Source organism: Polypterus senegalus, chromosome 15, assembly GCF_016835505.1.
Source record: "Polypterus senegalus isolate Bchr_013 chromosome 15, ASM1683550v1, whole genome shotgun sequence".
Taxonomy (NCBI): domain Eukaryota; kingdom Metazoa; phylum Chordata; class Cladistia; order Polypteriformes; family Polypteridae; genus Polypterus; species Polypterus senegalus.
The window spans coordinates 21,816,008-21,867,634 of record NC_053168.1 but is presented as its reverse complement, the minus strand read 5'-3'; the positions used below and the strand labels follow the sequence as shown (position 1 = coordinate 21,867,634).

Below are 51,627 nucleotides of genomic sequence, written 5' to 3'. Positions count from 1 at the left end.
AGGATCTCAATGTGGGGTGCAGTTAAAAGTCCCAGGTGGACACCATGGGTAGCCTATGGATTTATGCACAGCATGTGCTCAACAAAGCACGCCAACTGATATTCTGTTTCTTTTTATTATTACAGTATGAATGTATACGTTTTTTCCCTTTAAATACTGATTGAGGCACAAGTCTGGTCAAGTTACTGAACTGTGCTAAGCTGGGGGGATATTTCTTGAACATGTGTTAAAAAAGTATGTTGTTTTAACATATTCAGTATTGTGTTGAGTATTAATAATCAGTATATACACACACACACACAGGGTGGGCAAAAGTAGGCTTACAGTTGTCTGGATGCAGACATGCAGGTTATGATTGTACAACAGCTTTATTAACTCAAAAGAATGGCACTTAAAGGTCAAGTGTAACAAAATAAATAATAATGGAAAATAATAAAACAAGAATAAACAGTGATCATATACAACTGTAAACCTTCTCTGTGTGTGTATATATATATACCATATATAAATAAGTAAATAATTGTATAGTTATGTGCATGAAAGAAAATGTGTTTGTGTAGTTTAAGTGAAGGCGAATGTTCATTATTTTAAATGATTCTAAGAACAGATACAACCAAAATTGATTTATTGAACTTGTTGGTTGTGTTTAATTTCATTTGAGGCTGGTGGATGTGAATCCCACCAGTAAATTGACCTTAAATTCTAAATAATGGGCCCAATTAACCAAAGTGATGAACTCAAACAGAAACAGCAGTGTTGGGGAATACCAGGCAAATGTCAACCAGCAGGTGAGGCCACAGTACACGTGGCGGTGTAACCTGCAAATCTTACACTGTGGCAAAAGACAGCACGGCAACAAGACACACAATGGTCATCCTGAATCATTGGGGTACTTCTGTGTAGCAAGCAGGTCTTTCTAAATGTGCTGTCTAGAAGCTTTAACAAACAAACAAGGTTGAGGACCAGAATCACAGTGGTCAGCCATGGAGTGCAGCAAACGTGAAATACTTATGTAGCAGTGCTTGAAACTTCAACTCCCAGCAGTCTCTGCAGTGGCTTCAATTGGTCATCTGCTGGGGGTACAGGGACTGTTTGGTACAAAGAGGCCAGCACGACATTTAAAAGGGGGGCTAGTGTTACCAAAAAAAGAAGAGAAGGATTGTGTGTTTTGTGTCTAAAGTTCCTGTCTGTCTGCCTTCCATTGTGATACCTGTGCCTTCTCATGTTGTCCTGGATTGGGGTCTGGGTTGTCTACTGTCAGCCTGTTACGTGAGGACTGTACAGTACGTGGATCATGGCCATCCTGTGAAGAAAGGGGCGCTCCTGACCCCATCCACCCATCTTCACCATTTTAGGAATTACCAATAGTACTAGGGTGTTGTACCATGTTAGCCACTATGAATGTAGAGAAAAGCCAAGCAAAATGACACCTTTTATTGGCTAACTAAAAAGATTACAATATGCAAGCTTTCGAGGCAACTCAGGCCGACATCTTGCCTGAAGAAGGAATTACCAGTAGGACTATCTTTACATTCCCCTTCAACGTGCAGATCTCTGGACTATTTACCTTCATCTTTACATCATTTGCCATTTTTTCATGGACTTTACTGTGTGTGGTTTTTGTGATTTGTTGTACTTAATGTATAACCGCCATAAGGGGAACTGGGGTGGAATCGTTGTTTTCATTTATTATTAATACATTCTGTATTTGCCGTTTTATTTCTGTTGGCTTTTTGTCTCCGTTTATGAGTGTGTGAGGGTTGGGCCAAGGCTGGGTGTGTCCCTGGAATATCCACTAAAAAAAAATAAATCACCGTCTCTTCAACGTTGTGGATCTTAACGGCACTGGACCAGTACACTTGAGAGCTTGTTTTTTTTCACTTCGAAATTAGAACTTGTCCACCACCACAATCTAGAAAACGGTCAGAACCCACCAAGATCCTGACGTACCAATCTGCAGTCCAGAGACATAGCATGAGAAGTGGTCTTTGTGAAAGACTTGCAACCAAAAAGCCATTCCTCGGACTTCCAAATAAACCCAAATGACTCACCTCCGCACAAGCACTGGGCTCTGACAAAATGAGAGCAGGTGCTGTGGACAGAGGAATGATAGTTTGAAATCTACCAAAGAGCTGGTGAATGCTACAAGGATGTGTCTGCTGGCAACAGTGAAGCGCAGTGGACGTTTCCTACAGGTTTGGGACTTTAATTCTACAAATGCAATTGGTGGTTTGATCAAAACTGATTGCCCCCTCACTGCTTAGAAGTACAGGCAGATTCTTATCCATCATGCAACATCGTCAAGGAGGCATCTGTTTGGTCCCAACTTCATCCTGCAGCTTGACAAAAACCTCAAACACAAAGTCAGAAATCATAAAAAAAAACTACCTGCAGCAAAAATTACAACAGGGAATCCTGCAACAGTCAGTGTGACCCTCACAGAGCCCTGACCCATCACCTCATCGAACCACTCTGGGATTACAAGGTGGAACTGAGGCAAGTGAAAAAACGACCACGTGAGGACCTTCAGAAACAGGAGCCAATGGACCCAAAAGAATTTCTGGGGTCGCCACACCAACTACTGATTTCATTTGTTTTTTTCAGTTTATTGCACCATTTAAGAATTGTATTGATTGATAAAAACTATTCCTGGCATTGAAAGCATTCCAGCATTATTTTTCACAACTGCTTAAGACTTTTGCACATTGCTGTACATATTAGGTTTATCTTTTTTTAGTAATTCACTGTTTATATGTGTGTGCACGTTGATTTTTGTATAGTCGGTTTTTTGTAATATATTCATTTCCCCCCACATATTTCCTTTTTCTCTTTCATCTTTTTTGGGGTTATATAGTCTTCTGCACTGATGATTAGGAAACTGGTGTGGGAAAATGTATTATGTAGCCCAGTACAGTGTTGGCCTGGCCTAGTCTGAACTTTTTCCAGACCTCTGGCCCGTCAGCCAAGTTACTTCAAGTTCACTGTGGCAATTTCAATTCTCTCCACATCAGCAGTTCCAGCTTTACGTTGTGCAATAGAAGAGAAGGTTCTGGACTGTCCTGCACATAGCGCATGGTTCAGTCTCTACCCCAGCTGACTGGATGCACCTGGCACATCGCTTAACCTCCTTGGGTTCCACCTGTAAGTAAATGAGTGTACCAAGCGTCTGCCCCTGCCCCAGGCTGGTATCTACTGTAGAAAGAGGCTGTTTGTCATGGTTGTGTAATGGGGTGGAATGCAAACATGGAAGTCGTCTATTCTTAGCTGCCGATTCCATGATGTGTAAAACAATGATGGCACTTTCCAAAAGACACAACAGAAATGAAGTTTGCTTGCAGGCTGTTCCTGTCAGACAGGTTAAGCCTGAGATGAACGGCTGCTTCTGTAGCGGACATTACAGCAAGTACTGGTAGATCCTGTCATCTTGAGGCATGAACCCAAAGCGAATCAGAAGTCTCACCAGCCATCGCGTCAGGTTCATCTTTACACTTTCTGACCTGAAAAGGGTAGGGGGAACAACATTAAAAAAAGAGGACATTCACTCCCTGACTACTGTACATTTATTTTAAACTTTAAACACGTGAAATGTAAATTACCTTAAAGAAAATTCAAATTTGATGTTTTCCCATAACATCTTAAACCAGCTGATTGGCTGAATCTGCAGCAGTCCATGGGTTTTCTCTGCTTTTAGCCGACTCAATCCTCTAACAGCGCTGTCAACAACAATGGGGAGGGAAATAAAAAAAAATTATATACGAGTCAAAATTATGTTAACACTACTGCTATGTATAAACTTATATACAATTTTTGTGGACCATTTTTGTGCCACATATGGTACATGAGACATTCCTGTAATTCATCTTGCACATATGAAGTACGTTTTGTGAATAAATTGTTTGTTAACAATTTTGTCTCACCCTTTATACATACATAGACATATAAGGAGGTATGAACCTATTATTTTAACACATAAGGATTTATTACTATGCAATATATATTTTTGTGAAATATTTTATATATCTACAAGATTGGTAGCATTATTACTTTGTCTTGTGCTTTTTTTGTTTACTCTAACTTCTGCAGTCACATAGCAAGTATGTAAGCCTTACTTATGACACAAGAACTACATGCCCGGATATCAGGCATTTTAAAGCGAAACAGTCACATGATATGCCTCCTGTTCACTTTCTGTGATACATATTAGTTACTTTTCCTAGGGTCCAGTAATGTGTTGAAGAACAGACACAAAGTAATACATAATGTTGTTCACTGCACATATAAACAACAGTGAATTTTTAATTTCTTTGTCTTTTAATTTGCCTCATACAGACATACAAATCACAGCACTGTGAGGGATAAATTATCATTTGGCTAGACAGATGCTTCTCTCAGCTCACTAGTTTGCAAGAGTAATAAACCTTTCTCTAAATGTGTAACAATTATTCCTGCCTATAAATGACTTGAGTTTTTTTAATAATTCTTTACATTTATATATTGCTTTTCTCACTACTCAGAGCTCTTTTTATAGTGAGTAGGGAGCCACTTTAACCACCACTAATGTGTAGCACAAACCTGGATGATGTGATGGCCGCCATTTTTTATGGATCTTTTATGACCACAGAAAGTCAGGACCTCAGTTTTATTTCTCATCTAAAGGACGGTGCCATTTTTACAGCACAGTATCCCCTTCACTGCACTGGGGCATTCTGATCCACATTCAGCCCACAGGGTAAGTGCCCTCTGCTGGCCCCACCAAAACCTCTTCCAGCAGCAACCCAAGCTTTTCCTTAACAGTCTCCCATCCGAGTACTGGCCAGGCCCAGCAAAAATGTAATAATGTGACTGTCAAATAATATCTAATAAGCAATAATTAGATCAGTACAAATCAGAGGCAATTTTAATTTTCAGTCACCAAGTAATTAAAACATGCCAGTGGGAAACTTTTTCCCTTGTCTCTAAATGGTTCAATTTGAATTATCTAAACTTGCCTTGTGCTCTTTGTTCCTGGGATCTGCACTGGGTGCACACAGTTATTAAGTGGAAGAAGAGGAGACGGAGGAATGGTGAACTTTCAAATGACTCGGTGTAAAGTACTTAATTATATTATGGTAAAATCAGTTGCCTCTGTTCTGTAGACTTTGCTATGGAAAACAAAAAGTAGTGAAAAGGCCCATCTGTATGCAAGTATTACGTTTTTATGTATATACAGAGGATTTATAAAGTATTCAGACCCCTACAGTTTTCACATTTTGTTATGTTGTAGCCTTGTGCTAAAATCATTTAAATTATTTTTCCCCACATTAAGCAACACTCATAACCCAAAATGAAAACAGGATTTTAGAAATTTTTACAAAGTTAAGAAAAATAAAAATATCACACATTGACACAAGTATTCAGGCCCTTTGCTATGACACTAGAAATTTGGCTCAGGTGTATCACATTCTATTGATCATTACTGATATGCTTTTACACCCATTTTTAAAGTCCACCTGTGATCAGTTCATTATATTGTACATGATTAGGAGAGACACCCATCTATAGAGTGTCCCACAGGTGGGCTAAAACCAAGTCATGAGGTAAAAGGAATTGCCTGCAGTCCCTAGATTCAGGATTGTGTTCAGGCACAGATCTGAGGAAGGCTACAAAGCAACTCCCACAGCAGTGAAGCTTTCCAATAGCACAGTGGTTTCCATTATTCTTAAATGTTAAGACGCTTGGAGCAACAATGATTCTTGCTAGATATGGCCACATGGCCAAACTGAACTATCACTGGACAAGGGCCATGGTAAGATTGGTGACAAAAATCACATGGTCACATTGTTTGAGCTCCAGAGAACTTGAGAACTAATCTGGGCTTTACGGCAGAGCGGCCAAACGACACATAAAAGTCTGCTTGGAGTTTTAAAAAAAAAACTCTTAGGCTGTAACAAGATTTTCTGCTCCGATGATACCAAGATTGAACTGTCTGGCCCCAGTTCTCAAGTGTCATGTCTGGAAGAAACCAGGCACCACTTGTCATCCAACAGTGAAGTATCATGTTGTTGGGGTTGATTTTCATTGGCAGAGACTGGGAGACAACGTTGAGAGAAAGCTGAATGGAGTAAAGTATCGAGATAATCTTAATGAAAACCTGCTGCAGAGTACACTGGACCTCAGACTGGGCCCAAGTTTCACTTTCCAACAGGACAACATCCCTAAGCACCAAGCAAAGACAAAACATGAGTGGCTTAAAGACCACTTTGGGAATGTCCTTGAATTGCTTAGCCAAAGCCTAGACTCGAAGCTAATGCAAAATCTCTGGAGACACCTGAAAATAGCTGTCCACTGAAGGTCTTCATAAAACCTAACAAAGCTTAAGGGGATCTGCAGCGAAGAATTACAGAAAATCTCCACATCCAGGTGTGAGAAGTTTGTCACATCATACCCAAGAAGATACAGGCTGGAATCACTGCCAAGGGGCTTCAATGAGCTACTGAGGAAAGTGACTGACTATTTTTATCAATGGGATATTTCAGTATTTTATTTTTAATAAAATGCAAAAGTTTCTATAAAGTCTATTTTTGAGTATTGAGTGTTGATTGACATGGGAAAAAAATGAATTTAAATGATTTTAACACAAGGCTGCAACATAATGAAACATGTAAAATATGAAGGGATCTGAAGACCTTATGAATCCATTATACACTCCTGATACAACTAACTTAATCCTAATTTGAGAAATGGGCTACATGTATCCCAGCTGTATCAGTGCAAGGCAGAACCCAATGTCAGATGGCATTCGAGTCCATCACATGGAAAAACAATAACATTTATTAAATACTGCCTTTTGTATGGCTGATTACTTCAACTAATATAAATGAGATGAACTTTGGTCAATAAGCAAACCTCACCTCTTAGCCATGACCAAGTATCGGTCTACCGGAGCCCCCAGTGTGATGTTGATACAACGCACAGTATTGACATTGCGAAACACAAGTAGCATGGGTCGCGGCATGGACTTCAAAACCTCCATGATCTTCTCAAAGCGATTTACTGCCATCTCCTGCATATAGGCGGTCTCCTCTCTGCTCAAAATGTTTCCCAGCTGCAGCTCATTCATGTTAATAGGTCGCTGAAGCAGTATCTCACAGAACAGAAAGTAATCTAGAAGGAGTTGTAGATACATGGATGAAGGAATGATCGGTTGCCAAGGAGTATTAGAGAGCAAAGAGATTAAAAATGAATAGCACTAAATTACAATGCAAAAAACAATACCTATATACAAAACACTATTCCATGCAATTAAAATGAACAATTATTTTTATAATAATTAGCAGTCTGATGTGAAATCACACAATTATTGTATATTTATTTAAAAATCAAAAACATTTACCTTTGACACCTAAGTCAGCAGAGAATGCTTCCATGGCAGCTTTATCCCTTAGGATGATGGAACGCCAGAGTTTACACAATGCCAACCTATCACTTGATAAAGAAGTATCAGAAATTGATTATAATCTCGTTTATTAAATAATATTTTATTTATTTCCAAATGTATGCATTCTAATAGACAAATTGTAATAACACAATTAGACACAGAAACAAAAGACAGGCTTTCATTGTAAGCTAATTTTTTTTTTTCTTATAATAAACAAGGGTGGCCCAGTGGTTAGTAGCAGTAAATAATATTGTGTGCAGAGCACAGTGAAGTTTTTAATTCTAAGTGCAACCAACATGCAACACACTGCCTTAAGGACCCGCACTGAAGGTTCAAACCGCACCTCTTGTCACGGTCTCTGTGTTTTTGTAAGCTGTTCCAATTTTCTTCTCACATCCTGAAAAACATGCAGGTTAGGCTAACTGGGGACACTAAAATGGCGTGCCAGTGTTTGGGAGTGGGCTCTTAGTTAGCTGTTGCCCCATACAGAACTTGACTCCTTTTGGGTCACTTTTTCCCCAACTGAATGTGACACCCTCTTTCAGTTGCCCTGTACATCGACTCTGAGGAAGCTTTTATGAGTTGTGAGCAACAAAAAGGGCCTTAAATGAAGATTAAGATCCACGAAAGTATATGGTGGATCAGAACTGACTCAAAAGACGTAGCGGTGCTCAAAATGTGTAGCAGGCATTTGGAAACTTTTTGCTTTCTGTAAAGTTGGGGCACTTTACTAAAGCCTTCACATTTCTAAGCTGAAAAGCTGACATTTACTGCAGGGTGTTTTTACTGGTGGTGATGTACCCTGCTGTTGCTACTGACAGCTCTCTGATGAACATATGGGGGCATTGGCCTAAGTGGGTTGGGGGTTTCAAGCAGGATGAGAAGGCCTCAACCAGCTAGCTGGTAAGGATGAAACGGAGATGGCATATCCAAAATTGTCTGCTACAGCTCTGTGATGTCTTGGTGGCCTTGCAAAGTATCATAGGGTGCTATAATAACAAAGTTTGTGTAAGCCAGCCACATTGCACATTTTCAGGGAAAATTAGATGAACAAGGTCACTGGCAAGTTCTATGTGAAAAATCCTTACTGAATTTCAGTGATTAGCACTACTAGTCATACTGGAGTTTTAATTTTTTCCACATTTTAATATGTGTATGTTAAGTTAATTGGCAATTCTATAATGTTAGTAAGAGTGTGTCAGGGTCCTGGGATGAGCTGGTTCCTAAGCTGCACTCAATGCAGTAGGTATTGTCAGATTCAGAAGATGGATGTTTTTTTCTTCACTTGTTTTCTTTCAGCATACAATACATGAATACTTACTGTTCACTCAGAATTTCATATAATCCATGATCTAAGAGGACAAGTTCAGCTTTCTTGTCTGGACCTTGCCGTACAAGCACTAAAAAAGAAATGCACTAAATAAGGTCTTCACACTATAAAAAATAGTAGGAAAGTGAACTCAAAATTAATATGATACTTTTTACTTGTGAAGTGTGTTTGGGATTGTAAAGTGAATGTGAATACATTACTGTACTGTAAATCATTTTATTTTTGAGAATACTAATGAAATATATTACTATATTCAAGACAGATGTTTGCAAATGAACATAAATAATGGGACATTTCATAAGTTAACTCACTGAGCCTATCAGTTTATATTATTTTCACAATTTTTCCGGAGCAATGCTCAGTTGTTTGATTCCCAGATTTTCATTTTTTTTCTAATTGGGACACAAAACAGAACTGCAGCTAACTTTGAAACTGTCCTGGAGCTGCCACCATACAGAAAGAAGACAGGAACTCTACAGTTGGGTTTACCGTTCCTTTTGTAGTCGCTATTCTCATAAATTATGCTTGTATTGCACATTTCATTTCCAAAAACTGATAAAAGCCTATGAACTGGCATTATTGTTGATATAGAAACCTTGCCTACTGTAAGCCACAAACAAACAAAAGTTTTATCTTACCATTACCAGGGTGGGGGTCAGCATGTATAAACCCTGTGGAGAATATTTGCTCAGCAAATGTCTGAATCAGTTTTTCAGATGTCTAAGAAAAAGAAAGAAACTTAATTTTGTTATTGATGTTATTAATGTAAAGCAGGGATGTCAAACGCAAGGTACATTGCCTGTATGAATTTCGTAAGATTCCCTGATGTCTGGGTGGGTTTTCTCCATGAACTCTGCTAGATATGCGTGTTATTTCCCCTTGGGATTAATAAAGTATCTATCTATCTATCTATTTATCTAACTGACCGCACTAAATTTCTTATTTTCTGTGAGACTGTGGCTGTTCATATATGAAAATGCGCTGGTGTCCCATCTAGTGCTGTACCCCAGAATATACAACAGCTTCTCACACAATCATCAACTGAATAAGAAGATTTGAAAATGGAGGAGACGAGAAACTGAAAAAACAAACTGGAAGATTTCTCCATGTATGCTGGTTTCTGTAATGACCCAATATGAGCAAGCGTGTGTGCTCATGTGTGTGACAGTGTCCTGTGATGGACTGGTATTCTCCTAGAGCTATTCCTTCTGATCGTAGGAGTGGCTCCATCGAACTGTGACTCTGTACTTGGGGGTTTTTGGCTAGAGAGAAAAAAAACCTTTCATGGTGGGATACTACATTTGTCACATTCCAAGATGAGGAAACTATTATTTTCAAACTTCATGTTTAAATTATTACAGTAGCTTTTACAAATACCCACAAGGCAATGACAAATGCAAGCAAATGAAAAACAAACAAAATCTTGGCACCCACATCCTTTAAGCTCAGTCCTTGCTTCTTGATCTCTTCCACATTGTTAATCTTACAGCCTTCGTAATATTCTGCCGTTAGAACTCGCTGTAAAAGAATAAAACATTTGAGCAAACATTCCTTGGTAGTTATTTGTAAATACAGAATTTAAAAATAAAATGTTTTTACTTAAACATATTGATGGCATTTAAGAAGTTTCTATCTGTAACTACTGCAGAAGTGCTCATTCACAGAATCTAAAGGAAGATATATTCCATTTCCCAAATTTTATTTTTGTTTTTAATTATGTTTAATTTAAAAAAATCCTGTTTAACATATTTCATATAAATGGTTGGAATACCTCTGATACTCTAATTTATTGCAATAACAAAATCAACATGATGGACTAATTTGGCAAAACCTATACAAATAAACTTCAAGACAAACATTCAGAAAGGACCTTATATAAACAGGAGGATTCTGGTGGCAGCAAGTGGCACTAAGTATGAGCAAGTGTCCATGTGTATTTGTGTCTTGGCACCCTTGGCACCACTTTTGTAATCCTTTTAAATGTTTGCCCATTCATCTCCAGTGTTGTGGGTAACATGTTAAAGGTAACGTCCGTTACTTAGTCAGCTTACCCTTAAAAGGGGAACACAATGAAATACTTATTTTGTTAAAATAAAAATATTGAAAAACGAAAAAAAAAAAAAGTAGACAAATGTTATCTATTTCACAGCCCATGAAAGGCTACATGTATTCATAAAACACCAGAAAACGCTCAGCTTTGGCTGAGATTCTAGTCAGTTTCATGGAGGTCCATATATGGGCTTAGGGTTTAATAACAAATATTGGCTAGTAAAAGAAGCAGTTTTTCACACAAAAGAAGAATATATAAGACACTGTAACAAATTACATTTTATAATAAATGACTATGTAATATAGTTACATTACTCATTACTTCCAAAAAAGTAAGTTAGTTACTTTTAAAAGTAACATTTCCCAACACTCTTATAATTTCAGTAAATGTGGTGCAACATTGTTAAAATGTTACACCAATAACAACTTGCTCTCAGAAGTGAGGAATTACTATAAACCTAAAAGATGTCTAAAAAGACATCTAACTGACATAGAAGTAAGATGGCCTCACCTTACTGGTCTTATCCCAGTATACTTTGGGAATGACAATAAACTTAAAATGTTTCAGGTCCTGAGCACACCGCTCAGAGTTCTTGCCTTCATTCTCAAAGTCCAGCTCTTGAGCCAAAGTTCCTTTCAAGTCCTATTAAAAACAAAAACCTAATATTAACATGACTTTTTTTAAGATGTATACTGTAACAACAGAGAAGATCCAGGAAAGTTCTGTAGGATTTAATTTCAGAAATGTGGGATATATGCGGTTTAGGAAAGACTGAAGGAATTGAATCTTTTGATCTGACACAAAAGGAAACTAAAAGGTGACACAGCATAAGTGGTTAAATGTATGAATGGGAGAAAGCTGGGTAGGTGCCGGACTTGCCTGAATCCAGTTTAACGATTCAAACGTAAGCACAACAAATGGAACCTGGTTAAAGCTAAACGTAGCACAATTACTGGTAACATATTTAACAGTAGTATTTTGGGGATGTTCAAAATCTTCATCTGATGATATGTAACAAAAGTTAGTTTAATACAAATTGACCATCTGCTACTTGCCATGATCTAATTAGAATTTCTGTTATGTTACACATAGTGTCAAAGTAGTCTCTTTTCTTCTGTAGTTTCCAGATTATGCACCAGCCTGAGCTTCAAGTAATTAAATCTTCATAAAGGACTGTAAATATCAACATCTAAACAAAATTGGTATAGCTGAAGGGCAACATACTCTGTAAACAAATATATTCAAGATTAATAGGAGGTATATTTGGGCCATGAACTAAACCTCCCAGGTATGTAGAAACAGTGCATTATGTTACCACCCTAACTGCTAAGCAAGGACAGAGAGTTTACATTCACTAAGGTAAAAAGTGCCAAAAAAAAAAAGAGAAAACAACTGTAGGAAAATGTACAATCACCTAAAAATTATTTCATTTTTACAGTACCATTAACAGACACTTCTAGGAGTCAACAAAATTATGATAATTCTAAGAAGCTAATGCTCAATTGAAAATATGAAATTAAAGGCTAAAGTGACTTGTCTATAGTTTAAAAAGAAGAAAGTGTACTTCCTTGAAAATGACAATATAAAACATGAATTTAAAAGCAGCACTTAAACACTAAAAGAAAAGTCAGATTTCAGACAATTTTGGAGAGATGGCAGAGCAAAAAAAAAACACCGTCCCAAAAAGGCTTCTATAAAATGTTGACTTCGATGTAGAACACTTAATACCATCATTTCAGCTTAAATAATACATTGATTTTCTACATTACCTAATCATTCACTACATTTTGTAAATACCAATTTAGAGAGAGAGAGAGAAAGATCTGCATGCATCCATCCATTTTCTTAATTTTCCAACTCTAATGTAGGGTTTCAAGGAGCCTGTCTTAGATGGGGATGATAGCTGCACGGCACATATTAACCCTGAACTTGAAAAAAACATTTAACTTTATTTCAAAACAGAGGTTGGTAGGAATTTCTATTAGTTTTATATCATTGTAATGTTTAAAATTAAATTGCAACAAAACCAAAATCATGCTAACTGGCACTTAGGCTCAGCTCAACAATACCAGCTACTTTTCAATCACACTTGGTGATGATATCATCAGACCTTCTTTTTCTGCTAGGAATCTTGGTTTCAATTTTGATTCCTCCCTTTCTCATTCTACCCACATATACCACATTATGAAACTTTCTTACTTCCTCCTCAGTAACATATCCAATGTTTGCTCAGTCCTCTTCTTTTCTAATGCTAAGAAACACATCCAGGCTTTTATTACATTCTTCATGGACAACTAAAACTCCTTACTGGTAGGTGTTCCTTCTAAACGTTTATCACAGCTCCACTTGATTCGGAATTCTGCTGCAAGAGACTTTACACACACTCGCAACAGACAGCACATCACGCCCATCCTGCTCCACCCTCATTGGCTCCCCGTGTCTTACAGGATTTGAGAATAAAACTCCATTAATAATCTACAAAGTGTTAAATGGCCTTGTAGTGAACTACATTAGTAACCTCCTCCATTACTATGTTCCTTTTTGCCCACTAATGTCCACGGATTCTGGCAATCTCACTGTGTCCCAAACTAACCTGTACTCTATTGGTGACGGAGCCTTCAGCTCTACAGTGCCCAGACTTTGGGATGACCTCCTTACATTAATGAGATCAGCTGACTTAAATTATTCTCTTACAACACATTTGTTCAGGTAGGCATTTAATTTACCCTGACATTCTGACCTTTTTTTTTCACTTTACCCTCTTTGTCTAGGCGCTCAAGGTAATTTGTGTTTGAATCACAAATTATATTAGTCCTTCAGGTTTTCTTGTAGTCTTTGGTATTTTTGTATTTTATTCTCTTTAAATAGTTTGCATAACCTGTATTTATCTTTGGTTATTGTTTTATGTGGATATTATTTGTATCCATTTATGCCATGTCTCTCTTTGTGATGAGCAATGAATATGGGAAAAAGCCAGCAAGGTGATTTGTTAATTTAAAAATGGAAACCAATAGCGATGGAGATGTAATGATAAAGTCTGAGGTTTTTATTTCTTAAATTCTAGACAGAGATGATAAATAAATCAGATGGAAAGTTAAAACAAAATATAGCAATTGCAAATATGCGCTTACCTTTAAAACCCACCGGAATCCAAAACTAGGATGCATAAACTTTATAATATCTAAAAGGATCTCCAGTGTCCAAATGTCCCCATCAAACCTGTCTCTTAAATCTATATACTGTACCTTAAAACAAAAAGTAAACACATGGTTACAGTGTTTCATTTTAGAAATACATTACTAAGTACTCATATGCTTTATTTATACACATCATTCAAAGTGAAAGTTCTGTTTGTAACGGGTGTTACATTCCATTGCACTTGTAATTCTGTCTAATCAATATAAAAATCGTAATCTCTTCCTTTGTTGATCATTAAGGCAAAAATGGCTGAACCGATTTTCAAAAAATTTTGCATGTGCATTGCTATTGGTCCAATTTAAAATACAGGCTATATGATGTATTGGGGAGAGAAGCACACTAAAATCCAGTGCCGACACAGGGACTACAATTCACATCAGGTAGCTGGAGTAGGCTGGGGCTGATGGGAGGGCACAGTTATCAGCGTGCACAAAGTTTTACGCCAGCCAAAGTGTGATCTTGTCTAAGACTACAGGTACAGGGTTTTCTTCTCAACTAATGTGCATAACAGTTTCATCATATAGGTGAACTGCAGCTTTTGTGTAAGGGTATGTCTTTTTTGTGTCACCATTTGTTTTTCACACGGACCCTTTTCTAAGAAACATACAGATTCAGAAGGGATGTAAATTGTTCTCTTATGGAGCAATGTTCCTTTCTTTCAAAGAAAAAAAATTTAATTCCAAAACACCCTTTTTAGTGATCTTTGCAGTTGCAATAAATCACATGCAAAATAACATTTATAGTGTCAATTCCATGAAACTGTATGCAAAATAAAACTTGGCTGTTCTGTTCACCATTACCTATTATTTTGTGATGCTGTATTATATGCAGGTTTAGAAAATGGAAGGATAAACGAATGGATATTACAGATAACCAGCGCAGCAAGATTCAGGCCTCCAGATAAGCTTGTTCTAAACTGCTCAGAAAAAATAAGGGAACACTTACTCATGACAGTCTAACACCAAGTCAATGAAGACTCAGGGATATCAATTTGTCCAGTTAGGATGCATAAGCGAATGTGAATCAATTTCGCCTGCTTTGGGGCAAATGAACGTGACAACAGGGGCACTGGAGTGGCACAGGCAAGACAACCCCCAAAAAAGGGAATGGTTTAGCAGACGGTGGCCACACAATTGCTCTCTCCTTATCCTTCCTGAATGATTCTTCTCTAATTTTGCATTCTGCTAATATCCTTGACACCGGTAGCATGAGGTGGTACTTGCAGCCAATTCAGATTGCAAAGGTAGACCAGCTCCTCTAGGATGGCACATCCATATGTGCCGTTGCATGGGGGGATGCTATGTCTCCCAGTACAGTCTGAAGAGCATGGAGGAGATATCAGGAGATGGGCCGTTACACAAGGAGAGCTGGAAAGGACCATAGAAAGGCATCAACTCAGCAGCAGTACTGGTAATGCTCCTTTGTGCGAGAAGGAACAGAAGAAGCTCTGCAAGAGCCCTATAAAATTACCTCCAGATGGTTACTGGGGTGCGTGTTTCCAACCAAACTGTCAGAAACAGACTCTATAAGGGTGGCAAGAGAGCCAGACATCCTCTAGCAGAACCTATGCTCACAGCCCACCACTATACAACTTGATTTCCATTGGCCAGAGAATACACAATTGGCAGCTCTGCCACTGGTACCCGGTTCTCCTCACAGAGGAGAGCAGATTCACATTGAGCATGTGTGACAGATGTCAAAGAAACTGGAGACGGCATGGTGAATATTATATTTCCATCATGACTGGTTTGGTGGGTCAGTGATAGTCTGGAGAGGCATATCCTTAGAGGGGCACAAAGACTGCCACATGCTAGGCAATGGTACCCTGACTGCTGTTTGGTATTGGAATGAAATCCTCCGAACTACTGTCAGAACTTATTCTAGTACAGTAGGCTCTGTGTTCCTCCCAGTTCAGAACAATGCCCGACCTCATGTGGTCAGGGTGTGTAAGCAGTTCCTGGACAACGAAGGCATTGATGCCATTGACTGGCCCGCACTCCCCAGACCTGTATTCAATTGAGAACCTCCATGTCATTATGTATCGGTGATGTTGGTGATTTTGGTTTCCATTGACTGCTGTTACATCATTTTGTTCTCAACGAATTGCACAGTATTCCTCAGTGAGGATTTTCCACTTGAACATTTTGTTCATCGAGATCTGATATGTGATTTAAGCTTCCCTTCATTTTTTTGAGCAGTGTACGTTAATCAAATGTGCAAGTACGGATTTCCTTGCACTGTGTGCACATAACACTTGGAAATGAACTGATGACACACTTTTTATAAAAGTAAAATTTTACATTTTCAAAAAAGCCTAAACTACCATACCTGCATATTATTACAATGTGTAAAAGAAGTAAGTAGTGACAAAACAAAATGAAAACTTTTTTTTTTTTAAAAAACCACATGTCAAATCACTATTCAGAATATGGTAGAACAGCATTAGTAAATTTTACTCTTTCTTGATGGTAGAAATTTTTGTTGAACCATTTATAATTTCAGGCTTGGTGCCCAAACAGAAATGAGATTTGTAGCAATATTAAACCAATGTTGTGTGAATCAACTTTCAATCATCTTTATAACATTTTTTATATCACACTAGTGCTGCCTCCTGTAATAATATGAAGACCTGCAGCGATGTTTGCAAACTCCAGTTTCCCTTCACACCCACCACTGTTGATGCGTTCCATGAATTCAATTATTCAACAAGTAATTTAGTTTATTAATATAGGATTAAACATCTACTCATGAAACCCCACTAAACCACAAAATACAAAGAAGAAGTGTTCATGGATCCAACCCAGCAAGGAGAAAGATCAACTATCGAATCCAGTCATGTACAAAAAGAACACATTTGACTCATGACAGCAGAATAACTGATGAAGATGTAGTTTAGATGAAGGAAAGGACAATGGCATTTCAGCCACAAATGATAAAAGGGATAACATTTAAAAATAATACATAAATATTTGCTGTCTTACCATAACCAATGATACAAATATACCAGGGCAATGCCAGGTATAGTACTTCCACTAGTTACAGATAAAATGGAATACAGAAGTTTTCTCTTGATAAATCACCTCATTAGATTCTAGTGATGACATGAATGGGTGGGATGTGTATTGCAAACAATTTCATACAGGTCCATTCATTGAATTATGATTAAAAATAAAATGACATACCTTTACAGCAACTGGAGTACCATCATGCAGTTTAGCCTTATGGACCTGAGCTAAACTAGCTGCCGCCACTGGATTATAATCAAATTCTTTAAACATTTTTTCAGGAGTGCTGCTAAAATCCTCTATAAAAAGTGCATCCACCTGCCATTAGTAAAATAAAAAGATTGCTTATAAACAAATAAAAAGAAAAATGTTTAGTTTAGAAAGAACAAAACAGATCATTTAAAAAACAATGACTTAAATATGTGTGTTTAGAAAAAAAAAATACCTTTGTAAAAATTACTTTTGATTCCTTTAATTCATGGTGAAGGTTTGAAAAATTGAACTCTGTGATACTATATCATAAGCTTGTAAATACGCTCAATTATGTCAGACATGAAAACGGTTGTAATGTTCACAGCTTCCTTTCACACCAATAATGTAATACAGGCCTCACATGAACTGACTATATTTTGTATTAGGCCACAATGACTTAAATTCAATAAAAAAATCCATTTAAAAAGTTGTATTGGTACAACTAAAATGCCAGACAGTGCTACAGTCAACAATGAACACTCCCAGTTCCAACAGTAAACATGTTTTTTAAATCCTCTGTGTACCATACAATATCTCTCTATTATAAAAGAAAATCTTGAGACGAAACGAGACTATTGCCAAGAGATTTATTCAAGTTGGTAGAGGGGGTCCCGCCCTCCTATCAACCATTTCCGGTTAACAGCCCACAGCCACAGTCCTCTTCACGTCTAATTTGTGCGAATGCTTTTGTCAGACACAGTTCTTCCGCTCTCAGCTCTTATAAATTTTTCCATTTTCCTCACTGTAAGTTCCCAATAAAAGAAGACTTGTTATGTCCACATCTTAAGAATTTTATCCCAAAGAGTTATCAACAGAAGAAATGAGTATACGGGCAATCCTAACACAAAGAAACGATGAAGTCAAATGAATTAACGCGAAAATTGTTGATCGGTTACACAGCAAATTGGTTAAATGCGTATCCATAGACTATGCTGAAACAGTTGGTGGTGATGGTGCAGAAGATGAAAACATCAACTTACAATATCCCATAGAATATCTACAACCATTAACACTGTCAGGTGTTCTGCCGGCCGAATTACTGTTGAAAGAAGGATGTATCGTAATGTTATTGCATAATTTATGTATGATTGATGGGCTATGTAATTGGATAAGGTTAGCTGTATTGAAAATCGGTCTAACAATTGTAACATTTAAAATTGTAACAGGCGAAAAGAAAGGTAATGTAGTACATACAGTCATATGAAAAAGTCTGGGAACCCCACATCTCAGCCTGCATAATAATTCACTCTACTTTCAACAAAAAAGATAACAGTGGTATGTCTTTCATTTCCTAGGAACATCTGAGTACTGGGGTGTTTTCCAAACAAAGATTTTTAGTGAAGCAGTATTTAGTTGTATGAAATGAAATCAGATGTGAAAAACTGGCTGTGCAAAAATTCGGGTACCCTTGTAATTTTGCTGAATTGAATTCATGTAACTGCTCAATACTGATTACTTGCAACACCAAATTGGTTGGATTAGCTTGTTAAGCCTTGAACTTTATAGACAGTTGTGTCCAATCATGAGAAAAGGTATTTAAGGTGGTCAATTGCAAGATGTGCTTCCCTTTGACTCTCCTCTGAAGAGTGACAGCATGGGATCCTCAAAGCAACTCTCAAAAGATCTGAAAAAAATTGTTCAGTCTAATGGTTTAGGGGAAGGCTACAAAAAGCCATCTCAGAGGTTTAAACTGTCAGTTTCAACTGTAAGGAATTTAATCAGGAAATGGAAGGCCACAGGCACAGTAGCTGTTAAACCCAGCAGGTCTGGCAGGCCAAGAAAAATACAGGAGCGGCATATGCGCAGGATTATGAGAATGGTTACAGACAACCCACAGATCACCTCCAAAGACCTGCAACAACATCTTGCTGCAGCTGGTGTATCTGTACATCGTTCTACAATTCAGAGCAATTTGCACAAAGAACATCTGTAAGGCAGGGTGATGAGAAAGACGCCCCATTCTGCACTCACACCACAAACAGATTCATTTTGGAACAAAGTGCTTTGGACTGATGAGACAAAAATTGAGTTATTTGGTCATAACAAAAAGTGCTTTGCATGGCAGAAGAAGAACAACGCATTCCAAAAAAACCACCTGCTACCTACTGTCAAATTTAGTGGAGGTTCCATCATGCTGAGGGGCTGTGTGGCTAGTTCAGGGACTGGGGCCCTTGTTAAAGTTGAGGGTTGGATGAATTCAATCCAATATCAACAAATTCTTCAGGATAATGTTCAAGCATCAGTCACAAAGTTGAAGTAACGAAGGGGTTGGATATTCCAACAAGACAATGACCCAAAACACAGTTGTAAATCTACAAAGGCATTAATGCTGAGGGAGAAGTACAATGTTCTGGAATGGCTGTCACAGTCCCCTGACTTTAATATCATCGCAAATCTATGGGATGATTTGAAGCAGGCTGTCCATGCTTGGCAGCTATCATATATAACTGAACTAGAGAGATTTTGTACAGAAGAATGGTCAAAAATACCTCCACCCAGAATCCAGACACTCATCAAAGGCTCTATGAGGAGTCTAGATGCAGTTATATTTGCAAAAGGAGGCTCAACTAAGTAGATGTAATATCTCTGTTGGAGTGCCCAAATTTATGCACCTGTCTAATTTTGTTACGATGCATATTTTCTGTGAATCCAATAAGCTTAATGTCACTGCTGAAATACTACTGTTTCCATAAGGCATGTCATATATTAAAAGGAAGTTGCCACTTTGAAAGCTCAGCCAATGATAAATAAAAATCCAAAGAATTAAGATGGGTTCCCAAACTTTTTCATAGGACTGTATTCTGCAGATAACATTAGACACCAAAGCAGATCTTGATATGCCATTCGTATTAAAATATTTACAGTTTCCCAATAGAATAACTTTTGCTATGAAAATTAACAAATCACAGGGACAAACATTCAAAAAAGTCGGTTTATTTATTAGAAAGAAAGAAATGATATTCAGTCACGGGCAGTTATATGTTGCGTTGTCATGATTTAAGTCCAAACACAGAATCAAAATTCAATGCGATATTCAAGAAATGTTAACTCTAAATATTGTTTTTACTGAAGTTTTACAGTAAAAGTTTTTGTGTGTGAATTTCAAAGGCAAACAGAAAGAAAACATATAATGCAATACCTCTAACGCAACATGAAACATAATTTTCTTTCAATTTATTACGTTTTACTACGGTTAATTACACGCTGTAATATAAAAGTTTTATTATGCATATGTAATAATTCCCATGAAAATAACAATGTTTAAATTGTACATCCGCTTCCCCATATGCAATCGGCAGAGCCGCGAAATAACTACAGCATAGCACCCGCCCGGGGGTTGGTGAGCGAAGCAAGCAGGGGTCAGAGGCCCCTAGTAATATAAAAAGAACACTGACCTCTTTGTAGTGTGGGTTGAGAGCCTTGTCTTCTAGGACACGCAAAGTGTTTATATATTCAGGAGGTAAAAGATGATTAAAGGCACAAAGTCCTTGTCCTAGTTTAATGTATACTCCTCCATTCTGAATTGCCCCCTGCACCATGCTGTCAGCAGCTCGTTGATGACAAGATGACATTTCTTTCACAAAGTCTGGGCTGCTCTAGCAAAAAATGGAAAGATTATTAGGAGAAAAAAAAAAAAACTCCGGATGCAAGTGTCAGTAGGCTTTGCGCCCTAGGAAACAAGTTACTCAAACTATTGTAGAACATTTCAGTAGTTAGTTACTGCTCTGATGCTGATCTTTCTGATCAAAAAATAGGTAATTACGATAGAAATTGATGAGAAGAATTCAAAATTAATTGCAGAGTTACAGTATTTGAGGGTTCCCCTAGATTGCCTCTTTCTCTTGCACGATTTGGTTAAAAAAATTAATCAGTACATCATCATCTCAAAACAGTCTTAAGTTTCAAGTTTGGTATTTTTCCGTCCAGCCGTTCTAGCCCTAGACCATCTTTAAGAAACTGACACACACACAGGCACACACACATCAGCGAGATATCAATGTTTTCGGTATCAGGGACCCTAAAACTTCAAGATCCATCGAACACCAGAGACTGAAATTTTTGACAAATCTAAAGCTTTCACTACTCCCCAATAGACAATAGGTTATGGTGGGGGAGGGTGCAAAGCAAGAATATTCAAAATATATTTTTATAGTTTAGATCAACTAAGTAATGCTAAATAATGAAGTAGCATTGCTACTTGAGAGTGACTGCAATTGCCAGCATTTTGTGGGCTCATTGCACCACTCATCTGCCTCAGATGAGAGGAAGCCTAGATGACAGCATTTAAAAAGGAAACTGATTTGGTCAAATGTCTCATGCTTTTTTCAGTTATGTTTTATGATGTGCTGTCACTCAAGACTGGTAAAAGCAAACTAAGAGATATACTCTAAACTCCCAATAAACTTCTGATTTGTTTTTTTTTGTTTTTTTGTATTATTTTAAAGCAACGTTTCACAAGCACTTCAACAGGCCATTCATCCCAACAAAGCTTGCCACTCCTATCAACCTAATTCCTTGAAAACAGCATTAACTTGAGTTTTGAATACCTCTAGAGTCCTACTGTCTACCACACAGCTTAGTGATTTATCTGTCCACAGTTCCCTCCGGTATGAAAAACTTCCAAATGCTTGTGCCAAATTTACCATTACAAAGTTTCCAACTGTGTCCCCATGTTCTTACTGAATTCTTTCTAATGTAATAGTCCCAATCCACTGGACTAATTCCCTTTATAATTTTAAACACTTCAATGATTCCATCCCTTAATCTCAGTTTCCTTAAACTGAAAAGGCTAAAATCCTTCAATCTTTCCTCATATCTCATCCCCTACAGTGCTGCAATCAGCCTAGATGCTTTTCTCTTGGACTTTTTCTAGCGTCACTATGTCTTTTTTTTTTTTATAGCCCGGAGATCAAAACTGCACACAGTGTTCCAGAAGTGGCCTCACTAACATATTATAAAAATTCAGCATAACCTTCTTTGACTCGTACTCTACACCTCATAACATTATATTAGCTTTCTTAATGGCTTCTGAACACAAGTTCACTGTAACTCCCAACTTGTTCTCAATAGGGGTACGTTCAGACCACCTCCTTCTGCTACAATTCTTGGTGTCCCGTTTTTATTTTACCAACATAAATCACATTAAGAAACTTTCTTACTTTATCCTCTGTAACATATCCTGTGTGTTCACTCATTTCTCACCTTCTTAAATGACAAGAAACTTGTCCCTGCTTTTACAACAACTCCCCCTCTAATATTCTGTCACAGCTTCATATAATTTAAAACACAGCTGCAAAAGTGCTTATACAGACCCCCAAACAGCAAACATATAACACCCATTCTTCACGGACTCTGTGTCTTTCAGGATTGAATATAAAATTCTGTTACTAACCTATAAAGCTTTAAATAAACTTGCACCAGACTACCTCAGTGACCTTCTCTATTACTGTGCTCCTGTTTGCCTACTAAGCCCACTGACCTTACAGGCAATCTCACTGTGCCCCAACCTAACCTGCGCTCTGTGGGCGCAATTTCAGTTCCATTGCACTTGGACTTTGGAATGACCTCCCTGAATTAATGAGATCAACCAAGTCAATACATTCTTTTAAAAAAAAAAAAAATTAACACATTTGGTCAGGAAGATATTTAACTTACCCTGACTTTCTGACCCTACTTTTAATTTAAAATCTTTATCCAGATGCTGAGGAAAATTTGTGTTTGAATCACAAATTGTTATTTGTTCATGGTTTCCTATAAGTATTTGTATTTTATTCTGTTTTATTGTCTCTTATTCTATTGTAGTGCTTTGTATGTCCTGCATTTATCTTTATTTAGTGTTTCATGAAGATGTAATTTGCATCTAATGTTGTATATGCCCTGTTCTTCTCACTGAATTTCTGTGAAGTGCTTTGAGCATGGGAAAGGTGCTGTACAAATAAAATGTAGTATTATTAACCCAACAAACAAATGTTTGATATACAGAAGGAAACTACAGTACCAAAAGAACATTTAAGAAAACATGCCTTTAAAGGCAACCCAGTGAGGGTCTGAACTAGAATCCAGGTTTTTAGACCAGCGAGGCAGCAGTAGTGACTACCACTTCACTTCCCTGTCCCAAAATAACAAATGCTTCTCCAAACTCTAATAGCCAGAATGAGATTTTCTGATGTCCTTTTAGTCACAAGACATGATGAACTATATTTGAGATTGCAACATCTTCAGATATTAGTTATTTATTAAACATTATGCAAAAAGTTGTTAACATTTTGTTAGACAGTCAGACAGACACAAATGACACTTTAAGACACACGGGAAATACATTAAATAATAGATAGATAAATTAAATTATTCAAGACTTACCTCAGGAAATCCTCTTAGTTTTATATTGGTGGTCCACCAATAATCAAGTGAAATCAACAGACCTATGTATAGAGACCTATGGAATCAGTAAAATAAACTTGTCAGTGCAGTAGGTTGGAAAATGTACAGAAGGCATTTAGACTTTACTCGCTACAGAACCTTCATATAGCCCATCGCAGAACTGTACTGTACAATTAATCCACTGTTTATTTGTTTCAAGACCTTTGGTTCAGCCTCTCTTACTTAATCTTAATAGCTAAGAAGATTTATTCAGTTTACTCGATAATGAGAATGACCTACAACATTTAAAAATATGAATACATTAGAAGAACAACATGAAGTGTATCTCTTTTAAACCTTTACAATTGTATCAAAATATTATAGTTTAAAAATCACAGAATTGTATTCAACAAATTTAGTTTACCTAAAGCTGGCGTCTCATTACATGACTTCTAGTTGGAGGGGCTTCCAGTTTGACAACTGCAATCACTGATCTCGCAGCACAAGGATATCTATATTACACAACTAGGCATTGCAAGGGAAGGCAAATTACAAGACTCCTGTTTGACTTTCCAGCAGAGTTTCACATTTCTCAAGTATCACAAGCTCACCCCTTTTTCTGACAGTCAATCACATGCTGCCTGAACCCTACTGTCAGTGGCAGCTCAAAGGATTTACAGGGAGAGCATCTCAGCACTTTTTTTCTTTTTTACATTCTATGATGGTAAGTAAAATGCGAGACATCAGATAGTTGAGTCTCTGGTCTGTTTGCAAGGTCCAAAACACCCACGTTCCTTATTCCTAATAGCCGTAAAATATGCATTGTATTTCTGGGTAGGCCGTCACTGGTTTACAACTATTACATGGACACACACAGCCCACCCCTATGATTTAAGATAAAATTCAAGCCTGGTTGATTTTGTTAGGGTGAAATACAATTACTGGGATGTCAGTCTACACAACTGATTCTGCCTCTCCAAGCTCATGTAAATGAAATTATGTAATGTGACATCTTTAACAGCAATTATTTTAGTTTACAGGATAATGAGTATAACTTGTAACAAAAATATTGCTACTACAATAGATAAACATGAAAAAGGGCATGAAGTATATGTCTTCTACAACTTCATACTTGTTCAAAAATGTTATGGTTAAAAAAAAAAAAATCATACAATTGTATTAAACAAAACAAGCTGTCCTTTAAATGTTTTACATGACATGCAGGCGACCGAAGGTAACAGCCTATCTCTGCGTTAGTTGCATGTATGAAGGAGATTACACAAAGCACCAAGCAAACACACATTACACTACTTACACACCAGCTGTGTATTAGTAATGCAAAACTTTCACAATGAAAATAAAAAGAAAACTAAAACTCACTGTCCTGGCTAATGTAGCTTCAGTAGGTGAAATACATTGGCTTTGACATTTGTGTTATTTTTCATCATGAAATTTTCCTTTTGTAGATGTATGTTGATACAGCCTTACTCTGCACTTTTCCACATGACACATTGTAAAGAACTATTTCACACACATGACTGAAGCTTCACAATGAGCACAGTAATGTAAACATGCAAATATACTCTCTTTCCAATATACTGTGTATACTACTTTAACATGGCCTTTTTATAACTTCACTTTAACTTAATCCTGATACTCTATATGTTCAATTTCCTCAAAATAACTATTCATGGTGGCTCTAAAATCGCTACTGACCCCTACTCTCTTTTCTGTTTCTTTTTCCGGTTTCTTTGTGGTGGTGGCCTGCGCCACCACCACCTACTCAAAGCTTCATGATGCTCCAACAATGATGGACGGATTAAAAGGCAGAAGTCTACGTGACCATCATCATCATCAAGCCCTTCCGTGAGAATCCTAAATCCAAAGAGGACTGTTTCATTTATGTTAGGTAGAATGCCCAGAGGGGACTGGGCGGTCTCATGGTCTGGAATCCCTACAGATTTTATTTTTCTCCAGCCGCCTGGAGTTTTTGTTTTTCTGTCCCCCCTGGCCATTGAACCTTACTCTTATTCGATGTTAATGTTGATTTATTTTGTTTTATAATTGTGTCTTTCATTTGTCTATTCTTTAATATGTAAAGCACTTTGAGCTACTGTTTGTATGAAAATGTGCTATAGAAATAAATGTTGTTGTTGTTGTTGTTGTTTACATATAGGAACATAACTAATTTAGTCAACAGCAAGTCCTAAAATTAGATACTGTAAATCTAAAATCCTGTGATGGGCTGGCACCCTGCCCGGGGTTTGTTTCCTGCCTTGCACTCTGTGTTGGCTGGGATTGGCTCCAGCAGACCCCCTTGACCCTGTAGTTAGAAATCTAACATCCAATAACAAACTCCACATAACAGCTAGGGGGATGTTTCCACCGAACAGATACACATTTGCTGACCAATGCCTTTTCTATATAATGATTTTTTTTACCATCACCCGTTTGATATCTAGTATACATAGGATAACCACCTCTGCTAAAATGTCCACCCCAATTACTATATCTGAAATTAAACCTGCTAATGAACTTTTGTTGTTTGTCTGCTTATAAAACTTGTATTTTCTAAAGTAGAATGTTCTGGAATAAAAACAAAAATGTGCACAGCTAAAACAATGCATACAAACCTACATACCGACAGAAGCGCCCTATTCCATCCATCAAAATTCGCATCTTCCGTCTCTCTCGGTTGTCCACAAAGGCATACCTGATTCCAAATGCAATAGGTAAACCACCTGCTGTTCCCAGTAGCACCTTCTTTATTATTCCATGCCGCCTACTAGAACTATAAAGAAAATGTAACACAAGTTAAGTTGAAAACTCAAAGAAACCTAAGCAGACTGCATATATATTTAAGGTTCTAAGATATCATTGTAATTTTACTGTATATTTTAGAGCTTTCAGAAAATATTCAGATGACAGTTTGAGTAAGTATTCTGTCACATAGTGCGTAAGAGATCAGAAATCAAACGGCACACTTATTGTCTATATTTCACTCGTACCGGAGGGCTACTGATGGCTTCTCTCACTGTATCTATCTTGTGTAAATTCCAAATTCTACACATACTCTCAGCTTCCCAATTTCTTTATAATGGACTTTATTGTGCATTGAGGGTTTTGCAGTACTATGAAAATGTGCAGTATTCCATCTTCCAGATGGGTATTTGTTCAAAAAACTAATTGTGGAGTTGGGTTGAACACCGCTTTGCCTTAAGGATATAGTTTTTATTAAACACTGGAAGAATGCCAAAAAATGGTATATTATCCCTAAATTAATTAGAAACACTGAAAGGAACACATTTGGCCAGCATTCAATAGAATATACAGTGGATTCGGAAAGTACTCGGACACCTTCACTTTCTGTACACTTTGTGTTGCGGATTTAATTTTATATAGATAAATTTTCCATTTTTACACATCAGTCTACACAAACTAACCCATAATGACAAAGTAAAAGCATGTTTTCCAAAAGGTTTGCAAATTTATTGAAATTCAAAAACTCAAATATTTTATTTATAAAAGTATTCAGGGCATTTTCTGTGGCACTTAAAATGGTGGTAAAATGCACCATGTCTGAGAAGTGTCTAAATCCTGATTGGAGTCCACCTGTGGAAAACTGAATTAACTGGTAATCATTTAGAAAGGCACCTACCTATATGTAAGGTCCCACAGTTCACACTGCATACCAGGACAAAAATGAAACCATGATGTCCAAAACATTCTCTGTAGACCTCTGTGATCACCATTGTGGTGACACATGGGTCAAGGCAAGCATATCAAACCATTTCTAAAGCTTTGAGTTTTCACTGAAGCAAAATGGCCTCAACAATTGTGACAGAAGGCACACTTCAGTAAAAGGCATAAGATATCCTGCTTGGACTTCTGGTCTGACGAAACAAAAAGTAGAACTCTTTGGATAGAACTCTAAGCAACAGATCTGGTAAAGACCCCCCTGCTTAATACCATCCTTATGGTGAAGTATGGTGGTGGCAACATCGTGCAATTGGAGTGTTTCTCAGAACCAGGGACAGGGAGACCGGCCAGAACCAAGGAAGGATGAATGCAGTCAAATACAGAGACGTCCTTGAAGAAAACCTGCACCAGAATGCATTTGAACTCAGACTGGGGCAATGGTTTACTGTTCAACTCAACAAAGACCCGAAACATACAGCCAAGAAATGCTGTAGTTTTTTCGGGATAAGTCTCTAACTATATTTAAGTGGTCCAGACTTAAACCACATAGAACATCCATGGAGAGGCCTGAAGAAGGCATTTTACAGATGTTTTCCATCCAAATAAACAGATCTGCCTGGATCTGCCAAGAAGAATGGGATCAATTGCCCAAACTCAGGTGAGCAAAGCTTGTAGAGACTTGCCCAACAGGACTTAAAGTTGGAACTGCTGCCAAAGGCGCTTCTACAAAGCATTGAATTAAGAGTCTGAATATTTCTATCAATGAGTCTATTGAGGTATAACATAGCCAAGGATAAACTGGAATTATTCTTAAATTAATTGATGCCAATTACATGTATTTTCTTAGCAGACACTTTTATCCAAAGCAATTTACAAAAGGGTTCAACAATATCAAATTATATTAGTCTGGGAAACTATTTTGGAACAAATGTTACAGGTGAAAGTTAGAAAATTGATGGCATCCACTTTGAATTGTAAAATCAGCTTATCGTTCTGCTAGATTTTAGACATTTAGTGCGTTTTGAAATGTATTGGCTGCTACTCGCTGCTACATGGGGAGCAAAAGCTAACATGTTTGATCAGATATCACCAACATGTTGAGTCATTACTCACCATGCCCATATCTACCATAAAATGTTGGTTGGAATACACCTTACTCATTCAGCCAAATACACATTTTACAGAAGAAACTGAAATATATGTCATTCACTGTAAAGTATGTTGAAGACATAAAAGAAAATTGTGAACCAATTTCTATTTATAGCAAATTGTTTGAATGCTTAATTATTATTTTTTTTTTAATCTATAATAAGCTTAGAAGGCTTTCACATTGATACTGTAGAATTTTAAGTTTGATCAATGGCAAGAAAAACAGTATATGCTACATTGTGCTGCATATCCTTTTTCTACTTACAGTGTATAGAGATTGTTTTATGAAAAATAAAATCCACTTAAGTGTGATAAAATACTCAAGGATATGTTTAAAAGTAACAGACACATTTGACAGGGCCTAAGATAAACATGCATAAAGAGCATGGGGCTGTTTTAGAAAGCCTTTTTTGTCAAAGTCACCCTGACTCAGTCTTATCATGCCCCCACAGCACTCAGTTATAGTTGGCAAGTAATAAGGGATTTGTAAAATCAGACAACTTCTTTTATTCTGCCTCTCCATTGTGTTTAATAAATAATATTTGATCCCCCTAAAAGTGCTGGACTATATTTATATAAATTAAAAAAAAACAGAAAAACAGACCCAAAACAACTAATCCAGAGGAAAAAAAAACAAGATGACCTTCACAGAGGGCTCTTCAGTAAATAAAAATTCCAAACAACACTGCACATGTCGATATGCACCATAGACATAAAATATTTTGCCTCTTTCAAGTCAACATTAATATTATGCACATTCTCATATATACTGTATTTTATCACCAATTATTCAGTAAATTTATTTGGTCAATTTTACTAATATGATCTATGGAAATATTTGTAAAGTTTCATTGTGCTAGTAACAGACAGAAGTTGCAGGTCAGCATCATTAGTGTACATAAATTGTGTATGCCATAACTTAACACGTTTAACAAATAGGAGTAGCACATTCAGCATATCAAGGTTATTCATTTAGATTATACCTAAGCTGTTAATCATATTTCAGCAAGACACTTTTTTAAAATCTTTCAGGGTTTCTGCTTCAGCTAAAGCCACACCTCATGGGATATACAGATTTGTCTTCCATGTGAGAAATTCATACTCACACATTTACTGTACTTCCTAGACTTCGGTGATGCAATCCTTTTTTTCACCAACACATTGCCTATTTTGCCTCATCAGACAACTTAATGCATCTTTCGGAAATTTCATTAGGCTTAACAGCTAAATTTATATTTATATAACTAGCAATATAGTGTGCTCATAAGTAATATGTACACAAAAACAGAACACAAAATATTTTTTAATAGGCGGCACAGTGTTTAGTGCTGTTTACTCTCAGCTCTAGATTCCTGTGTTCATATCCCATCCTGGTCACTGTTTTTGTATCTATGTGTTTTATTTCTCTGGGTAACCCAGATTTCTACTGAAATCATAAAAACATGCAAATTACCCTAAATCATGTTTCTTGGCCGAGGTTGAGTAACTATATGTCTGTGCAACAGTTGTGCCCTGAAACTGACTGGTGCTCCAGACAGGGTTGGTTTCCTACCTGAGTAATTGCAAATCCATGACAAATGTATCAAGGCAGTAAGAGAATGAGTAGAATGGAGATGGTCCATGAGGATGTAAAAATTATAGTTTCAACTCTCTACTGCTGGGCATACTTTTTTCAACACATCCTAGCCATGTACCATCATCTTCAGATGTTGAGGGACCAGCCATAGGCTCAGGATTGGGAGGTTTTGCTAAGTCACTTGACAGCATCTGTTATTGATTGATTACACCTGACCGATTTGCACACCTCACTCCCATCTGATTAATGCATGATGGAGCATTGGCATTTATAAGCCACAATGGAATGGGCCTTTTACACAGCAGCCATTTTGACATGAAATAATAAGATAAGCACATGTGTCACTAATGACATTAATGAAGCTTTTGTTCAATCTCAGTGTAGTATAACTGTCAATCGATTAGTCACGATTATTTCATGCCTGACTATTTTGATGCCTGCAACCTGTGGTTGCACATCCTGTTCTGGGCTCCAGTGCATGTCTTACCTCATCTGCTCACGTCTGTCAACCTGTAAATGTCATCCTGAGGTCTCTGCATTAACACGATTAAAATTAATAATAATCAAATTAAAATAAACAGTGAAACATATGAATTTGAAAATAATCAGATGTTTTTATATTAGTGTGACCATCACAATAAAAAAGAAATACATTAAACAATACAAACTAAAGTGCACGCAGTCTTTAAACAAAAAAAGTTCATTTAACTTAACCAAAAAATACATTGTTAAAACTGAAACGTTTTTCATATTTTAGTAATAAATGAGAAAATGTAGACATAAACTATATGATGTGTAAAGCCTGAAGTGCAAAGATCAAATAAACACTTTCACAAAAGGTTCAAGGATGATACAATAGCCTCCATGGTGCAGCAATAGGAATTGCTGACTTATAATCAAAGAGTCCCCCGGTTCGATCCTGACTGCCTTGTATATTTACCGTTTTGAGTAGTGAGTTGCTCTTATTGTTATTTTACAATAAACATATACATTTGCGTCTGTAACAGCCACTGTATTAAGTGTATAGTATGGAAATTCTCTGATCTGGATGGATAAAAGCTGCCACACAAACGTTGGCAATTCTGCCTTATTCGTATCTCATTGTCACTTGATTTTTTTTTTTATTCAATTTTATTGAGTGTTCCTGCTTACGCTGAATTAGTATGCACCTTAAGGTCTATGATGTCAAAGTCATACTAACAAAAAAATAGAGACATAGGTATATATGATATTTGGAATTATTGATTTTATGACCTTATAGTACATTTCGGAAAGCACTGTGCACGGATGCAACATTATTCATATTCATTCGCATACCTTCTTGCGGTTGTAATCAATGACCGCATTTTCGCCCCCGATATTGCCCAGTCTGCACAGGACTCCAGGACATGCAGAGGAAAGAGGGGAATAAAGAGACAAGTTTATGTGACATTTTGAAGAAATCATTGTATGACCTGAATAGTACCAATCAGAAAACATCACCGCACTAATGCAATATTATTTGAAAACGAACAGATCGGGTATAAATTTACTTGTAAATGTTAGCTTTTTTAATTTTATTTTCTCAGTCTCGTTCACGCTCTCCCTCCCCTCCCGATCTGACCCTAACTAACTAACAAACAGCACCAGCATAAATTCTCAAGAGACGCCGGCATCACATCTCCAGGATGCTTTTGCTTCAGATGCTCATGCATCGCAATGGTGCTACTGTGCAAAGAAAGCTCCGCTTTATATAATCTGCATTCATTTTTTTTTTCTTTTTCGGTGAAGTGCTCCATCACTTCACATCACAAAAGTTTGTCTCAATTTTTTTCCATCTCCTTCCCCCTCCTCTATCCGACTTGCCATTGTAACCACGTTTATTTTCCTCGACATTCATATTCTTCTCAGACGTTCTTCTTCGTTGGTAGGACTTGACAAACAATAACAAATGAAAACTGTCCTCAGACGTTCATGTAGTGCATTGCAGTTACAAAAACCAGTGTGATTCTTTGTGACTGGAGCCTCTATTGAAGGTTTCGTTTATGAGGCGTCAACAATAAAAAAATCCGCGTCAATGATTTTTGGTTGTCGACATCGTCGACTAATTGTTGCAGCCCTATATAACTGGAACCTTAATTAATAGCATTACTTACACCTGTTCTTGCAATACTATTTCATGTCAATATGGCTGCTATGAAAAAGGCCCATTACTGATATGAAACCATGTGATGCCACCTATAAGTAATGATCTCTCACCAACGACTCAAAAACCAAAGACCAAATTGTCTTGACATTATAAGCTAGCTTTAGTAAAAAACGGATTAATTTTAAGATAGTTTTTTGCTATTCAATTATTAATATTATAAATCACTCATAATATAGTAATTTTTAATTTTAGCATACTACTGACACAAAATATAGAGTTGGAAAAGAGCTTTAAAACAATATCAGAACCATTTCTGTGCAACTTTATTTAGGGAGATAGTTCAAAGGTGCAAACTTCGTTAGCTTAAATCTCCATTAATACCGATCCAAAACATGTGCAATTTCAGTTCCATTTTATCATATGACAAAATCAGCATTTCAAGCATTCTTAAAATTTGTAATGATGATATCCAAAAGTGTGATGATTTGACACGGAATTACCCACCTTGTGTAAAATGAATGATTATGAATAAAATACGGATGTGTTATGATACCCAAACTCCTTTGACAGAATGATGGGTCATTTTCCTTTAATCAGAACATTTTCAATTAATTTTAAACCCATAGAATTGACTAATCCATATGTATAAAATTGCAATAAGATCTGTCTGTAGAGTTTTCAATTTTGACTGATGCTGGTTATCCACTTTATACAATGACATCTTTTCAACCCTCAGATTGTATCTTGTCTATTTGTTAAACAATCAAGCAAAAACGACTAAACTGATTCTCATGACATTTTAAATGTAGGTTGCCAAAAAATTCAAAAATTTTGGAGTGGGATAATACACATACTTTCAAAACCTGATCCTAATAGAATTTTGCATGTACTGTACAATAAAACTGGAACAACCTAAAATCCCGGGCAACTGTAATGAAAGGGCACAAACAAAAATGTATCACTCCAAAATAGCATTATGAATAAGTTTATGAAATTTTGAATGCATGTTACTGTTGACACAACTTGAAACCTAGCCAAAATGGTTCAACCAATGGTAATGAATGTGCCGTATTGTTTAGGTTTGGCACTACTTAGAATGAAGGCTACACTCCGCATTGTTGATACAAAGGAAACAACAGGCATGCTGGCTTTTGTGGAAGTATGGCTGTGGTGTGATGAGATGCCAACACAAAAGCATACATTACTCAAAAACCACTATGTCTACTTTGACAAAACGTTTAATTCACATTATTGTAATGGATTAATGGGAGAGCCAAGAATACAAAAAACTACTCATTATTCCAAAATAGCAAAGCAGATGTTCATGAATTTTTTTAAGTATAATACAGTTAACTCAACTTAAAATGCAGTATAGAGTTTATTCATAAAGTTTTATGAATAGGAGTTCAATAGAGGAAACACCACAAAAACTGGTAGTTTTACCCATCTTGCATGTTGTAAGAATGATTCAATTATTTAACAAGCCACTGAGTTTATTAATACGAGATTAAACATCAATTAATGAAACCACGTTAAACCAGAAAATACAAAGCAGTGGTATCTGTGGTTCCAACCCAGCAAGGAATTACCACAATTATGGAATGCAATCTGACACGAATATATAAATTATCAACTCATAAGAGCAAAGAAATTGATAATGAGGTTTTGTAGATGATGGATGGGGCAACCAGAAATGAAAAAAGGTTCAAAATTTCAAAAAAGGAAAGAGCACACATAAATCTTTGCTTTCTTACTCTTAACCCAGGATGCAAATAAAAGAAATTTGGCAAGTTTACTAATAAACATGCAGTAAATATTAATTGGATGCTCCAGTGACAAAAGAAAATATTAGTATTTACACATTTCTAAATACAAGCCAAACTGTACATTTTATTTTCTTAACTTACTGTAAGATGATGCTTCTCTTTAGAAGGACATGGGGTCCAAACTCTGTGTTTCTCTGTAAAAAGGCTAAGTGACGCTGGCATACTCTAACCTGCAATAAGTGCAAACAAATAAAGGCAAAAATAAGCACTATGAAATAAAATTCAAGGTTGTCTTTTGGTAGCACATACTTAAATTTCTGGTCTTTGCTTAACTGTATGTTTTACATCATTTTGGTGGTTATGTTACATGAAAAACGAAATATGGCTTAAAATTTTCCTTGTATTCAAGATGGCCTTCAGGATAAGTATGCCAATAATTAAACCCTGGTTCTTTATTGTGTTGAATTTTTTCCACCATTGCCGGTCGAATCTGATAATCTGTCTCAACTGTGAATCTATAAGTAGAAAGAATATTCAATCAAGTTTTATGTTGTATTCTCGTGCTACTGCACAAACAGGAAAACAAGTTTCCCTGTGGGAAAAGTGATTGCTCAAGGAGAAAATAATGCTACCCAAAAATCAGTCTTGGTGTAACACGACAATGTAATTTAACTTTATTCAAAAATATAAAAACACAAATAATAATCAGGATAGCTTAAGGTTTCCATCCAACCTGACAGAGCGTGAGAAATATTTGAAACTTGTATATTTTGTAAACTTTCAGAATTTTCTTCACTTTTAGTGCTGCTTACTTTGTGGGTAAAAATGAATTTAAATGATTTTAGCACAAGGCTGCAACATAGCAAAATGTGAAAAATAAAGGGGTCTGAAAATTTTGTGAATCCACTATATGTTAAATAAATTAATTTTACTTTCTGTATTCAGGGTAAAAAAATACAACTTAATTTTTATTTGCTTTATTGGTAGACCAAGAAGAAAAGTAACAGTGACCTTGAATTTATTCCAAAAAGGATGAGATGCCATAATTCTGAAAACTTCCATAGCACATAAATACAGCAATAGTTATAAAAAAAAAAAAAAAACACAACACAGCAATTGCAGTCTACAGTAATATTTAGCACAAATGCATGGTTGTTGCTTGGATACATCTAATCCACACATTACTAAAGTAGTCAGATACAGTAACTATAAGTAAGAAGCAAGTTAATTCATTACTAGCTGTACCTGGGTTTTGTAATAATTGTAAAGAGACAGCTTCAAAGAATTTACAGAAAGAAAGAAATAAGAGTAACATTTATTGAGAAGGTTCAGAAGAGCTAGTATTACACATATGCATAATCTATTTTTTTTTTTTTGCTAAAATTATTTGAATAAAGAAAACATCATTTCTGCATAGACAGAATAACATTGATAAAAAAAAGAAATCATTTAATAGCTAAGGTTTTTGACATAAAGTGTGTTTAAACCTCCTGTAACTAAAGCTAACAATCTTATCTTTGCCCATTCAATCAATCAACATTTATTTATATAGCACATATTCATACAAAAAAATGTAGCTCAACGTGCTTCACAAAATGAATAGAAAAATAGAAGACACAATAAAAAATAAACATAAGTCAACATTAATTAACATAGAATAAGAGTAAGGTCCGATGGCCAGGGTGGACAGAAAAAACAAAAAAAAACTCCAAACATTGAATGTTTCAAAACTTACACTTGCAAAAGTCTTCAAATATGGCTAATTTTGTCCATGGTAGTTTTAATTCATCAGTTTATTACTTCATTGTTTCGTTTCATACTTATATTTCACCGACCATACCAATATCAAAGTTAGGACAAAATTAGAAAAGAGAAATAAAGCAATTGGTCAGTACCATTATAAACTATACCATTCCCCATGATTCAATACCAAATATCTATTTATAGGACCCGGACTGCTAAAATAAAACCTAAACTCAAGGACAGAATAACATATGCTGGGGTATCACTCTTTGAAGTACAAAATGTTACCAGCTCAGTGACTGGAACATAATGCACCAGAAAGAGTTATGTTTAAGGGTTAGGGACATTGACCACAGACATACATAAATAATTCTTCTTTGAAACATCCAAATGTGAAGGTAAAAATCAAACCTTAGTGACATCAACTGACCCACCACTATTCAAAATGTTTTAATGCCGAGTATGGGTTTCATCTTAGTCAAAAATAAACTTAATTACAACTCTGACAAACACAAGTTGACTAAAATCCTGATAGTTGCTATATGAAAACTTATTATTAAGCCCCTTTGTGCCAAAACCAATGCTTCATGTATGGATTTATCTTTTTCTAAATTTGAAAAATGTGCTTCATTGCTGAATACATGTTTTTCAACTTTCCAAATGTTAAAATAAACATTGAAATTGGATTGTTTTTGATGGGCAGTATGGTGGCACACAGTATGGTGCTGCTGTTGCTCAATTCCAGGGACCTGGGTACTGCACACAAATACATCCATCCATCCATGCATTCATTATCCAACCTGATATATCCTAACTACAGGGTAACGGGGGTCTGCTGGAGCCAATCCCAGCCAACACCAGGCGCAAGTCAGGAAACAAACCCCGGGCAGGGCACCAGCCCACCACAGGCACACAAATATATTGGATAAAATGCATTCCCTTTCTCAGAGTTTTATTTAACGCTGTGGTTTATTATAATTCCAGACAAGGACATAAGACTTTTACAAATTAAAATACACCAAGAAAATGATTCAACTTACCTGGCTGGTTAGACTTTAAATGACCCAATAACATGACAGTGTAGTTTTTTACAGTAGACATTCCCAACTAAGGATAACTGGAGTATAGATAAAAATGAAACAACCCCTACAATAATTTCATCCATTTTGTAAAGTCTGGGAGTTACAGTCAGACATGAGGCAGGAGCAAACTTTGGACGAACATAATCATTGGCTATTATGCAGAGAAGCCTTCAAACTTAATATGGTACAACCATCAGCGCTTCATTTCCATTGCGTTCTGTTCCAGTTGGTTACAGGAGTTGTTTTACAGCCTCAGGTAAGCATCCATTAGTGTTATACTTTTTATTTTTATTTATATTTTATTTTCTTATAATTCTGAGGCTTTCTGAAAAGGTTTGTCCAATACATTTAGAGTTATTTTGTTAGTAAAGGTATACACCACCTATTTGTGTATACTTACCTCTAAGTTAATTCCATATATTGAAGTATAGGTAATAATAATAATAATTCATTACATTTATATAGCGCTTTCTCAGTACTCAAAGTGCTATCCACACAAGGAGGAACCGGGAAGCGAACCCACAATCTTTCACAGGTATCCTCTCTCTCTATCTAATCCTGTTTCCACACAGCTCCACAAAAATTATTTTATTGATAACAGCATCCACACAATTCTTATAAGTGAGAGATAGACCCTTTCCTCATGTAGTCTACATTTAAATAAAACTGGAATAACACTCCAGTTTTTTTTCCAGATACACAGTAGTTGCCTCTGTCTCATCAGAATCCAATCCTACTGTACTACTTATGTATGAAACAACCATCTTTCAAAAAATGTTCTTGTCTTCATTACTTTCTTTATTTCTATTTTTCCTTAGATTTTTAAATTTATTTCAATAGACATTATGTTCTTTTTGTATTTCTTGGTAAGTTTGCAGAATCACAGTGCCCTGAAGTTGAGGATTAATTTGACAAAACGCGTTGGCAATTGGATTTTGACAAATTTTATTACAACACTGTCATATGGGTGGCACGGTGGCATTGCTGCCTGGCAGTAAGGAGAACAGGGTTCTAGTCCCGGGTCCTCTCTGTGAGGAGTTTGCACGTTTTCCCCATGTTGTGTGGGCGTCCTCTGGGTGCTCCAGTTTTCTCCCAATGTCCAAAGATATGCTGGTTAGGTTAATTGGCGGCATCAAATTGCCCCTTGTGTATGGTTGAGGTGTGTGTGTTCACTCTGTCATGGACTAGTGCCTGTAGCTAGCCAGGATTGATTCCAACCTCCGCGACTCTGCTATGGATAAATGAATGAAAGCGTTAGCCCTCTCGGTGACACTTCCTTGCAATCCAGAATGATTGGGGCACTTTCGTTCAAAGTCGACTGTGGTTTTATCGTAAATCGTTACAGTTACATTGAAGCCGTGTACCCACGGTGTAAGAGAAACAGCAAAATGGAGACACGAGTCTGCCCTTGTATATACACTGAGCAACATTACGAGCCTTACAAAACCGTGCACTGAGTTTTATAAGACATGTAGGACATGCCCAAATGAAACCATACGCGTTTGCTTACCGCTCGGAACATCTCCCCAGCCATCTCCGTTCACGCGTGGGCTCGTCGACAAGTCGATTCCTTTCTTTTTCTTTTAATTCTAAATCTAAATTCAGTCTTCCTTACATCACTATCAATTAGTTCTATCTTTCTGCCACCCTGTCACCTTATTTTGTAACCCGTCGGGCAAACGGCCATCACGTGACACTAAGCCTGCCTGAAATCTGTAGCCGTGACGCTGATCACGTGTGTGGGGGGAAGGCGGGAGGCTTAGCTTTTGCGCGGGCGAGAATGACCCAACAAAGTGAAGCTGCGGACTGCAATACCTCTGACGTCAGACACGGAACGCCCTCCATATCACGAATGACTGACATTTACTCGATAATTTAGCGGTAAGTGTGCTGACTGACGCGTCCTTGTTGAGCGAAGTTCATCTTTTGAGCAGTCACAAAACACTTTGGACATTGATTAGGATTAGAAAATGCGTAGGTTTAATTTATAAAGTTTTTTTTAGGTAAAAATAATAAAAAGAAATAACTTCGAGATAATACACATACGAATCTAATACATTTTCGTGGAATGTTTCCTATTGACGGGGCACTTATGAAATACTATGAAATGTAAAGCTTTGACATGAAGAGGGAGACCGATAAACCACAGGTGAGTTAGGTGCTGCAGGATTAGTATGAAAACTTGTTGAACACGTCACTTTTTATGAATAATGTAAATTAAATGCGCATATTAGACCAATAAGCTTAAAATTTATAACATATATGCACAATTAAACTCATAAAAATGGTTTTAATATTGAATAATTATTTTCAATTGCATCCATGAACACAAAAAATATTATAATACATTTTATTTATATAGAGCCTCTCCTATGCTCAAAGCAGTTCACAGAATTCAATGAACAATAGGACATATACAACATTGCAAACAAATTGCATCTACCTAAAACACTAAATTAAGATAAATTTAGGAAGCACAAAGCTTTAAATTAGAATAAAAGACAATAAACCAGAATAAAACTACAGTATATACAAAACACTACAAGAAAACTGAACAAAAAAACATAATTATAAAATAGAATGTTTCCATTATGTCACATTTAAGTACAGCATTTAAAAGAGGTTTAGTTAAAATTTAACATACACATTTTATCCATCCATTATCCATCCATCCATCCATTATCCAACCCGCTATTTCCTAACTACAGGGTCACGGGGGTCTGCTGGAGCCAATCCCAGCCAACACAGAGTACAAGGCAGGAAACAAATTCCGAGCAGGGCGCCAGCCCACCGCAGGGCACACACACACACACACACCAAGCACACACTAGGGACAATTTAGAATCACCAATGCACCTAACCTGCATGTCTTTAGACTGTGGGAGGAAACGGGAGTATCCGGAAGAAACCCATGCAGACATGGGGAGAACATGCAAATTCCACGCAGGGAGGACCTGGGAAGTGAACCCGAGTCTCCTAACTGCGGGGCAGCAGCGCTACCCACTGCGCCTCCGAGCTGCCCTACACATTTTATCCATCCATCTATTTTCCAACCCGCTGAATCCGAACACAGGGTCACGGGGGTCTGCTGGAGCCAATCCCAGCCAACACAGGGCACAAGGCAGGAACCAATCCCGGGCAGGGTTCCAATCCTACACATTTTATTCATGTTCTAAATCAGTTTAACATTAAAATATTTAATCAGTGTAATATTTTTAAATATATATGTTAAGAAAACAACAGAACTTGTATATAACTTGTCTAGTTTTTGACGTTTAATCCAAAACTTCATTTGGTGGCCCATCATTTGTACACTTTCTAGTGCATCCCTAAGAACTGTCCAGCAGTAATCTGCCATCATAATGTCAACCCACCATCCCTTGTACTTTGTTTCCATATTCTTCATATCCTGAATCTTTCACATACTCATCTCTCATCACTCCATGATTTTCAGGGAAAATTTTCAACTTCAAATTCAAAAAGTGAAATTTGATACTAATGTTGCAACCCAGTTCCATGAATTTAACTACCTGTAATAATATCTTCACAATTTCTTTATAATTTGGGTCTTTATTGTTAACCTCGAAACTTAGAAATTACTCATTTGGATGTTATCTACAGCAAGCCCCTTGTTCCAGGTTGTTCATCACACCGTCAAATTCTGCATCAGGAATCATTTTTCTAATATCGGATCTAGCAAAGATGTCCTTATTGAATTTAGTCTCAGACAAACATGGATACAAATACATAAACTGCTTCATTAAACCAAGCTTAATGTGAAGTGGTGGTAGCAGCACTTTATCTGGATCAACCAAGCTAGGTCTGATAATGTTTCTGGCACCAAGGTGTAGGTTTTTTTTCTATCTTACTAATTCTTCTGAACCCAATGTAAATTCTTGGCTGTGCTGTTCCACTCACTGAGAAAACATCAGAATTTAGTATTTTCTGACTGCTGACCCAGTAGGACACACAGAACTTTCAGGTCCCACATATGAACCAGCAGTACTCTTTCTTTGTAGTTAATTTTATCAAGATTTTCAAAACTTTAAAGATAGATTTTAATATTAGAAAGTATTAATTTCAAGCAAATTATCACTAAAAGAAAATATTGATATTAAATTAATTATAGTGTGAATACAATAAATAAGCTACAATTGACAAAAAATGTGTTTGTGAAAAAAATGTTGCATGTATGGTGAAAAATCATTTTCATTTTTTAACTCGTTACCCAAAAAATGAATAAAATCACATGAAATATAAAACACATTTTTCAATGTATGCTTGTGTTATTAAAGACAAACCAGGGGACAGCATGCTTCACTAATATACTAGAATTCCAGGATTCAACAAAAGCATACACTCATAGATGTGCATATGATATTATTTGTTTATTTTTATTAGGCTTTTGATAAGGTACCACATCAAAGGTTAGTGATCAGATTAAAAGATGTGAGAACTTAAGGCATGATGTATAGGCAAATACAGACTTGCCTCAGACACAGCAAGCAAAGGGTTATAGTAAAGGTAACCTTTTCAGAATTAGGTGATGTTAAAAGTTAGATTCCTTATGTTTCAGTGGCAGAGCTGCTGCACTTTTTAACGTACATAAATAATCAGGATAAAAATGTAAACAATAGGCTGGTTACATTTCCAGATGATACTAAACTAGGAGGAAAAGCAGATAATGTAGAATCAGCTAAATCGTCATAGAGGGATTTGAACAGGCATGGCCAGATTTGTGGCAGGTAAATATAAAGTATTGCATGTACAAAGAGATATGTTAGATTTGAATACACAATGGAGGCTTTGAAGTTTAGGCTCTTAAGTTGGACTTGTGACTATATAAATCAAGACAGTGCAAGGAGGAAATCACAAAGGCTAATAGGATTTTAGGTTATATATCACAATGTATGGAGTACAAGCAGACTATATAACACAATGGTGAGGCCTCACCTGGAGTACTGTGTATATGAAGACTACATTTACAGTAGTCTTCATATTACAAAAAAGACACAATACTGGTAGAGAAAGTGACTAGATTGATTCAGGAGTGAGAGGTATTAGCTATGAGGAAAGACTAAAGGAGCTGAACCTTTTCAGTCTACGCAAACATAGATTAAGAGATGGCATGATTGAAGTGTTTAAAACTACATTTTATCCCTGTTGTTACTTTAAGAAACATTCTTCAACAAGAACATGGGAGTTCAGTTGGAAACTTGTTAAGGGCAAATTTTGCACAAATTTTAGAAAGTTGTCCTGCACACAAAAAGCATACACACATGGAATAATTTACCAGGTAAGGTGGGGGGAGTAAAATTTTTGGGACCTTCAGATCTTAACTTGATGTTATTTTGGACAATCTAGGTGAGTAAGAGACCAAGTTTGGTAGGGTGAATGATTTGTTCTTGTCACATTTTTTGCTAGTTTTTGTTGTTAAGGAGTCCTCACTATATATGACATTGTAACCCTTTTTCATTGTTGATTAACAATATTAAGATTAAATAATGTTAATCAGTAACATAATTTATAACAATCTAATTAGAGGACACACTCCTTTTTTTAAAACAAATTCCACCTCCTGTCACAGTCATTGTGAAATTTGCATGTTCTTAATTGTCTATGTGGAATTTTCTCTAAGTCAGGGGTGTCAAATTCAGTTTTATCTAGGGTCAAAAATAATACAGTATAGCCAACACAGGCCAGAACACATCAATATAAAATTACTGCCACATTTTTTTTTTTATGAACAAGATGCACAGGTACCGCTTTGATCATCACAATTGTTTATTCTATTTTATGTCTGTCTTGAAAGTTTCTTCCCTCTTTATCAGTTTTTTATTTACTTGGGCATTGTACCTAGTTAGGAAAGCTACCAGCAGTCATGGGATCTAAATCAGCACTGAATGAAAAAACATTTTTAAATAAAGATGCTTACAGTGCTTTTTACAGCTCTATAAATTCTGGTTGGTGGTTTTTATTTGGATTTTTCTGTTTAGTACAAATTTAATTTCTAACATTGTGTTCACTATGGTCTTCTATGTTAATTGTATTGTGTGACAAAAATAATACTTTATATATCCGACACTGACTGGATATATCAACAAGCAATTGCAGCCACATGGGTACCTCCCTTCCCATCATAGTTGTACAGCATATTCTGCCTTCTTCCCTGTTCATCAGTTTTTCTTTTCCAGGACATTGCAGGAGGTTAGAGAAGTTACCAGGCACTGAAATCAGAATTTGGGTTAAATAAATCACACCAGTGTATGAATTCGACTGAGAGCAGTAGTCAGGAAGCCCCTGAGAATTTGTAACTAAACCAGCATACAATCAGATTGCATTTGTCCATATTAGGGAAATCCCTGGTGATGAATCACAAAAACTACATTCGCTGTTATTCAGAAATAGATGGTGATCACATTTAACATGAGTGGGAATGCAAATGCTTTGGTTCTATCTACATATAACATGCAAGACATACAGTGGAAAAATCAAAATTAGAATTGTGTGGGGTGGTGGCAGCCTTGCAGAAAAATACAAAAGGGTGGCTAGCCCTGACTCTTACTTTAAGAAATACAGCATGTGAAGTCGAGCTGCCATCTCCTTCATAAGACCATCACATCTTTGACTATAACACTAAAGCAGACAACAGAGATATAATTTGATAGCAGGTGTAAAATGCAATCCAGCTAAATTTTATGTGGAGCAAATCTGTAAATAAAACGCACATTAAAGTTAAGGTAAGGTAAACTGCATGGTGCCTTAAATGGCATAATTATTTACTCACAAAACGTAAACAAGCAAAATAATGGTTAATAAAAAAAATTTCTGTTTTACAGCAGTACTTAGCACCCCATGACTTGGATTAAATGGATTTTATAATAGATGGATGGAGAAGACTTAGCAGCAGCAGAAATACGTATGCAGGAAATCAGGCCTCCTCAAGCTTCAGAGGTGGAGGTAAGTGGTACGTTGGCACAAGACTGGTCCTCCTTAGGAAGCATTGCATATTTGATCTGAGAGTCCAGGAAAAGCAGAATTGAAGTCTACAGAGGGTCTTTTTTTTTTCCTCACAAAAGAAGTTGAGTCTGGAAATTCAGAACTAAACTGTGAAATGCCTTGTGATGGTGTTTACTGTGGAAAAGCACTCCATACAATAAAGGCTTTTCATCTTTAGAGTTAAGAACATAAGAAGTCTGACATACAAGAGAAAGCAAGCAATATTGTCCAAACTTAGCAAAGATCTCCCAGTATCTCATGCCTATACAGTGCACTTTAAGTTTGTTCAGGATTCCCAAGACTCTTTGTGTGTCAAAGTGCTTCCTGACTCCAGTCTTAAATGCACTTTCCTTTAATTTACACTGTTGTATTCAAGTGTGTGATTTTCTATTTAATCTAAATAATTCTACTAAATCAGCTTTATTCATACCTGTAAGGATTTTGAAGATTTGGATTAAGTCCCTATACAACATTCTCTCTTTGAGACTAAAGAATTTTAGTTCCCAGAGTTGTTCAGAAAAGAGCATGCCTTTCAGTCCTTGGATGCACTTGATTTCTCATTTTTGCACAACTTCCAGCTTTGTTTCTGTCTTTTTTTGCTTTCTCTTCCGCTGTACTCCTTTACCCTCACTTTTTTACCTACTCATTCATTATCTTTCCTCATCACATGTCCATACCTCTTCAGTCTACTTTCCTGTATTTTCTTAGATATCTTTCCTACTTCTGTTGTACCCTTGATTGTCTCGTTTCTTATTCTGTCTTTATTTGCAACTACACACATCCACAGGTTTTTGTTTTCCATACATTTCAGCCAGTCCTGTGATTGTGTTCTAGCAATTACCAGTCTTATTTGAGCAGGGAAGTCAATTGTTCATCTGCTTTCTGTGAGCTCCTGTTGAATACTGTGAGCATTACTCTGTCTCTGCTCAAGATGGAAATTAGGTTGGTTAAGGTATGGTTAACTCACAAGTGCAATAGAATGAGGTGTTAAAAGTAAATGGGCTTTGGCTGGAGGAAAGGAGAGTGAAAGACAACACCTTGGTACAAATTAAACGAATGCAGTGTCTGTTACTACTCTTACTATGTGCCATTAATCAAACATACAGGGGGGCTATTCTTGTTGTCCAATTTACATCTACATTGTCACAAGTGACAGCCACCACAATTGCTGTTACACCTGTGACAGACTGTCTATGCACCCAAAAAAGTACATATTGCTACATTTATAACCCAGTCATTCACAATAATTCAGTTAGTCAGTGACAAATGTAAAAAGCTGTCGAGACTAAAATTCTCTTCTGAGATTACCTCTGAATTTCACGTGTTTAAGGCACGTCTTTACTTGATTTGATTATTCTTGATCTGTTGCAGGTATTTTTTTCATTCATGTCTCTGCATGGTCATTTATTTTCAAAAGCTGTTAAGAAAGAGCATTTTGAAGTTCTGCATTGTTCAGAATGTTACATAAAATGTTGTAGTTTTCTTATTCATTTCAGTTATTGAACTAGGTAAAATATTTATTTGTCAAAGCAAAAACATCCATCCATCCATCCATTGTCTAACCCGCTGAATCCGAATACAGGGTCATGGGGGTCTGCTGGAGGCAATCCCAGCCAACACAGGGCACAAGGCAGGAACCAATCCCAGGCAGGGTGCCAACCCACCGCAGCAAAGCAAAAACAGGCACTTGAAATATAGTCATTGAACATGTTCATTGAAATGTGTTTAGCAATTCAAATGTGTGACAAAAGGAAGTGATTGAAATGTGTATATTGTTTCAGACTCCAGAATTTTACCTACAGTACTTTAACCCTTGGTAAGATTAACCAGCAAATGTATTCTTCATATACTGAGTCAAACACAAATATAACAAATCTGAAAAAAAATTTTATTCTGACAAATGTGATTCCAAAAGCAGCTTTAAAGAGTGTGTGTAAATAAAAAATTTCCTGAATAACCTTGGTAAGGACAAATGCATGCAGCACTGATATACTGTAATTCTTTTTGACTTTCTATTGTATTTTATTGATTTTAAGCAGTATTTATCTTTAAGTTACTAAATAGAAGATGTTAATGAGTCAATTATGTACACGTTGCAGAAAAAGAACAGAATTTTAACTCTGCTAATTAATTGTCAGTTTTGCCTTGGCAGGGCCGACAATTAATTAAATAATTATCTAAGGCTCCCATTTTATTTTCCTTATCTTTTATTTCAGGAGAGTGTCTCCGGCCATTACACTTTAGAACATTAGAACATCAGAACATTAGTACACTCTAGACGAGAATAGACCATTCAGCCCAACAAAGTTCGCCAGTCCTATCCACTTATTTTTTCCAAAAAAACATCAAGTCAAGTTTTGAAAGTCCCTAAAGTCTTACTGTCTATCACACTACTTAGTCGCTTATTCCAAGTGTCTATCGTTCTTTGTGTAATGAAAAACTTCTTAATGTTTGTGTGAAATTTACCCTTAACAAGTTTCCAACTGTGTCCATGTGTTCTTGATGAACTCATTTTAAAGTCACTGTCTCGATCCACTGGACTAATTCCCTTCATAATTTTAAACACTGCAGTCATTTCACCTCTTAATCTTCTTTTGCTTAAACTGTAAAGGCTCAGCTCTTTTAATCTTCCCTCATAACTCATCCCCTGTAGCCCTGGAATCAGCCTAGTTGCTCTTCTCTGGACTTTTCCTAGTACTGCTATGTCCTTTTTGTAGCCTAGAGACCAAAACTGCACCCAGTACTCCAGATGAGGCCTCACCAGTGTGTTATAAAGCTTGAGCAGAACCTCCTTTGACTTGTACTCCACACATTGTGTTATATAACCTAACATTTTGTTAGCCTTCTTAATGAAGTCAATAGCTTAGAGTCCACTATGACTCCTAAATCCTTCTCATATGGTGTACTCTTGATTTTCTAACCGCCCTTTGTGTATTCAAATCTAACATTTTTACTTCCTATGTGTAATACTTTACATCTACTGACATTAAATTTCAACTGCCACAAATCTGCCCAAGCCTATTTGTGATCCAAGTCTTTCTGTAATGATATAACGGATTCCAAATTATCTGCTAATCCACCTATCTTGGTATCATCTGCAAACTTAACCAGCTTGTTACTTATATTCCTATCTAAATAATTTCTATATATTAAAAATAGCAGCGGCCCTAGCACTGACCCCCACTCTTAACATCGGCCAATTCTGATGAGGTTCCTCGCACCGTCACCCTCTGCTTCCTGTGTCTGAGCCAATTCTGCTCCCACCTACACACCACACCCTGATCTCCCACTTCTTTAATTTGATGCCCAACCTCTCATGTGGCACCTTATCAAATGCTTTATGAAAGTCCAAATAAATAATATTATCTGCTCCACTTTGATCGTATCATTTTGTTGCCTCCTCATAGAATTCCAGCATGTTAGTAAAACATGACGTCCCTCTTCTGAACCCATGCTGACTGTTCAGAATAACTCCTGTCCTTGCCATGTGTTGCTCAATCTTATCCTTAATAATTCCTTCCATTAATTTTCCTGTAATGCATGTTAAGCTTACTGGCCTATAGTTGCTTGGATCTGCCCTGTCACCCTTTTTATATAATGGGATATTTGCCATTTTCCAGTCCTTTGGAATCTCTCCAGTGCACAGTGACTTCCTAAAAATATGTATCAAGGGTTTATATAACCTATATAACTTATATTAAGATAATTAAAGTACACTTGTTTTAAGAAACAGAATAATAAAATTTCTTGATGAACACAAATATTATAGAAACACAATAACTGCATACATCTTAACATAGATGACAGGATACAAAACAGATGAAACAAACATGTAACACAAAAGAGGTTGGCTGTTCAGTAGTTATTCAGAGTTCTAGTTTATCTTGCCACAGATTTTATGATGCTAAGTCTTAAAGCATGGTGTCTGATGTTGTGTGGAGTTGTTTGATGTTGATGCTCTAGCTTCAAGTGGAGGACTCTTCTTGTGTTGGAGTTCACTGTTTCTCTTTTCTACATGGTGTTTTGCTCATGGTGTGCTGTGATACTGCCTTTCTCAGCTCAGTGTTAGGCTCTTTGCTGTATCCTCTGCAACTTCATACCGAAAAATATTACTCTTTCTGACACAAGAAAGGAGGTGCTGAAGGTCACTTCTTGAAGTAATGCTGCTTCCCAGTCTTCTTAGACAGGGCTCAGTCACTGGCATAGAGCTTGGCAGATTCGGTCTTAGAGCTAATTCAGGGCATCCAGCTCCAAGAGAACAGATTGTCGGCATTCATCTCTACTAAAAAAATGCACCTAATATTTTGAAGGAAGGTGTAACATCAGATGATTGGATAAAAGTAATTTCCAGTTACAGAACCAGTTCCTAGTAATAGGAGCGTTGTTTTGTCCATCACACACAGGTAGTGTTCAGTTCACGTTCACAAGCTTAAGAAGATGCATGTCCATTTGGGTGTCTTTTATCTGAAGGAGACTCTACAAAAGTGTCAGCTCAACTCTGATTTAGACTCTTGTTATCAGATGAAGCACAGGGCTGACCAAAATGTTAGTGTGAGCTGCAGTTCAGCCATTCATTCTGAAATGCAGGTGAGGGTGCAAATGACTTTTAAAACTCCTGTCTTAACAGGCCTTGTGTACCACCAAAGCCTAGCAAAACTTGGAAATACCTACTTTGTCTTACATCAAGGTAATCCATAAAGATCATATCATTCTTTATAAAGTCTACATTGAAATGACTTTACTTTCTCCACTCTATTGGGTTATATATTTAATTTCAAAAAGTTTGAATTCCCATTTTTGTTCATCAATCTACACTACATAACTCATAATGACAAAGTGAAAACAATTATTAAGAATCACAAACTGAAATCCCTTATTCATAAAATTATTTGGATGTTTAATTCAGTGCTATGTTGAAAACCCTTTGGCAGCAAATACAGCATTTTGGTCTTCTTAGGTAAGTCACTACAAGCTTTGCACACCTGGATTTAGGTGGTTTATCCCATTCTCCCTGACAAGCTCCATTAGATTGAATGCAAAGCATCTGCAAACTGCTGCCTTTAGGCTTCTCCACAGAAGTTCTATGTGATTTAAGTCTTGGCTTTGGCTAGACCACTCAAAGTCAGAGGCTTGTGCCAAAGCCAGTCCACTATTGTCCTCCCTGTATGCTTTAGATCATTGTCATGCTGAAAGGTGAACTGTCACCCCAGTTGAAGGTCACATGCCCTCTGCAACAGGTTTTCCACAAGGACATCTCCATATTTTGCTGCATTCATCCTTCCAACAGTTCTGACCAGACTCCCTGTCCCTACCTCTGAGAAGCACTCCCACAGTATTATGGTATTATACAGGTTAAGATAAATGCCTGGTCTTTGCCAGATATAACATTTAATGTTGGATCTTTGTCAAAAGAATTCAGTTTTTATCTCATTAGACCAGGGAATCTTTTCCATCATGCTCTCAAAATCCTTTAAATTTGGGAGTTAGCCACTATACCATAAACACCCGATTGAGGGAGTGCTTCTGAGATGGTTGTCCCTCTAACAGGTTCTCCTGACTTCTAAAGCTCTGGTAGATTGACCATTGGGTTCTTGCCCTTTTATGCTTAATTAATTACTTTGTCTGGATGGTCTACTCTGTGATGGTGATCTGTTGGTTCCAGATTTCTTCCATTTCTCAATTATTGAGGCTACTATGCTCCTGGGAACACTCAAAGCTGTAGAACTACTTTATCTTTTGCTATAATTTGATCGCAAAGGTCTAGCAACAGTTCACTTCATTGTTTGTTTTTTGTCCTTCCATGCAGTGTGAATTGTGGGATCCTTTTATACACAGGTGTGTTCCTTTCTAAGTGATGTCTAGTAGGTGGACTACAATTAGGTTACAGGCATATCTGAAGGAAGATAATTAACACAAGATACGCAGCAAAGGGTCCGAATGCTTCAAAGAATGAGAGATTTCAATTTTGAGTTGTAATAAATTTTCAAACTTTACTGAAAATATGTTTTCACTTTGTCATTATGACTGAGTGAAGATTATTTGTGAAAAATTGCAAATTTATCAGTTTAAAATTAAATCTATAATGCTATAAAATGTGCAGAAAGCGAAGTGGTCTGAATACTTTCTGAATCCACTCTATAGGATCTAGCACCAGTTGTTGCACTTGGGTTGAGGTAGTATCCTCCCAAACAACCACAAATGACATTCAGGTCCTGACTAATACCACCAGGTTGGCTTCTTGCTCTGAGCCTTTCTGTGTTATAATAGGCTTTTGTTTCTTAGAAGCCAAGCATTTTAAATAGTGAATTCAGAAATACATTGCTGGATAGATAAGAAAAATGTGAATATTGTGCCCACTATTGGTTGGCTGTGGTATGGCTCTCTTACTTTTAAATCAGTTCTTCAAACAGTTTGTATGTTGCAATACGTTATAAAATACTATAAACTGGCTGTTGGTAACAGCTACTCAGAGTTTATATAGTATCCAGATTAATCCAATTCCGTTTTAAATTTTAAATGATTTTATAATCTTTAAGTTCTGCTTTTTTTTGTATCCAGGACATTGAATGGTACAGTAAATCAGTAGGTAGTTCTGCTGTCTCACAAATCCAGTATGCCGGGATTGAATCCTGTGCCCACCCAGTCTCTGCTTTAGCTGACCTTCTATGTTCTTCCTATGTGGGTTTTTTTTTTTCTCACATCCTGTTTTCCTCTTAAGGATGGGCACTTTTAACTTTCTCACTATCTACAAGTACATGGCTGGATAGATAAGAAAAATGTGAGTATTTTGCCATCTGATGACTCTGGTATGGGTGTCTCATTTTTAATTGGATCTCCAAACAGATTCTATGATGCTGTAAATTACAAAAAACTATAAACTAGCTATTGTTAACAGCTACTCAGAGTTTACATAGTATCCATATTAATCCAATTACGTATTTAGTCTAAAGCTTACATTTTAAATTATTCTATAATCTTCTAGTTCTATTTTCAGCCATTGGCCTAGTAAGATATCTTTTTTTTTGTATCCAAGACATTGAATGGTGCAGTAATGCAGTGGGTAGTTCTGCTGGCTCACAAATCCAGTATGCCAGGATTAAATCCTGTGCCCACCCAGTCTCTGCTTTAGCTGACCTTGTATGTTCTTCCTATGTGGGTTTTTTTTCTCAAATCCTGTTTTCCCCTTAACAATGGGCTTTTTTAACTTTCTCACTATCTAAAAATACTGTACAGGGTGGTCCAGATCTAATTATGCAATTATGAAAAGGCGAACACATCGCACCCGCTGTTAGACTGACAACCATCTCCCCGCCATTTTGAAATGCAGGGCAAGTGCTGCCATCTATTGACAACAAAATAATTTTTTGTGAATTCTCTATGTAGTAAATGTAATAAGTTATAGCGTAATGAAAATTGAATAATTATATCTGGAGCACCCTATACATGGCTGGATAGATTAGAAAAATGTGAGTATATTGCCATCTGTTGGCTGGCTCTGGTATGGCTTTCTCATTTTTAAATTGGTTCTCCAAACAGATTCTATGATGCTGTAACTTTATGAAAAACTATAAGCTGGCTATTGGTAACAGCTACTCAGAGTTTACATAGTATCCAGGTATTACATCATTGCATCAGATTACATCTTGCCTGAAGAAGGGGCCTGAGTTGTCTTGAAAGCTTGCATATTATAATCTTTTTAGTTTGCCAATTAAAGGTGTAATTTTGTGTAACCTCTCACTACATAGTATCCAGGTTAATCCAATTCAGTATTTATTGTAAGGCTTACATTTTAAATGATTTTATAATCTTCAAATTCCATTTTCAGCCATTGGCCTAATAAGACACCTATTTTTTTCAGTGGGTTTGAATCCTG

General features: G+C 36.7%; 1 protein-coding gene across 1 annotated transcript; it reads right to left on the bottom strand.

Moving 5' to 3' along the window:
• Positions 1–1,543: 1,543 nt before the first annotated feature.
• adck5 (aarF domain containing kinase 5) lies at positions 1,544–38,485 on the bottom strand. The gene is made up of 15 exons (XM_039736751.1): positions 38,266–38,485; positions 34,072–34,160; positions 26,254–26,403; positions 23,613–23,688; positions 20,648–20,848; positions 17,178–17,318; positions 13,929–14,042; positions 11,308–11,439; positions 10,182–10,265; positions 9,386–9,467; positions 8,739–8,817; positions 7,373–7,464; positions 6,891–7,143; positions 3,597–3,713; positions 1,544–3,497 (listed from the first exon to the last, which is right to left on the bottom strand). Exons 1-15 carry the CDS (start codon positions 38,287–38,289, stop codon positions 3,395–3,397), a joined length of 1,737 nt encoding a protein of 578 aa, XP_039592685.1. The 5' UTR covers positions 38,290–38,485; the 3' UTR covers positions 1,544–3,394.
• Between the last annotated feature and the right edge of the window lie 13,142 nt (positions 38,486–51,627).

Coding starts and splice junctions, on each gene's coding strand:
- adck5 (XM_039736751.1), bottom strand. CDS start 38,289: ATGGCTGGGGAGATGTTCCGAGCG. Junction 14,043..17,177: donor GTACTCCAGTTGCTGTAAAG/GTATGTCATTTT, acceptor TTTTGTTTTAAG/GTACAGTATATAGATTTAAG. Junction 3,714..6,890: donor TACTTGGTCATGGCTAAGAG/GTGAGGTTTGCT, acceptor TGTTGTTGACAG/CGCTGTTAGAGGATTGAGTC.